This window comes from Synchiropus splendidus, chromosome 12 (genome assembly GCF_027744825.2).
Source record: "Synchiropus splendidus isolate RoL2022-P1 chromosome 12, RoL_Sspl_1.0, whole genome shotgun sequence".
Classification (NCBI taxonomy): domain Eukaryota; kingdom Metazoa; phylum Chordata; class Actinopteri; order Syngnathiformes; family Callionymidae; genus Synchiropus; species Synchiropus splendidus.
This window is the reverse complement of record NC_071345.1, coordinates 3,839,097-3,911,185: the sequence shown is the minus strand read 5'-3', so window position 1 is coordinate 3,911,185 and position 72,089 is coordinate 3,839,097. Positions and strand designations below refer to the sequence as shown.

At 42.6% G+C, this 72,089-nt stretch overlaps 3 protein-coding genes across 3 annotated transcripts in view; 2 read left to right on the top strand and 1 right to left on the bottom strand.

Annotated features, from left to right (window-relative positions):
• rspo1 (R-spondin 1) overlaps nt 1–99 on the top strand; it is a 16,753-nt gene extending 16,654 nt beyond the window's left edge. The window contains exon 5 of the mRNA XM_053881195.1: nt 1–99. This exon is cut by the window's left edge and continues 2,241 nt beyond it. The gene's annotated coding sequence lies outside the window, so the exon portion shown is untranslated.
• A 14,023-nt stretch (nt 100–14,122) lies between these two features.
• On the bottom strand, nt 14,123–42,569 carry fhl3a (four and a half LIM domains 3a). The gene is made up of 6 exons (XM_053881547.1): nt 42,439–42,569; nt 20,377–20,539; nt 18,761–18,935; nt 15,819–15,988; nt 15,137–15,323; nt 14,123–15,053 (listed from the first exon to the last, which is right to left on the bottom strand). Exons 2-6 carry the CDS (start codon nt 20,530–20,532, stop codon nt 14,902–14,904), a joined length of 840 nt encoding a protein of 279 aa, XP_053737522.1. The 5' UTR covers nt 20,533–20,539; nt 42,439–42,569; the 3' UTR covers nt 14,123–14,901.
• Nucleotides 42,570–47,986: 5,417 nt separating this feature from the next.
• Nucleotides 47,987–50,418, top strand: utp11 (UTP11 small subunit processome component). The gene is made up of 8 exons (XM_053881464.1): nt 47,987–48,184; nt 48,320–48,381; nt 48,447–48,549; nt 48,620–48,742; nt 48,809–48,902; nt 49,466–49,596; nt 49,691–49,801; nt 50,262–50,418. The coding sequence occupies exons 1-8, from the start codon at nt 48,125–48,127 to the stop codon at nt 50,343–50,345; spliced, it is 768 nt and encodes a 255-aa protein (XP_053737439.1). The 5' UTR covers nt 47,987–48,124; the 3' UTR covers nt 50,346–50,418.
• Nucleotides 50,419–72,089: the final 21,671 nt, after the last annotated feature.

The following is a 72,089-nucleotide window of genomic DNA, read 5'->3' as shown; positions in this document are numbered from 1 at the left end:
CCTCGAGGGTGGTTCATATGCCACACTCTGCACAACGGATTGTGACAATAAGAATATGTGACAAATGGGAAAGAATAAATAATAGCATTGTATGTTAATCTGTGGAAGAATAAATAAAGTTCAAATGAAACAGATTCAAACTTGGAATAATCGTGACTGGTTGAACTTCAAAGTATGAGACTTGCTTATTTGAACTAAGTTCAACAAAGGCAACCGCTTTGTTTGACAGATTTGTGTCGTGACCAGTTTTGCCAACTGAGTCATCTGAGATATCGCGCCGGCTCCGGTCCACTGGACCACTCAGATCCGGCTTTGTTCTTTTATCTGTCATTGTTCAACAACCACTGCGAACGTCCGATGCCACCACACGTTGTTGAGGATTTCTCGGGTGGTTCCTCATCATGAGTGATGGGTAGATGAGGTTTCACGACACAGTATCCTGATTTTCAGAGGCCACCAGAGGGCGCTGTTGGCTGTAGAACGTTTAGACTTGAACAACTAAGTCAAGGAAACCTTACATCATTTCTAAACCAAGAGCGCCATCTAGTGGCCTCTGGAAATCAGGGAACTGTTTCCGCAACCCTACTGTTTCATGATACCTGAGGGGGTAAGAGTTTGCCCAGCAGGGCCAGTATAGCAGTCTCTCTACTGCACTGTTGTGTGTAGCAGAGAGCAGAGCCAAAGGGCAAAGCTCTCCTGTGGTCATGAGCTGTGGGTCATGACTGAAAGAACAGGATCCCGGATCGTCTCCCTTAGAGATAGGGTGAGGAATTCCGTCACTCAGGAGAGACTCGGACTAGAGCCACTGCTTCTCTGCTTTGAAAGGAGGCCCCTGCACTCCTTCCTTTGGAGGTGTCTCAGGCAGGGCCAGCTGGGCGGAGACCGGGGGTCGACCCAGGACAAGGTGGAGGGATTATATCTCTTTACTGGCCTGGGAGCATCTTGGGATCCCCCAGTCGGAGTTGGTGGAGGTTAACTGCGAGAAGGACGTTTGGCAGCACCTCTCGAAGCTGCTGCCCTTGTGACCCGGCAATGGATAAGCAGTTGAGGATGGGTGGATTGTTGGATGGAAAACTCATCCACCCGTCACAACTCTTTATGTGGTATCTCCGTTTCTTGGTGACCCTGCCTCGGGTCTGCGAGTGACCATGTACTCCTTCCCTTTTCCTGGAATACGTGGACGGTTAATGCATAGTTTCAATTTAAGTCATTGACTCAAATGAGTAAAATGTTTCAACTTCAAAGAGTATGAAGGTTGAAAAATATAGGGCACAGAATTGCCACCGCTTTCAGACCTAATTTTTAAGTGTAAGAAAAAGAAAACAAAAGTCCGATGCCACAATTCAATATTGAAGTATTCATATTTTGTGCAGTACTTTATACTCTTGATACTTTTCCTTTTCGGTCCATCTGCCTGAAAAAACAGTTGGAACCGATCCATTGTGTTGCCAACCTCCTGCCCCCTTTTCATGAAATTCTTTTTTACAAAAAGCAAAACAAAAACAAAAAAACAAAAATACAATGATACATAAACTTATCACTGTGGTTTTGTCTTAACACAGCCTCTTAATGTATCAGGACACCCATTAATGCAACTTGTGTTTCTGCCATGTAAACACCCTGTAACATCCATAAAACAAATGTGGATTACTGCAACAGCAAAGTTCTTTCAGCGAACATGGTGGCACATTCGGCGTGTTTGCGTGAGTGGAGTAAAGCATTTTGAAGCAGTGAGCGCATGATTCGGCCGCTGACATGAGTGATTCAGCTCCGAGGGAGAAGCCAGTTGAGGATTTTCTGACACTCAGGTTTTGGTTCTTTTGATGGATCTGAGTGATTTTCCTGGCACGTCAGGTTGGAAAGAGAGCAAAGTGTGGACTGAGGGGCAGGCAGGGAGATTATGCACAAGCACGCAGAAACAGGACTTTCTTGGGATATTCCTCAACACTTGGCTGCGCTGTCAAACCCAAGAAACATTTTGTCTTTGCAAATATTAACCTGGAAGTTGCTGGAGCTGCTTATCTAATCGCGTTTGGCCGGACCAAATATTTATGGTTCTGTTCACCTCCCAAGTGCTTTCAGATTCGGAGCCAAGAGAAGACCACCTCAGCGCTGAGATGGAGCCGATAAGAGCAAGTGAGCAGGAGCGAAGTGCTGTATATATGGTGATGTGTCGCGGCTCGCGAGGCAGAGGCTGCGCGACGCCACTGGCCTGGCAGCTGAAAACAGCCGTTTCTAATTTCCAAGAGGTGGGCAGAAGCAGTGGTAAAGTATACAACATAAATTACACAGTCATTGCTCTTCCTGACCGTGAATTCTGACCCTGACTCGGCTGCGTGGGGTTTTCCTCAACTCCCACTCTCTTTGCACACGCCTGTTCCCCGCAGCGCTGAGAGGACCAAGAGCCCTGCTGTCTTCATAAGCCAACGCTTCAAGTGTAGAAAAACAAATATTTTACTAAACTTTTGATCGATTTAAAGGTGGTTTAAAAATGTATTTAGCTCCACAGCAGAGGCACAGTCATGACCACCGCAACCGAGACCAAGCTATTTGAAGGTCAAGACCAAGACAGTGCATATGCGGACTCTCAAACTGATCCAGGTCCAGGCAGGTTGGCGAATCAGTCACGTGTCAGCTGAAACAAGCAGCACAAGTCTTCAGACACATCGGTGTTTGGGTTACTTCCGGATAAGTTAGGGACCAAAACAAACACCTACTGTGGCCCTTTTGTGGATCAGTTCGAGACAAATAAAGAAGAATACGGTACAACAAAACTTTTACCAATGGCGACAGTTTTCTTCTTCTCACATGGAAATCCAGAGTAAAAATTCATTCAAGACTAAGACCTTGAAAAGGTGCTCTTGAGACCAAGACCGATCGAGTACTACAACCCTGCTTCATGGGTAAATTTCCATTTGGCACCAACACAGTCACTGGAGGAACCAAACTCATATTTATCCAGCAGCCTGGAAGTGACATCTTGTGCTGTCAATCCATCATATGAACAGTCTGATATCACTTTCCCCTTTTATCTATAGGAGCAAAAGGATCAAGGGACATGTGTTGCAGAGAACCCAAGTGCAAGTGGTAACCATTGAGCAAAGACACTTGACAACAAGAACACAAATGAATTTATTCATACACAAAATAAAAGAGGGCAGAAGGAAGAACCGAGGGCGTCACTGAGTGTCTATCATTACATTACATTTTATCTGCATCAGGGCCACAAAAAAATAAAATTACATAAAAAAAGAGTTTGACCGGACATGAAATGGCATCAATAAAACAAAGAATATTTACATACAGAATCAAACCACACAGGCGAGAGGAGAGAGCCTGAAATATAGTTGCCAAAAACAATAAAAATGATTTTGTGATTCACGGCCTCCAGTGACAGGAAAAGTTTGACTTCCCAAATTTCAAACAGAATGAATTTTCAGTCGAGTCATCCACTGCTTTTGTTGGGGAAACAAGTGGACAGCCATGTGTTTATTTTTCAATTGCTGCTGATGAAATGAATGTAAACAAAAAACAAGTCATAGTTGGAATGTTGAGTGCTGACTCCTGAGTGTAAAGTGTCGGCCGTGTTTGTTGTGATACGAATATGACTTTCATAAGGGGCGGCTTCACATGTCTGATTTCACAACTGTTGGATGAAGCTTTTAAAAAGAAGCCTTCAAAAAAAGCCTTTTGCAAATGAGTGCTGTTCAGTTCCATGTGAGTGTTCAGTGTCAGTGACGTCATCCTGGCGCTGAGTCCACAGATTGTTGTAATTTCAACTTCAAGCTCTCACACTTTTTACGATTCTGGTAACTATCTGATAATGGCACTATTCCACATTAAGAAATGTGTGCATTATATCTGACCGATTCATGTTTCTAGAGCGAAAAAAAGATCTAATCTGTAAAAAAAAAAAAAAATCTGACAAAAACAAGATGAGGCCGAACTTGTGTTGTGCTGCCCCCTGTTGTTCATAATTGGTACAGCAAAACAAAAGGTTGAAGAATAGAATAGAATCGACGTGTCGGCACTGGGTTCAATGAAAGCATGAGAGAAATATAGCAGATGCAGTTATACATATTTATAAGGTGGTTTGCTCTCTCCGGGTCGGTAGAGAGTTCTTGCCCCAAGTGGTGGAGTTTAAGTATCTCGGGGTCTTGTTCTCGAGTGAGGGAAAAGGGGAGCGTGAGATTGATAGACGGGTCGGTGCAGCGGCAGCAGTGATGCGGTCGTGTATCGGACCATCGTGGTGAAGAGGGAGCTGAGTCACAAGACGAAGCTCTGGATTTACCGATCGATCTACGTTCCCACTTTCACCTCTGGTCACCAGCTTTGGGTCATGACCGAAAGGATGAGATCGCGGATACAAGCGGCTGAGATGAGTTTCCTCCACAGGATGGCTGGGTGCACCCTTAGAGATAGGGTGAGGAGTTCGGTCATCCGGGAGGAGCTCGGGGTGGAGCCGCTGCTCCTCCACATGGAGAGGAACCAGCTGAGGCGGCTCGGGCATCTGATCCGGATGCCCCCTGGACGCCTCCCTGGGGAGGTGTTCCGGGCATGTCCTACTGGGAGGAGACCCCGGGGAAGACCCAGGACTGGCTGGAGAGATGATGTCTCCGGTCTGGCCTGGGAACATCTCGGGATCCCCTGGGAGGAGCTGGAGGAGGTTTGTGCGGATCAGGAAGTGTGGGCTTCCCTGCTCCGAATGCTGCCTCCACGACCCGACTCCGGATAAGCGGCAGAAGAAGGTCAAGGTATATGCAAAATATTTTGAGATTTGATTTTTTTCTTAAAACGTACTTAGAAACGACATTCATTCATTTAAAGATCTGCACATATTGAAGCCCTGCAGAAGCTTCCCTACCCGCCAAAATATGAACTGAACGCTGCTGTATTATCAAACTCCCAAAAGGTCCGACAATTGTCACACAATATGCCCATAAATATACGCCATTGAAAGTCAATGTTCCCACTCATGGTATCAAATAAAACAATTCCAAATAAAAATGAAGAAGCGCTCTAGATAAAAAGGTCAGTGAAGAAACTCTCCATATTAAAATACTGTACAGATTCCCTAGTCACCCACTTTTTTACATTACTGATAATATTTTTTCTTAACACAAGGGGGTGCTGTTTACACACAAATCTTGCCGTTGACACCGGTCATCAAATACAACCCGATTTATGACTTTGAACAACAGATCATTCATGACCATGTCGCCGGCGAGTGAGGTTTAAATCGCCCACTGGCTTGAGGAGGACCATGATGTCTTTCAGGTGTTGGATTAAGTTATGTTATTCATGCCTTAAATTCCGAATCAACGTCACGTTTTTGGCAATAACAGTGGTAACTGAATTCAAATGGGGGTGTTATTTGATCACCAATAGAGCATATATATATACAGGATACAGGATACTGTTGAGCCAAAAAAAATAAAAAAATAAATACAAATAAATATATATAATATTATATATATATATATATATATATATATATATATATATATATATATATATATATATATATATATATATATATATATATATATATATATATATATATATATATATATAAATTTTTTTTCTAGTTATATATGTATCAAAGTTAGGACGATGAGTTCAGTCAGTTTGGGGAAAAAACATCAACAAAAAGTGAATTTCAGCACCACTGGGTTCAGTCTATAGCTGTGTTGTAGTCAAGACCAGAGTCGTGTCGAGACCAGAGCATAAAAGACTGAGGTCAAACTGAATGCAGGACTAATAGTTTGTTCCAATGATTTCAGTTTTTGATTTTTAAAAGGAGAAAATAGTCCCTTATTCAGTAAGAAATATGTGTGCATCTGCATGACTCATAGAATATACCTGTATTTGTGTATTCAGTTTGGTCTCAGTCTTGGTTTCTGCCCTCTGGTCTCGACACACTCTTGACTTGCAAGGGATATACAGTATTTATTGGGTGAAAAACTACTCTGAAAACGTGGTTACACTTATTAAATTAGGTGTGAGTTCCACCAAAAACTATATTTTACATCAACCAATAGCATTTGATACACAGAAGAGCCCGAGCCCTGAAAGCTTGACCCTTGTGTGCGTTCACTGGCGCAGTTTCGTGGCTCACAGCTTCATGGTGCCACGGAAGGCCGTCCAAACCTCAGGCTCTTGTGATTCATTCATTCATTCAAGTATTGAAGCGCATCAAAACGAGTCCCTCATCTGGCAGTTAAACCTTCAGCATTCAATGGCCGTGGATTATTTAGGGCCTTGGCTGATTGTTTACAGGATCCCTCACATGTGGGAATTGGTGGGAACGTTATTTACTCATCATCATTCATCACGCTTGCCACATCTCCTTGTTTAAACAGGCATCTCTCTGGGACGGGGGCCAGAGATCCCCCTCAGGAAGAGTTGGGTCTGAGGTCAGATAAGAGCGTGGACCCCGGCCGCGACGAGGTCTTGTTTTCTCCATCCGTACAACAAGACACCAAACAGCTTCCCACAACTCACTGCGTGACCTCGGACACGAGTGAATGGAGATGAGCGAAGGCTCTGCCAAGCCACAGAGGCAAACAGCGAGCTTCAGCAACCAGTGTGCAGCAGATGCGGCTGTTGTGTTTCTCAGCAGACTTTTTCCAATCTGTTTCTGTTTCGTGGCCTTCCATCACGTGAGGAGCTGGAGGTGAAACATCAGACGAAGGTTCATGGTAGCCACGGACGGCGTGTGCCATCGTCTGAGTCTGTCTGTCTCTCTCTGGGCAAAATAACTCAAAAACGGATTTTACTGGAATATTCGGGTGAACTGATGGTTCACACGCAACAACCGCGACGTGGCGGCAGTTGTTGCACTGCGTCCACCCAAGTCGTCGCTGGCAATTAGCCTCCAAAGAGGCTTTCAAAAGTGGCTAAATCTGCAGGGGGCGGGGCCTCAAGTCAGCTGAGAGAGGCCCCTTTTGTCTACTGTAGAGGTCTATTAAAGGAGAACAGACTTGGACGCTGCCATCTCGCAATCCATCCATCCATCCATCCATCCATTCTTTCTTCCATCCATCCTTCCTTCCTTCCATCCATCCTTCCTTCCTTCCATCCATCCATCCTTCATCCATCCATCCTTCCATCCACCCATCCATCCATCCATCCATCCTTCCATCCTTCCTTCCATCCATCCATCCTTCCTTCCATCATCCATCCATCCATCCATCCTTCCTTCCATCCATCCATCCTTCCTTCCATCATCCATCCATCCATCCATCCATCCATCCATCCATCCTTCCATCCATCCATCCATCCATCCATCCATCCATCCTTCCTTCCTTCCTTCCATCCATCCATCCATCCATCCATCCATCCATCCTTCCTTCCTTCCTTCCATCCATCCAACCATCCTTCCATCCTTCCTTCCATCATCCATCCATCCATCCTTCCATCCATCCATCCTTCCATCATCCATCCATCCATCCATCCATCCTTCCATCTATCCTTCCATCCATCCATCCTTCCTTCCATCATCCATCCATCCATCCATCCATCCATCCATCCTTCCATCCATCCATCCATCCATCCATCCATCCATCCTTCCTTCCTTCCTTCCATCCATCCATCCATCCATCCTTCCTTCCTTCCTTCCATCATCCATCCATCCTTCCATCCTTCCTTCCATCATCCATCCATCCATCCATCCATCCATCCATCCATCCATCCATCCATCCATCCTTCCATCCATCCATCCTTCCTTCCTTCCATCATCCATCCATCCATCCTTCCATCCTTCCTTCCGAGCCGCCATCAGCACGTTTAGTCGCAATTTCCTGCAAAAAATTTTTTGTTCAATCTATGATTTGTTCAAATTTCGGGATGTTCGAAAACAGAGGTACCACTATATATATATATATATATATATATATATATGAAGGAGTTGGCGACAAAATAAATGTTGACATGAAACATGTTTTTCAGTCAGTTCCACCGTACTTTAAAGGCCAAGAAAAAGTAACCTAGTAAATGTCAAGTGAAAAGACAAATAAATAAGTAAATAAATAGATAAAACATAGTTAAATTTTAGTTGCACTAAAATAATAAAAGCATTCTGATGTGTTCAGTTTCATAGTTTTACTGTGATCCCAGGAGGGCTGCATAAATAGATTTAAAGGACCACATTTGGCCCGCGGGCCACACTTTTCCCAGGTGTCACTCGATAGACCTGATAAAATTTGGATTGCTGGACTGTTTGGGGCCCTCAGTGAGTGAGTTTCATTCCTCCAGACCATGTTTGGATGGCTGTCGAGCTACACTGTCGTGTGGGTGAAAGAAATTCTGTTAAACGTCTGTTGTAACCGTTTTCACAAAGGTGTTTGCGTTGAGTGCAGGACTTCAAGTCACTCCTAGCAGCGGACACTCAGGCGGAGGACATGAGGGACCCAGAGACGACCCCTGAGTCAAAGTTTGATTCAGACCTAACGTGTACTTCTTCCATTTATTTCCCCAGAGATCGGCAATGATGGTGATGGACTGTAAGTCAGGGAAATGATTTTGTAGTAGCCGCTGTGCTGACTTCTGCTGACTCACCATTGGGAGTATCCAGTGTTTAGGGTGAAGCTGGGTCTGCTGATGATACACACTACAGATGTGACCGCGGCCAAAGACTTCGTCAAGCACACACCTCATGCTAAACCAAGTAATTACACAAGCAGAGCTGCCTAGCTGAAGGCGATATATTATCTCTGTGTTTGGCTGGAAACTATGCCTCATGTTTGTTTTCTGCACTTACAACACATCCATCGCCAGTGAACCAGAGCTTAGCCCTGTTCAGGGTTGTGGGGAGAGCTGGAGCCTCGCCAGGCCATCGCAGGGCACACACACATGCTATCTTTGTGAGGACCTCCCATTCACCTAATCCTTTCCCCCAGCCTCTCCCCCGTAACCGAACCATCCAGAACACATGGCTAACCTTAACCAGGACCTTTTAACCATCTAAAGGTTGTGAGGACAGGCCAAAGCAAAATGTCCTCACAAGAAGGTGGCTTGTCAAGACTTGCCATGGCAAAACATGCCCGCCTATGGCCAAGTTCAGAGTGAGCCTGTCTTTGAGCTGTGGGAGGAAACCGGAGTACCTGGAGAAAACCCCCCCCACACACAAGGAGAAGATGCAAAACTCCACCCACAAAGGTCTGGAGCTGGTTTGAAACCGTTCTTGCTGAGAGGCAGTAGAGCTAACCATTGCACCACTAAACACAATTTCTAAGTGTCACCAAACCACGCCATCTGGTCGTATTGTTTTGGACAGCTTCCTTTCTTTCCTCCTATCTTCCAGGATTGGGGGTGCTCGCTCTCTACACCTCCACTCCAGGGTTTGATGTCCTGTTGTGGGCTGGAGCTGGGACAGGGATGAGGCCAGTCTGGGACAGAGCGTGACTTGGTTTATGACTTTGTCACAGCCAAACTGCACAGAAGCGCACATTCAGAGCTGGACACGCACCGGGCACCTCTTCACTTCTGGAGAGACGTCACTCACTCGGCAACCCCTCCCACATGCAGCGGCCACACACATAGAGGAACAGCCACCTGCAGCAGACACTCTACATTCACTCCTACAAAAGACTATTTTAAGGCTTGGAACGCATTATTTCTTTTTCCATTCATTGTAATGGGAAAAATCCATTCAGATTTCGAACAAATCGCTTCTCGAACAGCTGTCTGGAACAGATTGTGGTCAAGAACCGAGGTACCACTGTATAGTGTCATTCTCTTTGTGTATAGTAATTTAGTTTGCCTCCTTCTAGCGTAGAAATAGAGTGTAATTCAGTTTGTGTGTAGCATTTTTGATCTTTGTTTCCTTCTAGTTCAGAAGTTGTATCGTACTGGAATATTTGCAGTTTAAAGGGCCAAATAAACTCCTAGGTTGAGGCTGATGGAAATGCAGGAGCATCGCAGAGGGAACTCTTGTTCCTTTGAGTTTTTATCGTTCGAAATGTAGAAAAATAATTACTGGCTTAATGGTTGAAACGTGTAAACTCAAGCAAGTCTAGGAAAATCCTGCCCAAACCTGCTCTTCTGGGGGAATTCCAAGGCTTTCCCTGGGCACCCGAGAGACATGATCTCTCATGCCTGCGTTGGCAGTCAGGGTTCTCCACGCAGTTGGTCACGCTCAGAATGCCACAGCAGGGAGTTGCAGCTCACTGCCCAGCCTCTCCTGACCCACCACGAGAAGCACTGCTGCATGGGCCCGGCTGCTCTGGTGTCAAATCTGCTGCTGCAGATCACGCTGCCATCTGTCCGTCCATTCACCCGCCAAGTGTCAAGCCACACTCAGTTCCATTTACAGGATCAGGTTTTACAGCGTGAGGAAGGAGATGTAAATGGACAACGCTTCCCTGCAAGGACAAGTGACTTTCATATCTGGAGTTTAGCGTATTCAAGTCTGACCAGCTGCGATATTAGTGGAGACAGCCACCGAAACAACATCCATTATCCAAATATGAGGCCGGTCTTATACATAACTTAAATACCTGGGAGATGCACATCATTTTCTGACTCATGTCATCCATCAATCTTTTTTTTTCTTTTTTTTTAAGACCTGATATAGAGAGGATACTTCAGTAATGCACAATGAAGAATTTTTGAATATTTGTCTTTTAAAAATCCAAATCTTTTAGTTTATTATGAATATTATTTATTCATTATTATTATCAATATTATCCACACAAACACTTTATACCTTATATCCATAACAAATACAGGGACAAGAGAGGAGAATGAAACCTCAATATTGCTATAAAGACCATGAAAACAGTATTGTATAAAATAAAATCTAATAAAACATTTTCAAAATAAATCTTTCTAGCAGCAGATAAATAAATAATACAAATGGTCACAAATAAATTGAATGATAATAAATATGGATTAATTTTGATAATTTTACTTTTTTTAAGACAGAAAAATATATACAGGATGAAGGAAAATAAACGCAATAATAAATCTAATATTATAATAATAAACAATGATATGACAGAAAAATATATACTGGAAGAAGAAAAAAACAACCATAATAGTAAATAATAAAATGCAAACGACCAGCTGGACTCTATGGATAAAGACTTTAAACACGAAGCACTGAAACGTTTCTGAGTCATAGCTCTGGCCTGACGTTGCCAGGGCCGCGCACGCTCAGGGGAAAGGTCTGATCTGGCCCGCGGGCCTCACCTGGTCCAGGCCTGGACATCTGGGAGCGATAAGAGCGGGCTATGACCTAATCTTTCCAAACTGCCTGTTTTTTATGGCCACAACTTTCTTTATTGTCTCAGCCAGACCTCCCTCTTAATTCTCTTTATGGACTTCACAACTTCAGTGAGTCCTTGAACTGAATAACTGCGTATTAAAAACATGGAAATGGCGGAATAAGACAGTTAGCCATCTTTCACTGGGAAGCTCAGACCTCCCAGTTAGGAAAAGGATTTAGCCTGGATTCACTCGCGTGCATTTTTCTTTTCTTACCTAAATCATTCGGCTAAAGAAACTGAGGTCGAGGTCCGTCATATTCAAGTGTTTTCTCCCTCAATTTTTCAGTCAGTGATGGTGGAGAGTGCGAGGAGGACCTGTTGGAACCACCACTATTCCCCTGTTTCCCCCCCAAGACTCCAACTCTACATTCCCTGCTTCACATGCCTGACTGTAAAAACGTGACCTCCTCACTGACTCTGTTCATTGTCACCTCTCACTCGCTCTCCTCCTTTCAATAAATCCAAAGAGCCTGTGATTCAAACTGAACCCCTTCAAGCGAAAGTGCCATGGAGCAGTTCCAGATGTGCACATCCTCCCTCTCTTCTCTCACACACACTGTTTTTTTTCCTCCTGCTTCCACCTCCCTCTCTGTCTCCAAGTCGCTTTGAGTTTTCCATTTCCTTTTTTGGTGAAAAAATCCAAAAGGCGGTTGGGAGGGGAGCGATTCACCAGCGCCAGTGAGAAGTCTGGCCGGCCCGCGTGTGTGTTCTTCATCAAGGTGACGAAATAGTCAACTCAGCATTAACACACACACACACACACACACACACACGTGACCTTGCTGTCTCGCGACCTCCTTCTCACACACATATATCCAGAAAGCAGATGCTGTTTATTTGTGCTATTTGTTTGGCTTTATTCTCAGGCTCTGGCCATGTCAGAGATCTGAACACCACAGTGCTGGAGACAGCAAACACACCTCCAAACTAAGTTAGGAGCCAATAAAGCTGTAATGGACCTTTCACTAGAACCATAAACCGAGATAGGAGAATATAAAACCATCCACATTAGCCTGTTCATTACATGTGACAGGCATTCAGCAGCTTATCTCCCGGTCTGCGGTTCATATGAATGGAATGAATGAATTCATATGAATATAATGTCATTTTGAAGGGTGAAAATGTTGAAATATATCTGTCATATATTATAGTAGCAGCATTGTTTGCAACGTAGAATCAATATTTAGTCCATTTTGTCGAGAGCGAGCAGTTTAATGGTATAAGAATATTTGCCACAAGAAGCCACATTTTTCAATATGAATGAATCTGGTATATGACTGGATCAAATGATGGAGCCATACATACATTTAAACAACAGCATCAGTTTCAGAGTAGCACAATAAATCACCACGGTGGCGATATTCAAGTTTTTATGTCACTTTATTTAAACTAAAGCGCTGTTAATGTCTTGAAAATATTTGGATAAGAATTTCAATTTTATAAGAATTTCAAGTCCATTCAGAGTAGTGGAAACCCTGGACATTGTGTAGTGAAAAACCTCCCTGAACAAAAGCAAACAGATGCTTTTGTTTGCTTTTGTTCCTCCATGTTTGTTGTTGTTGTTTTCATCCTAGCTGCCACGTGTCTTGTGCATCAGTGGGATCAGTGGACCAGGAACTCCTGCACTGACAAACCAGTGGCAGCATCTTTGGAAGTTGTCTTTGGCCTAAGTGACTGTGTAAGAGCCTAAATAATGAAAGTTCTTTAAAAACTCTGTTATCCATACCCCACATTATGGAAGCAGCCGCAGGTCACATGCTTGCCTGTCGTTCCAGCACTTCCTCTCCTGCCGCCCTACACCACCCTTGAGGTCAGTGTGAACCCATAAAACTGACTGTAATACAACTGATGGGCAGAAACTGACTGACAATAGCACAAAATGACCCGCAGAAATGCACAACAGAAAGGGCCTCACACAGGCACAAGCTTATGCGCAAACACAGTTTGGAAAAATAGGGAATCACAGGAATATGGAGCAGAAACTATAAGAACTGATCTTCAATCTGAGAAATGTCAGAAGAATTATTGACTGACTTGCATACACTTTTGCAATAATGAAGCCATGTTACATAATGGACATACAAATGTCATACAATTTCTAAGTATTTACAACGTACTAGAGGAGATTGTTAAATCATTTCGCTTTCTTAACTCCTAATATGCGCGTGATTTTCTTTCCCTTGTGTATAAAATAGTAGTAGTAGTAGTAGTAGTAGTAGTAGTAGTGGTGGTGGTAACAACAACAATACTACAACAACTACTACTACAACTACTACTAATACATTTATACACACTTTCTTGCTCTTTTTTCTTGTCGTTCTCTTCTCAAACTAAATAAAAACCAAGCGAAAGATAAACAAACAAACAAATATTTAGGTGCATTTACATCACGTTTTACTCACCAAATGTTCATTACTTAAATAAAAAACTTAACCAATGTTTTCAGTTGATCAATATTATTTTGTGAATGTAATTGATCAACAAGAGCAGTTATGAGATTCCATTTGATTCCTGTGAGTCTTGTGGTCACATGTCACTGGTGCGTTTGACAGCAACAGTATGGAGACGTTACTTTCCAGACCATGAAGGTGGTGTGGACTCATCAAACTGACTTTGTTGTCAGAGGTTTGGCCCTCATGAAACAGTGTCCTCTTTTTCAGAATCCACTAGAAGGCGCTCCCGTCTTTAAAATCACAACTAGTTCAAAGAAAACTTGAGAGCGCCACCTGCAGAGATCTGACATTGCTGACACTGTTTCATGAAGCTCCATCCACCCCTGATGCCGCAGGACAAAGGAGAAACACGAGCAAGAGCTTCACCTTTAAAAACTGACATGAATGAAAGGATTAAATTAAAACTTGTTTTAATAAGAACATTCGCCACAAATGTACAGAGAAACCAAAGCAACCGTGTCAACAAAAAAAATAACATGCATACTCCCGACTGAAAAAAATATTGTCATGGTTATGAAAATTGGCTCCTGAAGCAAAAATAAAAAACAAAAAGGATAAAATGATAAAATAAGCATAATTCCAGCAGAAATATAGATGAAAAAGTGGTTTGCGTGTCTCGTGCTTTATCTTTGTATAGAGTGTGAATGTGCTCAATATATGGTAGCAAGAAAGTCCAAAGTGCAATTGTTTGTTTTTTAATAACATATTTCTCATAAACTACCACATTTTAAGTCTTAAATCAAATGTTTTTTTTTTCAATATACAGCAGTGTCACACCTCTTTCTCTGCAACTATATACAGTAACTTGTTGAGGATGATTGAATTGAAAATAAAGAGAGGGACCTGACACACGAGGACAAAAGTATAAGGACGCAGTGACAACAACACAGTTCTATAGTGTTGTGCTACTTCAAAGCCCAGCTCCTTAAGAAAAAAGGGCATTTTTACATAAAGCAAAGTGACTAGCATTTTGCATTTTAACTGAAGTGATCAGTGATATACAAGCAATGTTATGTAAAATCAATAAAGTTTGTTCAATACACGGCAAAGTTTGTCTCAGATGGAACGTAAAGCTTTACAGGGAGAAAAGTCAATTTCCTCTATAACAACCTGAGAGGCAACCTTGGGGTGTTGGTGAAGTTAAAGCTTTCCGGATTATTTGGTGTCGAAATGGTGCCCTATAGGTTGGTATGGCACTCGCGGCATAGAATCCTGTCTCCATCCGGGAAGAAGCCGGCGCCCACCAGTGACACGGAGCACTGGGAGCAGGTGAAGCAAGGCTGGTGCCACTGACGCTCCTCGAACGAAATGTACTTTCCTCCGCCGAACCCTGTGACCGACAAGCAGCGAATGACTCAGTCATGTTGAATTCATGCGGATCCAAAGGATCTGAGGGGAGAGAATGTGAAAGACCTGTGATTGGTTTGGAGCAGGCCTCGCACTTCTTGGCGTACAAGCTGCTGAAGCACTTGAGGCAGTAGGGCGTGTCGTCTCTGGAGGTGAAGTGTTGACCGGCGAGCTGGGTTTTACAGTTGGTGCACACAAAACACTCCTTGTGCCACGGCTCGTCACGGTAAGTCACGCCCCCTTTCGCCAGTGCCTAAAATTGAAACATCAGACGTCAAACATCGATATGTACAGCTAGTTCAGCTCCTCCAACTGAAATCTGCTGACAAAAAACTTCGTATCTAAGACGTTTGACTCACGACAATCCTTAAATCTGGGAGACTCATGAGCCTCCTTGTTTGGGAAGAAGCAAAATCCGGACTAAAACACTATGATTGTGTTACATGTGTCTCCCTTTACGAATGAAATTCCACCTCAAACGTTAGTTCAAACCGTCTTTGGTATTGCTGTTCACCAACATATCCACCAGGGGGAGCAGCCCAGAGTCAACAGTTTATGACAACAACAAACTCCAAAACCAACATGGCGACTGTGTAAGAAGTATTGACAATATACCTCTTGCTCTAAAGAGGAAACGGAGGCAGCGTTGTAGGAGGTGGTGGTCGGTGAGGCTGTTAAATATATCGCCACTAGACGACGGAGAATTTCCACCATTGTTATGTCTTCTTCTTCTTATGGTTGTACTGACCTTTTTACAGCGAGTGCAGCGAGGTGCGAATTTCTCCTCGTAGCAGGGGACACAGTAGTGCTCGTCTTTGTCTGGAATAAAGGACTTGGACCCGATTGGCTGCTCGCAGCTGTGGCAGATGAAGCATCCCTCGTGCCATGTGGAACCTGCGTACTCCAGCTTCCTCGTACCTGCAGAGGTGAGATATGGCAGGTCAAAAACTAGAAGCACAAACTACAAAAGAATTGTCCAATGGCTTTGCTAAGCTGCAGGGATATTGAAAAAACAGTCATTGTTTTTCTAAGATTTTGTTTTATTTTAGACCATAATACCCCAAGTCCAAGTTAATCCCTGGAACTGGAACTGGAGAGGTGCCATGCTTTCAGCAACCAAGTGCCATTTTTATTATTGGTTTGTTGCACAAAGACAGCGTGTGTTAACTGTGCCACATTTCATTGCTCCGGGCTCCATTCTGTGGTGCTCTCCTATTCATTACATACAAAAATCCCCTTCCAAAGCATCTCAGTATATTAAGCCCTTGAGGAGCACAGAGAGAGCATTATTGGATTTTAATGTGAGTACATCTGGCACGCGCGAAAACAAAGTCATCAAGTGGGAAATGTTGCTAAACAAAGCTTTCATTTAAAGAAATGTGGAAATATATAAATATCACTGATATTTGTGTCCCTTAATGTGGCTTTCTAAATACACAGTGAACTACCTCAGAGGTTTATTTAGTTGTCTTAACTGACTGCAGTACTATCAAAGTGGCCACAGTTGTTTTGGCTCAGATTCTTCTTCACCTCACCAACAATTTTATCTCAAGCATGTTAGATGTGTGTACAGTTGACAGCCAAAAAAAGAATTCGCTGGAGGTATAGAAAAGTTTCAAGTTATATGAGGGTGTTATTGAATATTTATCATTTCTTAGTTCAGTAAGAACAGAACAAAATTTGGGCCTGGAAATATTGTACAGTTAAGAAGCTTAGCCACCACGCCAACAGTTGCTAACATGATGGTATTTTCATGTACTTAAACCAACATCTCACGTCCTCTGATCTTGTGAGAACTAACAATCATAAAGACCTAAGTGAAGGTGGTGAAAGACACATCTATACATCTACAGAGCAGCGTCGTCGCAAGCTAACATCCGGTCTGTTGTGTATTCACCGCAGACATCGGACGCTACACTCACTTCTCGATCGCATATATTTTATTATTTTATTTTTTATTAGACTGTCTTCACGTCTGAGGTGCAGCTGGAACATTATCCAGTTAGCCTAACAGCTTCAACAGTAAGCTGTTTACATGCATTTTAAAAGTCCGAGCTTGGCTGGACGAGAGCAATAATTCGTTTTTCTGGGCCTTTCATGTGACCGTGCTCACTGTCCTGTCAATATTAGCCGTCCATCCTGTCCACACTCCTACTGTACTTGAGCTCCTTCACCTGGAAAATGATTTCAATAAGACCACATCAACTACTAAAAGTCAGGTTTACCTCACTGCGACTCTGCCTCGAAATACTCCATTAAAATTATATTTTTTTCTGAAAATGTACGACACTGACTTTGACATGACTGAAACATTATAATATCCTCTTAGTTTAGGCCGCCAGCAAAACAGTCTTCTTTAAAAGGCCATCCTCCCATGTGAAGTTGGGAATAAACACTGCAACGTTCTCATGTCGTGCTCTTCCTGGACCGGGCTGCGGCTTCACGGAGGCTTTGTAAGCAGCTTCAGGCTCTGAAATATATGACTTGCTTATCTCTTGTCATCATCAGTGCGATGGCAGCCCGCCAGGCTCCAAGTTCTGGCCCACATTCAACATGTCGAACAAAATAGCAATCACTGTGTCATACCGGGTCGGCCTGGCTCCTTAATCCCGGAGCTTACTCACCGCTGAAGAGCTTTGCATTCACTTTTTTATTCTTCATAAAACTACTGGATGCAAACACAGGAGTGAAATGAAGTGTCACATGACAAAATTAGGTTTCTGGTCAAGCATATGAAAATAGGAAGCTTTGTTCTGCACACTGATAAAACGGAAAACTTCATTTTGTGAAAGACAAAATCAATGATCTTTCATGTTGCTACCGTCACATAGCATGTTTATATTGTTTTTTCAATTTGGTTTTAGGGTTGCAATTTAAGCTCGCTTCATTTTTTTAGAGGTATTACAGTGAAAATATCTTATGTATTTGAAATAAATACCGTAATTTCCGGACTATACGCCTTTACTTTTTTCTTGCGGTCTGAACCCTACGGCTCACACGACGACACGGCTAATATATGGATTTTTACAGGCTAAAGAGCGTCTGGCTGCCAAAATATTGAGTCTCATCACATCAAACCGATGAAATCACAGTTGTTTTATTGACCCTAAATGTGATGTTTTCACCCAAGTGTCCACCGCTCCGCCCACAGAGCCAATCTCCTAGAGGACCGGAGACAAGAAGAAGCAGCTGAGACCGGCTGTTGTGTTGGAACTTTGGAGACGCGGTTGAAAACAACAGTGCATTTTGAGGGCTGTAATGTCAATGAAAGATGTGGTGAGTTCATGATTCAAGTCCAGAACATTGTCCACTTTGTTTCATGAGTCAGTCTCCATGCTGGAGCCAGTTTTCAAATCTAGTTTAGAAGTGATCCTCATGCATTTTAAGCATCACTGACCGTTCTACGGCCCAGACAGCACCACTGCACTTAGGTATCAACAAGCTCTATTTTCCTTCTTCAATTTAGTGGGTGTGGCTAATATTCCAGTGCACTCAATAGTCCAGAATTTACAGTAAATAAATCGTTTTGATTTCTGAGTTGAAGACCATGTAATTGTGAGAAAATGTCCTTATATTCCAGTAAATCCTCAATAAAATGAGTGCTATTATTCAGCCTCTATCTACGCCTATGTAAAACCAAAAAAATGGTGTCAATATTTCAAGTGGAATACATCAATGACTGCATCCAACCTGGCATCACGATCTTGTCGCAGGCCACACACTTGGAGGAGAACTCATTACAGTAGCAGTCGTTGCAGAGCAAGGCGTCGTCCTGACTGGTGAAGGGCTCATCGGCCAGTGAGCGATCGCAGCGGAAACAGCGGAAGCAGTGCTCGTGGTAATGCCGCTCCTCGTAGAAGAGCTCCTGCAAAGGAAAGCACAGTGAGTATATCAAGTCATAAACCTGTAATAGTAGAATAGAATAGTGGGAAAACAACATCAGACAAACAAATACACAGTAAGCAATTCATAATGGACTGAAGACTGTGACTTGGTTTTTCCAGAAACAAGTGTCATTACATTACTTCAGATTCAATTCATCCACTGACGTCACATGTACATGTCCGTGTCACAAGTGCCTCTATTTCAGGCCCGCTGCGGGTCCCAAGCTGCATGCGGCTCTTTCCCCAGTTTCATGTGGCACCAAATGAGCCGCTGAACTGGCTGGGATTTTGGTCAAGTTGCTGTTGAGATGATCATTTATACAGGAAGTAGGACGAAAAAGTAAGAGCTATTCCGGCGAAATATTGTTCAGAGACTTTGACTTGTGTTTAAGTTTGAAACATAAACAATAAACCTCAGGGGGCCACGTTCAATGTCGAGGTCCTAAGACTTGGAGCGTCAACAGATCCACGATCAACACGGTTGACATGACTCAGTTCCACGTTTCACTTTGTCATTCCCTAAACTAAAGGTATGGCACGTGTTTCACCTATGATTCATTGTTGATACTGGTGAAGATCTGTCTGCAGCGTCGCGCACAGACCGGAACCATGTTATTGGTGGCATGAGCCACTTAAAAAAATATAGAAGTCAAAGAAATGGTGCACGCATTTCTATCTATGCCACTTGATATTTCCAGGAGGACCACAGTAAAATCTACGCATTTTAAAAATACATGCACAAGAGGCGAATGCCGGATGTGAACCAGCAACCTTGTGACACACAGGGTTGTGCTTTAACCGCTGTTCTGCCGCTAAGTCACATGACCAGCTGTTCAGGTGAGCCTTACAGCCTCACATATCTGTAGCATGTGGCTCTTTTCAGCAACACAGTAAAACAATGTGGCTCTCAGCCTCTGACTGGTTGGCCACCCCTGCTCAATATAATGCTGCTCTTTACATGTGAGTTTGGGGTTTGACAACAGCCTTGTTGTTGGCCTCTGCGCCAGCAAAGGCAGCTTTTACATTACATCTGTGTTGGTTTACCTCAGAAGACGTTCCTCACACCAAGCAAACCTGTAATGTTTCTCCACAAACTCAAGCGTTCTCTCATTGTGATGTTTCACTTTGCTGTAAAGCTTAGCTCATGAGGACTTAAGGAGAATTGCCTGAATAGGTGCGTGTGAAATTAGCCTTTTACTGTGCCGCCACACACAATACAGATAACACGCCTCATTTAGCCGGTCATTAACCTGACATCATTACTCTTTTCCTGCGATGCCATGACTTCAAACTAATTGTCAGAGGGTCGTTGAGGGGGATTAACATGTGTGGCTCGCAGCGTGGAAAACCTGAGCTCATTGTTGCTCTTCTGCTGAGTGATTCCGGTGGTTTAGCTCGGCGGCTTCTGACATCAGGCCTCACCCGAGCGTCGTGGCCGATCAGCTCCTTGCACTCATCGCACGTGTTGGAGAAGAGGCTGTCGTAGCAGGGGATGCAGTACGGGCTGTCGTCTGACTGGATGTACTTTCGGCCGTAAAGGGACTCTTTGCAGTTGTCGCAGTCAAAACGGTCGGCCATTGTGGACCTAAAATAAACAAATAAAATTGAGGTGAGTCCAGCCACAAATCTGAGAACAAGCTATTGGACAATCACTTCATGTATCAGGGCTGAGATTTTCAGACATGAATAATTCACTGATCCACAGATTAATCAACTAGAAACGTTCTTGCGCAGGCAACATTTTTCCATGCTGAAATTCCAGGTGCACCACTTTATACAGTGATGTCAGAACCAAAACACCCGTGAAGGAGGAGACGAATGAGATTGTGCTGATGGATGGAATTTTTTTTTGTTTTTATAGATAAAGACAAAATATACAGAGAAAAAAAATAAACAAAAAACAGCACCTCCTACCTGATGTTCAAGCTTAAACTCAACTGAAATTTCATCGTTCTGGTATTGAATATTAACATGTGATAAATTTGAAAATTGATTAATTAGATTTAAAAAAAGAATATTTCCCATTAAATTCCAGTAATTATTTTTTACCTAAATATGATTTTCCCATTTTTATATATATATATATATATATATATATATATATATATATATATATATATATATATATATATATATATATATATATATAATTTTTTTTGGTCATATAAATACTATTTTTAGAAATACAAACAGAGATAAACAAATACAAGGTAACCATAAAAAAAAAAAAAAAAAAAAAAAAAACAAAACCCCAAGGTTAAAATGACCTCCTATTTGGCAGCCCAGGTACAAGCGAGCAAAAGAAAACTCCAGCGAGAGCGTGATATGCGAGGATACTCGATGAAGTTGACTTTTATTGCAATGCGATAAAAGTGTGTTGCGGGAAGATGAGGCATGGCACTTTTGTTTTCTCTTGATCACCACTTGACCCCTCCAGCTGCGGTCAGGAGTGTGCATCATGTCAAGATGTACACGGTCAGGTCCAAATCTGGGCAAACACTTCTTCATCTTTCACTGAGAAATGAAGCGGCGCTACACCACACGTGAAGCTTCCAGACCACCAGTGTGAAGGTAGACCACCAAGAGACGCACGTACCGACAGCTTTTGAAGCTGTTTATTCAAATCCAATTTGCAGCGTACATATAACAGCAACTCTAATTCATATGAAAAAGATCGGAGAAGAAATCCTATCATCTTCATCTATTAGACTTGCTGACAATTTTAAGTGGCGGAATCTAAACCAGATGGTGGCAATGTGCAACTGCGGGTCCAGATTTGACCTATTGTGTGACCCTGTCCACCAACACAGGAGTGTTTTCCATTAAGACTAAAATCCAAATACATTCCTTTGATGCTACAGGGCAACATCTATATACACACATTTTCTGTATCATGAAAACATTCTCCAAATATTGTTTTTTTTTTGATGATATGATCAACATTTTCCACCACCGTGTAGTATTTTTGTTTCCTCCTGTATGTACTTGAACCCAACCTTCAATTTAGTAGGCAGAATCCCATAAGGAGGTCAATAAAAATGCAGAGTCGGGACTAAAATCTACATTTTTATGACAATAACACGGACAAATTCAGACCTTATTTTACACAAGCATGTTTACTCATTTAATAATTGGGTACAGTATGTGAAATTATTATCAGTAACATAAAAAAAAAAAAAAAAATTCAATGCGATGTATATGTGACTTTTTTTTTCCGCAGGCTTCTTCCATCTTTTTTCCTCACACAATATATTGAGTTTCCCCAAATTAACCTTTTACTCTTGAAGGATTTGTATCCAGTTTCATGATCAGTGATAAATGGAGCACAGAAACCCCAATATCCCCAAAGCTGCAGCTCTACTCAACACAGCCTGAAATAACAGAGCCGCCGTTTAATTCTATTTTACAACCATTAGCTGCATCTTCGGTGTCTCTTGTCTTAGATTATAGCCTCCAGCTGGAGTTGATGGCCAAACATCAGAACCAGCAGCTGTGTTTTGACCTGCGCAATATTTGCTCGAAATGCTGATCTGGCACTTTTGCCTGGAGTCATCCGTTTTCTCCCGGGATTTCGACACACGGGCCGCCAGCCCGCATAAACACGACGTCGAGATTAGATCAACAGTATAGAAGTTGAAAATGAACACTGTGACCTCGATGTTATCTGAAGTGGCAGGTTGGTATGTGATGCGTTCGCTTGCCAGGGAGAAGGAACGAGACGAGGCTTGACTCATTTAAAAAGAAAAAAACAAACAAAACAGAAGGTGAGAGGACGTCGGATGTACCATCCAAAATAGACACAGCAGCCTTTTAAATGAATCTGTAAACACATATCCCTCACCATATAGCTGAGGAGTGAAGTTTGCTCTCTTAAAGTTCAGCAAACTTCTTCAAAATGTGTGTCTTCTGTTGAGGCTGAAATGAATTCCTGATGGCACTGTCCAACAAATGGCCTGACGTCACTGGGCTCTACCTCCAGGGCAGAAGAAGCGAAAACGGCTGACCTAAAAAACCTCACTCCAAAAGTCAAGAGAGCTGCTTCTGGGTTACAATCAGCTCCAGCCGTGGTGCCAATTCTCACAGGGCTTTGCATCTCATACTGTAGATCCCATCTCCTTCATGTCCAGAAGCCAGTGGCTAAGAAACCCGCGCTGGCTTCAAAACCATCCCACATTCCAGAGCGGTGACTGAAATCGGGCCATGAGAAAAGTGTGGGCTCGATCGCGGCTGCCTCCAGACAGGTCAGCGGCCCAGATATAGTGTAGTATACTTTAAGTTCTGACACACCGAGTTTGTTTTAATACTGAACCTCAAACAAACAAAAACTGCTATCTATCTATCTATCTATCTATCTGTCTGTCTGTCTGTCTGTCTGTCTGTCTGTCTGTCTGTCTGTCTGTCTGTCTGTCTGTCCGTCCGTCCGTCCGTCCGTCCGCCCGCCCGCCCATCCGCCCGCCCGCCCGCCCGCCCGCCCGCCCATCCATCCATCCATCCATCCATCCATCCATCCATCCATCCATCCATCCATCCATCCATCCATCTATCTATCTATCTATCTATCTATCTATCTATCTATCTGTCTATCCATCCATCCATCCATCTATCAATCTATCTATCCATCAATGTATCTGTGGATCTATCCATCTATCTATCTATCTATCTATCTATCTATCTATCTATCTATCTATCTATCTATCTATCTATCTATCTATCTATCTATCTATCTATCTATCTATCTATCTATCCACCAATGTATCTGTGGATCTATCCATCTAACCATCCATCCATCTATCTAACCATCCATCCATCTATCTATCTATCTATCTATCTATCTATCTATCTGTCTGTCTGTCTGTCTGTCTGTCTGTCTGTCTGTCTATCTATCTATCTATCTATCTATCTATCTATCTATCTATCTATCTATCTATCTATCTATCTATCTATCTATCTATCTATCCACCAATGTATCTGTGGATCTATCCATCTAACCATCCATCCATCTATCTATCTATCTATCTATCTATCTATCTATCTATCTATCTATCTATCTATCTAGCTATCTATCTGTCTGTCTGTCTGTCTATCTATCTGTCTGTCTATCTATCTATCTATCTATCTATCTATCTATGTCTGTCTGTCTGCCTATCTATCTATCTATCTATCTGTCTGTCTGTCTGTCTGTCTGTCTGTCTATCTATCTATCTATCTATCTATCTATCCATCCATGCACCCACTGATGTATCTGTGGATCTTTCCATCTAACCATCCATCCATCCATCCATTTATCTATCTATCTATCTATCCACCAATGTATCTGTGGATCTATCCATCTAACCATCCATCCATCTATCTATCTACCTATCCATCCATCCATCTATCCACCCCTCCATCTGTCCATCCACACAACCATCCTCCCATCCATCCGCCCATCTTTAGTGAATGACCTTTACAATCTTGCTGCAAAGCGTGTGATGACTGCATTTGGCATCTGGGGTACATTTTGAGCTTGTTTTCTGGCTGCAAGACAGACGAGGAATGCCAAGGCAGCGATGTAATAGTCATCACAATCCCACCCGGAAGGCAAACAGGACTCAGTTCAGGGCCGATTGATAGACAACACAAAGTCATGGAGCAGTGGAATCGAGCCGACAGCGACCTGCTGCTCCGCCACACAGACACGGCCGTTCACCAAAGGACTGAACTGATGCCGTCTCTGGTCTGGTCCGTGTTAATCCCCAGCCAAAACTCTGCTTCCGCTCTGGTTCATTCCAACTGAACAGCCTGCTGGGAACTAGCCTGGCCGCTAATTCCTGCTCTCCTGCTGCTCAGTAGAACAATCTGCTTGTGAAAATTGGGCTTATGGTGCTTATCCAAGTATTTGATACATTCACACAGGAGATGGTCATTTTAAATTAATGGATTTGTCAATGTTAATTCACTTAATGGCAGGATTACCAGGTTTATTGGCTGTATTTTGTGACACAGTAAAAGTAATAAATAAAAAAAATGTGTGTGAATACATTATTATTATTTACTGAATTTTTTTTTTTCATTTTTTTCATTTAAACAAATGTATACAAAGAAAGAAACTGTCCACAGCTCCATGTTTCCTCCAGGGTATTGTGGAATTGAGGCGTTATGAATGTCATAAACAGGAAGTGGGATCAAGACATGATAGTGCTTATCAGGAAGTCCCAAGGGACGAAGCAGTTCCTGTGTTGACAAAAGACAACCCCATCCTGCTGTCAAATATGATGCATAATACACGTCCCTCTCACTAGATTTTTCCATCATAGTCTGGTACTGTGCTGCAGCTGCCACAAGTCTCAAGCTATAACTAATAGAAATATATTTTTATTATTATCTTATTATTATTTTCCACATACAGTATATAGGAACTTACTTACATAGCAACATTGTGTAACATGCAAATTTAGAATCTGCAAGTACATTTTTACAGTAGTGTACAGTTTATATAGCATTGTTTGCAAAACAAAATATGTATTTTATAGTGGTGGGATGATGAATGAATTAATCGTAATTAATGCGTTAAAATATTTTAAGCGCATTTAATCGTTTTTATTTAATGTAATAGAACAGTTTTCTCTCCAGACAACAGGGAACCTTTGTAAGTGCAGGAGTTCCTGGTCCACTGATCCCACTGATGCACAAGACACGTGGCAGCTAGGATGAGAACAACGACAACAAACATGGAGGAATCCCTGAACAGAAGCAAACAAAAGCATCTGTTTGCTTTGGTTCAGGGAGGTTTTTCACTACACAATGACCAGGGTTTCCACTACTCTGAATGGACTTGAAATTCTTATACAAATATTTTCAAGACATTAAAAGAGCTTTAGTTTAAATAAGGTGATGTAAAAACGTGCTGTTGTCAAACTGATGCAAAATAAACAATATTTTGTTGTTTAAAAGTATGTATGGGTCCATCATTCGATTCAGTCATATACCACATTCATTCACATTGAAAAATGAGGCTTCTCGTGGCAAATATTCTTGTAAGATTAAACTGCGATTCATTGAGATCAGAATCACACAACATTAAATTAATTTTCACCTTTGACCAAAAGTACATTTCCGTAGAAAGTCTACAACATGATTGACAGGTTTACCCAAAAGAGCAGCGTCGTCAATAACGTTTTACTGCCTGGAAAATCTGGCGCAAACGGACCCACAAACCGGAGGAAGTGCTGCAAAGCGTGGCGCCTCCACAGCACTTCTCAATGCACATCCTCACAGAGGGAGGTGAAGGGGCAGTAAGTAAAAGGACAAGAGAAAATGGAAACCTTGGCGGAGTTTTAAATCACCGGAGGAGAAACGCGGGACATATGGATAAACACATATCACGACTCCGCTCCATCTGGAGATTTTCCAGGAATGGTAAAGGTATTTAGGTCAGTTGTAGATGGTGGAGAAAAAAAACACAGCAATAGAGACAAATCCCAAACAACCAAAACGTCAATCCCTTTTGTAACACTCTCATTCAGGATGAATTCCTTCCCCGAACATATCCGCGCCGTTGGTTGTCTTCTGAGCGCTAACTCAGACTGTCACAGTTATTCAGGTCACGCTGGAACCACGTAAGCGTTTGACAAATGAGCGGAATGTTTGCTGCGTGTCCCTGATTGCTTTCACTGCATCAGATAAATGATGTCCAGTATTTGAAAAGAACCAGTGAGGCAATGCATCTTATCACAGTGGGAAGAGGAAATTGCTCATGAAGGAGAGATAGTGCTGCAGCCATGGTCGCACACACGCGTTCACTCATTTAGGCACCGTTACGGCAGGGACAACGCCGCAGTCTCAGCGATGATTCATGCCTCTGTTGGGATGCGCAAATACATTTTCCATCCCGGTTTCTATTGAATTTACTGTAATGATTTGATTCAAATTTTAAGCAGACCTGAATCACCTGGAAGGCATTTGTTTTTTTTACTCATCATGAGTTTCCTTACTCACATAGTGAACATCTCTCCTTCAGTCTGTTCAAGACATCTGAACGTAGCTGGATGATGATACATATAATGAGACGAATTCCTCACTTCAAAGTCATTTTTTAAAAACAACTTTAGAATGCCATGGATTTCGTCAGGAGTCGAACTCAAGGTCTGTGGGCAAAACGAGGCCGCAGAGTATTTTCATGTGGCCCGCAAGAGCCTGAAAGGCATGACTTTGAAGGGCCAGATGGAAGAGTCAATACAAGCAACATCCGACCTACTCGACTTAGGTCCACACGTACTTACGACCACGGGCAGCAGACGCTGGTTTTTTTTTCTTTTTTTTATTCAATGTCTGGCACGGCAGCACGTAGGAGCCCAGTGTCACGTACGACAGTTACGGCACCACAGTATCCCAGCATCTCACTCTCACACGGCCATCTACCACTACAGTAGCACCTGTAACCCTCATGTCGGCCATTTTGAATGGCATTCGACTTACGTCCAATCCGACTTACGACCGGTTTGTCGGAACCGATCCCGGTCGTAAGTCAGATGTTACTTGTACATAGTCTCCAAATTTTGTTCTGGCCACGGCGCACACCGCCATATTAAAACAAATCTAATTTCTAAGGCCTCACTTTTCAGGTAGACTTCCCTAGTAATGCAGATGCAGCTTATGACGCTACATGTATAGGAGTCAATTTTTCCCATTCTATGCTCAGGCAATGTGGATTGCCTCTCCATATCACTACTTGATGGTTGAAGTTACTTGAAAAATATAGCACCTCATGTGGCTTTGACTCATAGTGCCAATAAGAAGGCGAGTGAAACGTATGATCATTTGAGGTGCTATATACACATAAGTGGCATGAAAGAAATATCCAGGGTGAGCGGAGCACCATCCCAAGGCTTCACCCTCACATCATACACTGTCTACCTCAAGGTTGGGCCGCGAGCGTTTCCTAGAGGACTGCTAAAAGCTTCCTTGTTTTACACCGCTGGGCGCTGAGGGTCACCTTTAATAGAATAGCCATGTACGGTGGCAGTAGTGAGTCACTGAATTGACTGGACAGCTGCAAATCTGTGATAGCTAACAACTATGGAGAAGTTCTTGAAGAGAAAAAATGCTACAGAAAGTGATGCCCCAACAGTAAAAACTGTTTATGAAAGCTCCTTGTATAAGCAGTTTTGAAAAATTAAATAGAACATTTTACGGCGATACTTTTTTTACGCTTCATTTATATATTCTTTGGAATTTAAATTGACTATACTATTTTTATTTTGACATTTAGACATGGTTTTGTTATTTATTTTATTTCGAATCTTATTCAGTTTTCTCAAAAGTTTGTGTGTCTTTTTTCTCTAGTAAATTTGATGAATATGACTTGGACCAGGTTCTGCTGCTGATTGGACTTTTCAATGACAAATGAATGTCTTTGCGATGACCACATGGTTCCATGTCATTTCACAAGGTTTTGGTAGATGAAAGAGTAGATTGAATATGGCTATTGATCACAAATGAAATCAAGAGTAATGAATCAGTTCTATTGAATGGGTCCCGGAAAGGTGGGCCCCAAGGTCAAAAAGGTTAAGACCCCCTGCTTTAGCTGACACATGGTCGGGTCGACTACATGTGCTTGACTGTTCGGATCAAAAACCTGCGTCACTCCAGCACTTTGAAGTCCCCCGGTCTAATGCGTCGACATGCAACGCAACAGTTGACTGCAGCTGTGATCTTGGACGCAGAAGTCCATTTAGGACCAGCCAACATTTGGCCCTGAGGAGTGTAAATGTGTGGTATATTTAGGCTTCTTGGAAACTGTTGCCTTAACAGCCTTGTCCACTGTTTCAAACGAATTTTGAGACATTGGTTACCTAAGAAATGAACTGCTCTAAGTAACTTGAGTTGTTCGACAAGGCTTCAAGATGAATGATGACATGTTCCTTTATAATAAAGGCATCATGTCTTATTGAATTTTGGGCTCATTTATTCATTATCATGCAGTCTGTCCCAGCTACAAAGTGCAGGAGCACAGGTTTTGGACTTCAGGGAGGAAACAAAATGTCTAACACTGGGAGATCAGTCAGATCAGGACCAAACCTGCATTTAGTTTTGAGACTGGAAATCATTTGTTTTGGGAAGGAAATAATAACAATGAAATCATACCAACAATGTCAGCATTTGCGAAACTACTAAAACAAAAAAATTGGCAGCATAATACTGTTATGCTTCATTATTTTCATCATTATTTCCTTCTGTTCTGATGTGTCTTGCTGAAAAACAAGCGTGGCAAAGACTGACAAAGTGATCCTCCACAGTCAAAGAGGAATGTGATGTCTGCGAGCAAGCCAGGGTCAGGCTTGAGGATCGACTGCTGGCAGCTTGACCAGACACTGAAGGAGCAACCTGTTATTGTCCCGGAGCATTTAAACACCGCCTGGTGTGGAGTGGGCGAGGACACAGGCCTCAAATGAAAGCCAGCATCATAAACATAAAGCAGGAAAATGACTACCTGCTGCAGTCAATGTAACCGTGGCCTTTGTAATTTGTTCTTTTGCAGCTCCTTTTAATGACCATGCGAGCGCAGGGATGTGCCTGGATGGCTTTTAATACCAGTCAGGATGGATAGGCAGAGGGTTAAACACCGCTGGTCGAGTGATCATCACCTTCATGTGCACAGGCTCTAGCAAAGCCTGTCCACCAAACAATAACATCACAATTGCTTTAAATCATACACTGCTGCTCCAGCCGCCACGAGGGGAAGTTTGGTGGAATTTATTTTTACATCGCTGTGTCTGGAACGGGCAGGAAAATACGACATTTTTGGCCTACATTTGTCTTCCTTTGAAGAAGAGAAAAAAAAAGCTGCCATACATTCGTGCTTCACATCTGGTTTGAATTGGAGAAACTATGCAGTTGACTCCAGAGTGCCAGTGGAGAGTCACTGACTGGCCTTTTTTTTCTATCCGTGCGCTGGAATTTGCTGGTAAATGGTAAGATGTGAGGGTGAAATCTGGTTAGCGAGTGAGAAAAAAGAGGGCAAACATTTTAAATAAACTGAAATGTCTGACTTTTATGACAGTGTGAAGACGGGAAGTCTGAGCATGCCTCCATATAATGGTTCCGCCACTCATGATGCAGTATTTCCCTGTCAACTTTTCATTGTTTTTTCTGTTAATTAATAATTAATATTGCATTTTTCCCAACTAATTTTTACATGACTTCTATTGAAAACCAACCGGGTCGTCCAGAGCAGGCTGCAGTGAACAGGGAGAATTTGTGACCTCACAACTGAGGCTCAGCAAGCGAAAGAATCTCCCCGTTCAAACCCAGATCCACCCACTGTACGTCCTCTCACTACATCAAGTTGTGACTTTCTCAATCAATGTGGCTCCTTCAGAAACCACAATACGCTGCATCAAGACGAAACGCGGCTTTAAGTGTGAACAAACACCAGGTGGTCTCGCAGTGTCGCTGAGTCAGCACTAAGATTTCACGGGCCGCACACACTCGGCTGGTTCAGCCACAGACAACTGTGCAGCCACAACTGTTAGCGATTATTTTTAACTCCTTTAGACTCTCGGCTCGTGGCCGCAGCGATGGCACCTGACCCTGAGGTTAATGTCTACAGGAAGTTGTTGTTACTATTTTTAAACACAGATGTGATTATGCTGCATGTTGGATGGTGCTTCTCAAGAGGGTATTTTAACTGTTATGACCAGTTTACCAGTTTACATGAACCTTGTATGTGTTTTTGTCTCGGTTTTACTTCCCTTCTTTCTCGTGCATTTAGAGATATATCATTGACATTTAAAATCTCAACATCTAATGCAAAAATGAAATAGAAATTACACCACCCAGAGGAAGAAAGCCACCTTTTCACGGGTCACAAAATGCATTATGGGAGATTCAGGACCTGGACCTTCGATTGAGACCCGTAGTTATCAATGAACTTTTGTGGTCTGAATTTGAGACGCGGTAACAACCCTAAATGACGAGCCATGACACAAACAATAAATGAATAAATACTTGTATTGAAAACATTCACATTTAAACAACAAAATGTATTTATTTATTTATTTTTTTTAATCGGAAAGACTGGTTTTTCTCCCATGAAACGACTTTGCGACCCACTAGTTGTGAACTACTAAATAATCCTTTCAACCACTCGAACCTGCGCCCACTGTTTTGTGTCGTAAACACAAAACTGACTTTGGAAAGTTCTGCTGTGTTGCTTCCATTCATTTGGGGAAGAGCTACTGTAATACACGGTTCCGAGGAACTTTGTGTAGATGAAATTGTGGCCTATGAATCAAATATCTAAGGACTATAAAGGCCAAGAAGTGAGTCAGAAATGTGGTCATGTTTAAGCTTTGCCTATTCACCTGCGAGCGTAAAAACAAACCATGGTACAGGAGATAGTCTTCTTTGCCGCTTCAAAATAACGTTCTTCCTTCATTTTTCTTCTGATTAGTTTATTCCAACTGGATTGCAAAAGTGGACTGGAATTTTTCAAAGCAAATATGATTCGCTTCCAAATCTGACGACTCATCAAGTCCAGGCCACTGCCCCTTGAATTATAATAAATTCAGAACGTCTAAACAGACGCTACATCTTCCAGCGTGATTTCCAGTAAAGGCAGCCCATTTCCCATTCTCAAGCTCATTGCCCTTGGCAACATGTAAACATGGACCCCATTCCTCGGGACCATAAGCCTCTTTGCAGTAAGGATCAGATCCCATTACCTTATTTGCACTGTGGACAAGACCCAGCATGCAATTTGTACCAAAATCTTCTGGGAATCTGCATTATGTTTTATATAAACACACTATACATCATAGTTAACCAGTTTTTGGCAGTTCTTCAGCACAAATGTTTGCAGATCTAAAAATAGCTGAGCAACTTAAAAGCATTAACACTGTGAGAAACCAAACAGGGGGTTTCTCCTGTAGGGCACTGACCCCCCTGAGGAGTCCCGAAAGACTCGCACATTAATGAAGCTACAATGGAAATAATGTACTTCATGTGAAGTAGCGTAGTGCAGCACAGAGACACACAGCTCCAGAGACTTAAAGAGCTCTCAATAAATACAAGCCATCGGGGACACAATGGTCTCCATGTGTTGGAGAAACACACAGAGAGCAGCTGCACACACACCTCCGCCTTTATTATCCACACAGGGACTTCCTATTGGCCGTAACGTCATCATTTGCGACAAATGTTAAATTAGGAGTCCCAAGGCAGGTGCTTTTGAACGTAGCATTAGAAAATGTTGCATAAAAACATACCTTAAAATCAACTGGAAACCTTGTGATACGACAAAATCCATTGACAGTGACAGGCAACAAGCACATTAGTGAGCACTGTTATCAGTATAAACCAACTTATTGAAAACAAATATTGCAACTACAAAGCACAGCGGTTTAATAACCACTTGCACAAGTTGTAGTTTATAGATTTAAGCTTGTTCCTTTGGGGAAAATTTGGAATTGAAGACGTATAGAGAGGGTTAGAGTTCAAACAGAGAAGCATGTGGTCATAATGTTCGTAGCAAGTAACAATGAAATCACAAAGAACACCCCAAGACTTTACCAAATTGTTAACTTTGACCTTGACAAATGTAACCAAAAGGTGACAAATGCCCCTTTGAGCTTTTTTTTTTTCTCTGCTTCTATTTGCTTGTTTCAGTCCAAACACTCGGTGATAAATTGAGGCAAAATAGGGAGAATGCATATGGGAGTGGGGCACGAGTACAGGTCACTGACCTCTGGTTCATTTATTCTCCTGGCCCCAGCGCCACCAGAACTCGGAAATTCGCCGGGCAGGCCGTGTGCTGCAGTGAGCTCACTTCAAAGATGTCCATAAATCATGCTGGCATGTTTCCCGGGACCGCCTCTCTCCCCCATTCCCTCCACTCGTGCACCCAACTACCCTTTTTTTCCCTGTTTCTTCCAATGCTCTGCGTTCTAGGTCAAGAACATTGGCTTCTGATGCCGATCGTAATAGGTGATTTTCTGAAAGCTGTTCGGAGGGAACGTGCCGTAACCGTGGATTCAATCAAAATAGGAAATGTGCTAATGTTGAGTTGTTTTAAAACATGTGAAACACGCTCTGAAGATGGAAAAGGAGACGTGAAAAGAGTGATTTAATAGCTTCCAGTGAGGTGATCGAAAATTTGGATTGAGATTGTAGTCAGCTGTGATCAGTCTTAACCTATGCATCTGTTGTTTCACTTTACATCGAAGGCAAGCAACACATCGGAAATTCCACCAACTGGCACTGCTCATCCACTTTGCGTCACCAAATTATAACCAACCAAATACAACCCTCGCAAATTCTAAGATTTGATCGCCAAAAGTACCTGTCAACCCGGACGCCCCACTTACTAAAATCTTGGATCGTAAGTTCCCACTGTGCCTCATAGTTGGTGTGAGAGGCTGCGATCTCCGCATTCAACACATCCTCACTCCCATGTCGTAATATATTGACGTTGACGTTGGGCCTTTTGCGTCCTATCGTGGCGACAAAGGCAGTCTTCAGCGTTGCATGTTGAAAAACAAGATGGAGGTCGGGGCTCGGTAAGGCATGAGATAGCGCTCCATTCATTGTACGAAGGAAAACATTGTTTTACACCAATGAAACAACTATGCATAGGCGTCAACATGCTGCCTTTGTCGTCAGTATAGGACGCAAAGGTCCACTGTCTAAATGTCTTCATATTACAGCGTGGTAGTGAGGATGGGTTGCCCCATTATATGAGCCAATGAGTGCAGCGCTAGGGCTCAGGTTTTGGGTGAGGTACAGGTTCAGTGTGGAAATTCATGGACGCACATTACAGCACATAAAGTAAGTGACTAAAGTGACTCAGTTGTGAGTCAGTTAGTAGCCGAAGCGTGCATTATTTAAGCTGATATATTTCGTTCTCGATCAGATCGTTGCTACGTACTCTTCAATGGATTTTTTGAAACCGAGGTACAATCTGCCTTCACTCCACTAGATGTCACTGGGTTTCACAAGTTGCAACCTCAGGGTGAAATAAGAAGCGCTTTAAGTTGAGAATTCCGGCGGCTAGTTTCTTGACTTTGCCAGGAGAGTACCGCAATCTGTCAGCGCCTTATCTGGCGGTGTCACAGAGTGGGATTTCTTTATCATGCAGCCATGCAAAACACCATTCATCTTCTGCACCTAATTCATTATCAGTGATAAAATGCAAAGTCTGCCGCTGCTGTTTAATAGGAAAACAGGTGCTCTGGTAAACACACTGATAGTGTGGTTGAATTATGTTGCTTCCCAAGCAGGCCCGTCTATCGCCCCTCCATCGATTTACCACAACTCCAGCCCGACTTGTGAGCGGCCTCATTTTCTGCTTCCATATAGGAGGAATCCTTGGCTTCAAGCAACACAGCAACAGCACAAGAAACAAACAGAAACAGCTTGGTGAGCACTGACTTCACAATGAATATCTATGCATGTGACAAGCAGCTACACATTGTCATCGGTATTGATCACTGGAACAGCAGGATACCCAGGCTACGTGGAGATACGGTGCGCATTCAAAACAGTCATTCTTATCACCACTCTGCTCTGTTAAAGATGAGTCAGGGCCCCATTTTTTTGTTTGTACACTCATCTATCACTTGCATGGCTCTTATGTAAGGAGCCCTAACTCCCCTGCTACACATTCCATATGGTAAGGCAACAGTCAGATCAGCATCAACTTAGAGATCTGTGTAGTAGCTACACTATTTGGGATTCAGGGTTAAGCTAGTATTGTTGCCAACGTTTGAGGAATTAGGGAAACTGAAAAAACAGGCTGCTTTTCTATCCAGGTTTTTCCAAGCACCTGGAAGAGGACTCCACTCTGAGGAGTAACAGCTATTTAGTCGAGGATAAGTTGCAATACTAGTGAGATGGAAGAAGCTTCTGATAGCATCTACATGGTGCATAAGACTTTCAAACTTTAATTCCACTGCTTCTCTCTCTGGAGTCGCACGAGGGTTGGAGGACGTGGAGGGGGGTTAAATACCTCCACAGTGAAGTCACGGTGCTTGTGTCACGGGCCCATGTGCTGCGTGGACTGTCTGGTACCCTATCGTACCCGCTGATCTGATTTCCACTGCCAGCATTGACTGGGGGTTCTGTGTGTTGCAAGATGTTTAGGATCCATTAGAGTGGCAGAAGAATCGCGAAAGCAAGATGGACCTGATGGAAAAACACAGGTTTTCGTCATGTTGGCTAGACTTTTGGGACTTGTGGGTATTTCTGATATATTTTGACACGCAATGATGTGAAGAACATCTCAGCATATGTGAGGTGACTTTAAGCTAGAGACAAAATTTAGGATGAAACCCCATTAAAATGCTTACAATTTACTTATAAGCCAGAAAGACTGCTGGCGTGACTGCATTTATTTGCATACATTCCATGTGATCACAATTCCATTTAAGGGGAGCAGGAAGTCAAATTCCTTTGCATTCAACTCACTATTAAACATGAGGCGTACCCTCAAGGCCCGTGGGCTAAATCCAACATACCACGTTATTTTATTGGGTCAGCAAAGACAATAAATAAATAAAGTTAAACTCAAATTTAAATTGAATTTAAACTGCACGTTCATAATGTGACCATCAAAGGTCAACGCTCATGCAAGTGAAGATTATAAAGGTCAAGAATTGATCTTGAAAATTCCTAAAAATCACTGTTGGTTTAAAGGAATTGGGTGAATGAAGGGAAGCGGAATCAATTGGACTTCACATGCCTACTTTAGTCAGTAAAAATACCAAGAGTGATCCACTGGTGGTTGGAAACTGACAAAATTCATGTGCCATATAGTCCACAGTTACACCCTTGCAGCTGGATTTGAGTAAGTAAATATGACCATCCAAACACTAGGTTGTAATGACTTAAAAAAAAAATGGCGCTGAGGATTCATGAGTCACTTGGCGACTGTGTTGAGCTTAAACGCTCTGCTCTCCCTCTGGACTGAGCTGCGTCCGGTAACTGCAAACATCCTGAGCTAAATATGACGTGCTGCTCGTGAATATTCTGTCAAACACGGCACTTCTTCACCGTAACGATCTGGCTGCACGAGGTTCAGGAACATCAATTACAAAAGGTGAACGCAAGACAACGTGGAAGTGGATGAGAAGTCAAAACATGTTCCATCTTTTGTATACTTTTGCTGTGATAAGAGCAAACATAGCTGGGATTTCTGCAGACAAACGAAAGAATCGTTTCCAAAGCAGAGAGGAGGTACTCGCAGAGTAAACTCCACTTGGTAGCGACATGTATTTGTCTTCTATTAAGCCCTTTTTCCCCTGACAGTGCGTTGACAGACGCGCCTGCAAGCAGGTATAATGTGCAATCCTCCACTAAACGCATCCTTTCATTTCCCCCTGAGCTGCAGGAGAAGCCAAGAAATCCTTCCTTGACTCTTTTGTCTTTGCTATAAATCAGTGTCGGCTTCTCATTCAGGAGCCCGCGACCTTTTATAGACACATTTTTAAGGACACATCCTGCCATTTATGGTTCTTTTATGATACTGTAAGAGTCAGCTCACCATGGTGAGAGCAGACAAGATGGAAAAAAAATCCTTTATTTACTTGTCTTTGATATTATGCCAAAATAGCTAGTATCTGGATGGATGGATGGTTGATAGATAGATAGATAGATAGATAGATAGATAGATAGACAGACAGATAGATAAATAGACAGATAGATAGATAGACAGACAGACACAAACAGACAGCTAGATGGACGATGGAAGGACGGACGGACGGATGGACGGACGGATGGATGATAACAGACAGACATAGATCGATAGCTAGATAGACAGACAGATAGATAGATGGACGGATGGATGGATGGACGGACAGACAGACAGACAGACAGACAGACAGACAGACATAGCTCGATAGCTAGATAGATAGATAGATAGAAAGATAGATCGATAGATAGATAGATAGATAGATAGATAGATAGATAGATAGATAGATAGATAGATAGACAGACAGACAGACAGGCAGATAGACAGACAGATAGATAGATAGATAGATGGACGGATGGATGGACGGACGGACGGACAGACAGACAGATAGATGATAAAAAGACAGACAGACAGACAGACAGACATAGATCGATAGCTAGATAGACAGACAGATAGATAGATAGATGGACGGATGGATGGACGGACGGACGGACAGACAGACAGACAGACAGACAGACAGACAGACAGACAGACAGGCAGACAGACAGACAGACATAGATAGATAGATAGATAGATAGATGGATAGATAGACAGATAGATAGATAGATAGATAGATAGATAGATAGAACGTCCACAGCTCTCACTCTGCGACCCAGATTAAGAACCAGACACTGACATAATTCCACACTTCGGTGCGTAACAAGTCCGGCTTGTCTCGGCACGTCCCCTCTGAGTCTATTGTCTCCCCAGTGGAATCATGAAGACAGAAAGTGAGAGGGTGAGTCGAAGTGTAAATGCCTGTTAATACTTGATGGAAAGAAGGGCGACGCGAGGGGAGAGAGGTTGCAAGACATTCTGGGTAAAGAGCCACATTCTTGATCGCGTGCTAGTCCTATCACGCAGCGCTGAGTCCAACCGTTCACTGACAGGAAGGCTCTCGCCAACAGCTGCGCTCCAAACAAACAATCGCAGCCTCATTTTTGGTGAGATAATACACATGTAATGTTAAGCTTTCCGTGCCGTCCAACAGGTCAGATCCCTCCGGACCATCATCTAAAGAACAAACAGACGTTTGTTTTTATTTCAACGTGTTCACACTAAACACCAGGAATGATTCAGAGTTGGTGTTTATCCTTTCCAGATGCAGATGCCAAGTCTAATAACTTCTTTGGACACTAATACAGCTGGTATTCCGGCACTCAATTTACAAGCCTTATAAAGACTCAACCACCCAGCAGTGAAGGTGAAGAAGGAGCAGTGGCACCGTGCATTAAACACAACACTTACAATGCCAACAGCCGTTCCGATACATCTGTTTATGAGAGCCAGTCATGCCACAGAGCTGTTGAGAAACACTTTAATGGGCAACTCGCTTCAGGAGCTTTTTGTTTTTAAAGGTGAGACTGAGCGCTTCAGGCATTGTTGCTTTGTTTGAGACCTGTTGTGTATCACTGAGTGGTGGAGAACAACATTCCACAAAGTCTCAAACTTTCACTCAGTGAAGAGTTGAGGTTAATAAATATATAGATAAGTGAGTGGATGCCAATAGCAAGATCATAAAATGTGTCATGAATGACCCCAGTCTGCACGACAAGATCAAACCAGAATCTACATGCGTCAAACTCAAGGCCCAGGGGCCAAATCATGCCCCCCCCCAATGCACGTTGATCCTGGGCCTTTAAGGAGGCTCATTTTGAAAGCACTGTTCCTATTTAGACTTGGCTTAGTGTTAGCAGTAATTGTAGCGTCAGAATGACTAGCCGATGGCAGAGTGGGTCCTCTGTAACAAGGGGAGGAGTCTTCCTCGAGGTAGCACTGCCATTGCAAGTTACACTTCAGTCCATATCAACAAAAACAATGGAACACGGTGGGAGGTGAGAGGTTCGGAAACAAATTTACAAACTCTTGGAACATATTTACAAATGGCAAAACAATTTTACAAACTGTGACAACACATTTACAAACACTGAAAATACATTTCCAAACGATGAAAACAATTTTACGAACTCTGAAAGCCAATTTACAAACTTTGAAAATACAATGAACAAACTCTGAAAACATTTGTAAATGCACTTACAAACTCAGGAAAAGAACTCACTAAATTTCACTAAATTTGTGTGAAATGTTGTAAATCAGTTTCACTGTTGGTAAATTTGATTCAAAAGTTTGTAGATGTGTTTGGCACTTCTCAGCCACCGTAGTTTTGAGGGTACCTTCTGCATCGCCTGCTTTGCCACAAGACAAGCAATTTAGCTTTTGACATTCATTGTTTTCAGACACCCAACTACCACCTTGGAATGCAGCTTCTTTTCGCTTGTTTCACGCCGATTTGCCTGAGTGGACTCCAGCTACAGCTGTATTAGCGTAAGTGTGAAAATAATAAACTCAATATCCACCGACATAATCTCATGCTGTTTTGAACAAATAGTGCAACTTGATATGGGACTGTCAGCGTACAGTGGCGGTTAGACTCTGACAGCATCCATGTTGACCAGTAATTCCTTCCGTAATGATAGTGTGGAGAAAACCGTCATTTACTCAGCCGCATGTATGATAATGAATCATATGCTCTTAGAATCAATTTCCCCTCCTGTATTGGAAGTGAAGACGCAGGGTATGAGGTGCCATAAACCTCCCTGAGCTACTGCTGTCAACCTGACAATGACGTCAACATCCAGTTGGACCTTGAACACGAGGAAGAAACCCGGCTGGAGGTGGACAGCTGACGCATGTCTCCCTCACCGTCCCGTGTTGCCAAACATCTTTGTTGCAGCATGATCCTGCCATCATCCCTTCAGGCCGGGGTGCAGGAGAGCAGGTCTGGCTGAGTCACCGGTTTGAACTCTCGGGGATGATGCTGGCATGAATCGGCAGGATTTCAGCGCCAAAACAATGTCTGATTCATCGGAAGCAGTGGGACAGTTTAATGTGTAACAAATGTTACAGACAGACCAGCGCTATGTGATCACTCAGAAGAATCTGTGTAATACGACGTTACATCTGCAGTGCGTATAATTTGGTATTTCCTTTAAAGTCAGTGTTTCCTTTGAGAGTAGCCAGTAAGTGTTAGGTATGGTCTTGTAATTGTATCCCCGGAGGAATGTAATTACCACATTAGCAGCGAGTCAGTTACCATTTAGGCTCTTTAGCTGCCTATATAAAGTTTATCCTCTCGCTCCATGAACCACAACGTTCACTGCTGGATTGTGGAGGGACTAGAGGACGGGGCAGGACGGGATGCCTGCTTGGTGAAGCGAGAATTATGACCTTCCCCCGGGGGCCCTGGCTCCAGGGATCATGTTTCAGACATTTACCAACAAAGTGTTTCTGGGAGGAAGTCGTGCGCCCCGCACAATAACACCACAGCACCTGGCTGGCCCTGATACAGGAAGCTTGAGGTCACTTCCCCTCAGATAGACACGTGAACACTTGACATAGAACTGGGATGAATGGAGGGATAGATAGATAGATAGATAGATGGATAGATAGATAGATAGATAGATAGATAGATAGATGGATGATGGATGGATGGATGATAGATAGATAGATAGATAGATAGATAGATAGATAGATAGATAGATAGATAGATAGATAGATAGATGGATGATGGATGGATGGATGATGGATAGATAGATAGATAGATAGATAGATAGATAGATAGATAGATAGATAGATAGATAGATAGATAGATAGATAGATGGATGATGGATGGATGGATGATGGATGGATGGATGGATGGATGGATGGATGGATGGATGATGGATGGATAGATAGATGGATTGTCTTTCTTCTTTGAACAGACAAACAGTCGAGCTATCACAGTAAACCAGCAGGAATTCGATAACATGACCAATCCCTGGTTTTACAACACGGCCCAGTGTAAAAAGTAAACGTGTGCCATTAAATAACACTCATGACATGATTATGATAAGAGCGACTAGACGTCCAGCAGCGGCTCAGACCCACCCTGGATGCACACTGTCCCACACCCCACTTCCTGCTGCTGGTCATGCTTCCCAGTTGAGCCCATTCCTCCGAGGCCTGCACAGATTATTTTGGAGCTTCAGTGACACAACACTTGTTCCCTAATCCCGCTGCACCGAGTCAGTTCAGGGGGTCAGTCCAAGTCAGAGTGCTTGTGGTTTGTTCCTGACAAATCAATAACAACACCACACACACACCCACACAAGGCTCACATGAGACAGGAAGTGGGCCGATTATTTTAGGGTTTTATTCCCCCCCCACCCTGAAGCTGTTTGTCTAAGGTGTGAGGTATTGAAGCTAGTCATCATGGCTTACCTGCGACTGATCATCTCCATGGTGCGGAGCTTCTTTTACCTTTTCATGTTGGACAACGATTGATACAAATAAAATACTATGCTGGTTTCAGCTTCCAGTCATTACTGTATTGTATATGTGTCATATTAAAGGAGGGTCTGTGTACGACCACTGTGTATGCAGTGCTACTACAATTCTTATGAAACTATTTATACCTCTGCTGCTACTTCTACAGCTGCAGGATAACTACAACAAGAACTGCATTCGTGACTACTACTTCAACCAATATGTGTCAGAATCAACAGCTGCCATGACTACTACAACCAGTACTACATTGTCTGTTACTACAACTAAAACTAGCACACAAAACATTCCTTGCAAACTTCTACAGCTACTGTCACAACATCAACTACTACTTCTACAATAACAACAGTACTACAAGCACACTCACAATATCACTAGTACTTTTGCTCCCTGTACAACTTTAGCTCCACCAATACTACTTGTACTGTTGCTAATACTAATAACACTATTGGATGGATGGATGGATGGATAGATAGATCAAATATCTACATCACATTAAATACTACTTCAACTACAACCTGCACTGACAACAACATCGCTACTACTTTTTCTCCCAGTACAACTTTAACTCCACATGCATTACAAATAGTGCTTTCATTACAAATCCCAAAGTTTTCAGAAGTCAAAATAACAAAGTTTATTGAAGAAAAAAAAATCAGTTAAAAGAGTCAAATAAACATTGCATTATGTCATTGTGTTACTGTCGTTGAAACAGCGTTTCATTCATTCCTCTTTGAAAGTCAGTAGAACATTAGCTACTACAATCACTACTACATTGTATGTTACTACAACTAAAACTAGCACACAAAACATTCCTTCTACAGCTACTGTCACAACATCAAATACTACTTCCACAACAACAACAGTACTACGAGCTCACTCACAACATCGCTACTACTTTTTCTCCCAGTACAACTTTAACTCCACAACCACTCAACTACTTCTACTACTGCTAATACTCATAACACTATTGGATGGATGGATCAAATATCTACATTGCATGAAATACTATTTCTACTACAACCGGCACTGCCTGCACGCTCACAACATCGCTACTACTTTTTTCTCCCAGTACAACTTTAACTCCACCAACACTACTTGTACTATTGCTAATACTAACAGCACTATTGATAATACCACATGCATTACAAAAGTACTTTCATTACAAATCCCAAAGTTTTCAGAAGTCAAAATAGCCAAGGTTATTGAAGAAAAAAAGAATAATTTTCCGTTAAAAGAGTCAAATAAACATTGCATTGTGATACTGTCGTTGAAACGGCGTTTCATTCATTCCTCTTTGAAAGTCAATACAACATAAGCGCGCGTTTTTCATTCCTTTCCGTGTGACTTTCATCTCTTTCTCGGATGTTGTTTGCCATGAAAAGTCCAACACGTTGAAATACAAGTGTGAAGGAAGAGAAGCTTGCGCTGGATGAAGTTGAAAAAGCCGTTCCTACCTGTTGCTCCTGCGCGCGCGGACTCCGGCAGGTCTGGGGTCAGCTGGCAGCGCTCTACTCCGCAGCTCGTCCAACTGATGAAAACTGTGGCGTTTCCTCGAGGTGGAGTCGAACTTCTGCCACGAAGAGACGCAGTTTGCCGGTTACTTTTGTCTTTACTACTGAGGAAGTCGCTGGTGAGTCACAAGATCCCGCCCCCCCTCACACACAGAGCCGGGCCTCCCTCCTCCTGAGTGACTTCAAACGGCTCCAGAAGACAAGTCCCAGCTGCGGGTGGGATCCGGGGACATGACAGACCTGACTTAGGGACGTGATAAAAGCTGACTTGACAAGCCTGTTTATTCATTTTTCAATTCATGAACTCAATTGTGATCCGCCACGACCCCAGGTCCCTGAGAAAAGTTCATCCAAAGCCACTAATTCTAGACTTTTATTATCCAGTGGGAAAGTTCAATGTGTATTTCTGTGCATCATTTTGTAATAAAAAAATGAAACACACTTCAACATTGTTTTGATAAGTACATGATGTGGTACATGGACCTCATCTTAGTTAAAATATTTTCAGTTATTTATTTGTTCTCATAAAATATTTGCATTGTTCTACAAATTTCCTCAAAATGTATTATTAATTTATCATGTTGCTATTTCATTTTTCAGCATATTCATGATGTTTGACAATTTTCTTTTCTCTTATTTTTTTTTAATAACGTAATTCTTTTTAAAATTGTTATTCCAAAGTTTTCTCTGTAAAATAATTGTGGAGCACGATGAGAATAGAGTGGCAGAAATAGAAGAATCAGGCCGAAGAACGAGATGAAGACAACCACCAAGGTTTATGGATGTAGCACAGGATCTACCCTGATGGGAAAAGCTGGAGAGGAAGAAGTCAGAAGATGAAAAATAAAATCACAGGAATGTTTATGGAGCATTTTTCCATGAATTATGGCATTAAGTTGGTCAGGTCTACACAGGAATCCAAATATTTTTGTTGTTTCCACACAGTTTGTTTTACTGAAAATGTGATTCCACCATGTCAGATTTTGTCGTTCATTGCAGACGTATTGTCTCCAAACTCCATGTTAAACTTTCCCTTACTTGCAAAGCTGCGACAAGTTCCCCATTTCACATTGTGCTCCTTTCACCACCCCTAGTGTATCATTTTGGTCATGACTCAAGACATGACGTTCGCTCTGGACCCAGCTGGCGGCTGCTTTGTTTTACTGGAAAATATCTCATGTATTGGTGCTTGAGTCATGACTCTTAATCATTGTGTGAGAATTACGCTGGTGTTGACACAGCCACACCTCCGTGAGATACCATTGTTTCACTGCTTCTTCGGGAGCAGAACGGTCGGCCATTTCACCACGTATGTGAGGGAACCTCTTTTGGTTTAGATGGTGGAGTTTCAGCAGAATCTGAAGAGGCAATCTTTGCTCCTTCAACAACAACTTTTACTACTAAGTTCACTGCTGAGGTATATATATATCTATATCTATATCTATATATATCTATATCTATATCTATATCTATATCTATATCTATATATATATATATATATATATATATATATATATATATATATATATATATATATATATATATATATATATATATATATAGGGAAGGACAGGACTCGAACACAAACATCCATGATGCAGATGAGTTTTTATCGAGAAATGTCTTGTCTTTGTAACAAAATACTTAATAGTTAAGTTAGTAACAAATACTTATGATTCTATTGAATTGTTCTGTCAGTATTTCAGCACCAATATTTGCATGTACTGAGTAATTTGAAAAGATATGTCATCACTCAACCCGAGGAGCACAACTTGCTCCAGTAGTATGTGGTTGTTCTTCCTCCATTTTAGATTCAGATTATGAGCAGGTCTGGACAAAATCCCGGCAAGATTATTCTGAGTCAGTCATTTGGAAATCTCAGTGGATGTTGCAACACTGCTGAAGTCTTTCCGACGAAGAGTTCGGCAACAACCCGTTCAACTTCATGGATGAACTCTCCACAGTCCCTGGTCATGTGTGCTACTTTGGGTTTCGCATTATTACATAGTTATACTCATATTATTACATCGTGATGATACCACTACAGACTCTCATTGTCACTCATACAGTAGCAGCATTCTGACTCCTGTTTTAAAATACAGATTTGAATACACTTTCATCACAACAAATCCATTTTCAGTGACGTTTTAAGCCGTGGCTCACTTGCACTAAAACTCCATGCAGCGCACTAAAACGCCCAGTTTAATCCCTAAATGTGGATGAGTGTGACACCCTGGTACATAAAGTTTAAATGGGTGCCATACTGTAAACCCTTCCTTCCATGTTGGAACACCTGAGTATCATTAAGGGTAATAAGCAGGAGGAGACGAATGAGGCCATTAAAACGCTTCACAAAGCAGTTAGCTTCAACGACATGTAGATAAAACCCTCCGCTATGTTTGTGTTGCCTCAGCACAGGTCGGATTCGCTGTTACACAACATTGTTATTTTGATAACGTGGCACAGAGAAGGTTTGATAACCACGTCTGCGTGGAGTGACGAGCTGAGTCATGTGAAGAATGTTGAGTCGCTCAATCAAACATGTTGGGTAAAAACACATTATGAGGAAAGGTTGCATGGCAGAAGATGAACAGAGGAAGATGCTGTTGGTGATGTAGCAGACCAAAACAGACATTTTTTATACCACTTATTCCATGAATGGCGCTACGGCTACTTTGGGTGAAAGGTGGGTGACATCCTGGTTTGGTCGTGAGTCCCTTGCAGGACACTGTAATATAAGCAGACAACTGACATCTGGGAAGTTTTTAAGGTCATCACTTTCAGTCTATGTTTTCGGACTGTGGGAAGAAACTGGAGTTCCAGCGAGGAGACCCGACATACTCCACACAGAAAGGCGATCTGATGACAGTAACAATACTAGCTTTTAATCCTGGAGAGAATCTCCTTCTGCTGCTGTCCTCACCTGGTCCATTCCTTCAGGAGTCCGGTTAGCGTGCGCGACACCTACATTCAGATGTTTGAATTTCTCTACGATATTCGTAATAAAACAGAGGAAAAGACAGGAGGCAGAGCTGGAGGTAGCAGAGATGAGGATGCTGAGCTTCTCTCTGGGAGTGAGCAGGATGATGATAGGATCAGAGGGACAGCACATGTGCTCAGGTGTTTAGGAGACCAAGTCAGAGAGGCTGGATGGAGATGGTTTGGACATGTACAGAGGAGAGAGAGAGAGCCAGTACATTGGTAGATGAAGATGTTGAGGTTGGAACTGCCAGGCAGAAGGTGGAGAGGAAGGACAAAGAGGAGATTGATGGAGGTGGTGAAGGAGGACATGAGGTTTGTAGCTTTGCGAGAAGAGGACAGGGTGAGATGGAGGAGGATGATCCGCTGTGGTGACCTCTGAAGGGAGAAGCAGGAAGAGAAAGGAGAAGATTAATAATAAAATAAAAATAAAATGACCACCATCAGCCCATCCACTTCCATGTGTTTTCAGGTTCTGGCAGTGCTTCATACTTCATTTCATCTCCTAGAGTTTCTGGGTCGGTGGTAAAAGGGCATGTTCTGCTTAAACTAAATGCTTCATGTTGGGTCTATTCAGAAGCACTTAGAAAAGAACTCTGTTTAGGGTGAGATAAATGTATGGACAACCCTTGTCCCAGGAAATGATTACCGTTGTACCAGGTTATATGATGAACTGATCCTTTTTCTGGGTCCACACACGCCTGGTGAGTGTATACTTTTTGTTCTATGTATGTTCCCAACACGATGAGACCCAGGACTCCATCCATTATGTGTCAATAACTATCCATGACGTCTTGTTATGTTGAAACAATGTAACATCACTTTCACTAGACACTTCATCAAGATCATGACTTGAGGGTCGTGCAGCTGGGGTGAGGTCAGCAGCGATCAGCGGAGATCAGAAGGAGACTTTACACACATTAGAGAAAATGAAGACCAGAAAATGAGACAGAGGTTCACATCGCCACTCAACTTTTTTGTCCGACGGCTCAAACCCAAAGGCAAGCTGTAATTGTATCATTCATTTTGCAAAAGCGTGGAATAACTGACCTCTGATCTAAATGAAATGCAGAAGGAAGCCAGCGAATCATTTCTTCCTCCACCCCAGGACAAAATAGCATGGTGACTGTGAACAACAAGTGAACGTTTGGGCCACTGTTCCGGGTCAGATTTGATCACGTCTCTACGCTTCAAATCTCCGCGGAATACGCTCTGTGGACGTGTTTTTGATTCTCGGTGGTTCAAGTTTGATGGTTCGCTGTAGATGACAACCAACTCTGGTCAGAGGAGACATTCCAAAACCCTGAGCTCAGCCCGAGCGCGCGAGTCTTCCAGCATGTCAGCAGTGATATTTTTACAAGGTTATATTAGAAAACCAAATGTTTCTGCATCTGCCCCACTGGGGCATTCCTCAATTACTGACCCCAAAAGAACTCACAAGTTCTCGTCCTGCTCCATGCTCAGGCATCAGCTTCTTATAAGCCGGTGATTTGCAAAGTAGTATTTACCCCTGCTGCGGCTCGCTGAGTAATTAACGTGTAATGACCAGCCCTCAGCATGGAGTCCAAATGCAGACATCTAACCTGTAAATCCTGGCTGCCGGTGAAGAACTGTGCGGGAGGATGAGAGACCTTCATGGGAACAGGCCTGCATCAGACTGATAAACAGGCCCATGACATAATGTGGAAACACTGATCCCATTCACTGGTCTCATCGCCCACAAAACCTTCTGCATGCTGAGCAAATCTTACACATGTAGAACAAATTCCTTGCGGTCAATGGTGGGGCAGTGGGACGTGAGGGAGGAAAATGTCTGTTTAGTGGAATATTGCCTCTCTACTGGCTCCATGGTGTTTGGAATCTGAGTTAAATTACTTAAAACCCAACACTGTTTTGGGTTTTTTTTTAAACAGAGATGCTGTGTTCAGGAGTATTGTGCTATTATGTGTGGAGAAGAAAGCACACGGCTTCCATGAAACACCAAACATGTGGGTGTTTACGATCACACATGGCTGTTTGACCAGGGACATGTGACTCTAAAGACTCTAAAGACCTGAAATGCAACTTTACACATGATATAAATGAGTTTTGGGATTAGAATTTGAGTCACAACATTTCTGTTATAGCCTGAAAATGCTGGCTAATCTGCTGCAACCATTGCAAATGTTGGACCAAGCGGAGAGTTTAAATCTCTGTACTGAAAATATGATATAGATGGTTTCATATTTTACATCATATATGTAGTTGAAGTCAGGGGTTTTCAACAGTGTTGCTGTCACGTAAAATATGTGCAACAGCGCCACTCTCCGCTGTTTTATGACCAATGCAGCAAAAGTGGAACGTTATTAATTTATTCGTAAGTTTAATGTGCTTATACTTATAAGAAAGTATGTGTATGTTTTGTAGTTTTGTATTACTTTTATTTATTTATTTGTTTGTGATGTGAAATATTTAAAACGCGTTTGACAGCAACGTCGCGAATCTGCGGCAGCGAAATGAACCTACGCTTCACCAGACCGGAAGACACGTGTTTGCTGTTTGGACTGAACTGAAGTAGCACCAGCGTCGTGTTTCTTGATCGGAAAACCGCCATATATTTGCGTCTAATTCCCCGTTTGGGATCGGACATAGTCCACGTCAGTCTGGAAACATGTCTTCGTTCAGGAAAGCGTTGAAGTCTCGCCAGAGAAACCACCATGAGCGATCCCAGGTTTGTTTTTGCTTTAGCTTTCGGCTACCACGCTGCTGCGTTGACGTGAATTCCTTTAAATAGACGACTGGTTTTCGTCCAATATATGTTGCATTATAACACATGTTGTTTGCTCAAATGCTCTTTGTTCTACAGCCTGGTTTTAGGAATCACTTGGGGCTGCTGGAAAAGAAAAAAGACTACAAACTCCGTGCCGAGTGAGTTGCTTTATTGAGCGCCTTCTGAATGAAGTTCTTCTGACTTTGCTTGGTGACATTCACAGAGACTACCACAAGAAACAAAACACCCTCTCAGCTCTGCGGAAGAAGGCTCTGGAGAAGAACCCTGATGAGTTCTACCATAAAATGATCAGCACCAAACTAAAGGTAAAGTAAAACATTCAGTTGCATGTTAAACTTTTGCACCATGGAGTGATTCCATCGCTCTTCATGGCAGGACGGGGTCCATATTGCAAAAAGGAAAGATGAGGAAGAGGAGGAGATGACAGAAGAGCAGAAGAAAGTGATGCGCACTCAAGATATGAAATACGTGGAGATGAAAAGAGTTTCTGAGGCTAAAGTAAGTTCCTTGCTGTTACCCCCCTAAAAGGTTTAGTGATGGCAAATATCGTCTGTTTTCTTCTAGAAAATTGAGAGGCTGAAGGGTGGGCTCCATCTTCTCAACGCAGAAGGCAAACAAAAAAACAAGCACACGTTTTTTGTGGACACAAAAGAGGAAGGTAAGAGGGTCAGCACCTTTGTCTATAGAGGGTTTTCACGACGCGTCATCACCGCGACAGAGAGAGTGTTTTGAGGGAACGTTCTGGAAACTGCATCAATAAACGTGTTCCGATAAAAGTTCTGTGTATTGTTTTCCACGGCAATACAATGCAAATTAACAGTCATTTAGGCTATACTTTTTCTTTTTTTAATGAGCACAATATTTGGATGTTATCCACAGTTTTGCCACCAAGGTCCTGGTTCAGCTTCGCTAACCACAAGCGACTCCTTTCTTCCGACAACTTCTGGCATTGTTCTCCTTGATTTGTCGTAACTTTCGGACGTCGATAAAATTCCAAATGTTTTTCACGATCGGAACGATTCGTACGATCCAAAAAACGACCGTAAATCACCATTTTTCAAGGAAACGCTGTAGAATCGCCTTGGTACCGCTCTGTGCTGAGCAGTGAGTATCTCCAACATGGCGGCTTCCGGTTTTGATGATGCACCCTGAAAACCCACTATATGTCTGTTACATGAAAACTGATTATGACTGAAACAAGCTCTCCTCGTTTCTGTGTAGTGAAGTCTTTCGACCTGGCAAAACGCCTGAACACAGCTCCCGAGCTTGTAGACAGAGTTTACAACAGGCCCACACTCCAAACCCTGAAGACAAAGAGTATCATGGGAGCAACTGATAAGCGCAGTGTGCAGGTCTGATTTATTATTATTTTTTTCCTTTTAACTGTGTCTTTTCTGTCACGCTTTTAATGTTGAAACATTTTAAAATCCCTTTCTTCTTATGTAGAAGATACACAGACAGAGCAAACACCAGTATAAGATGCTGTCCCAGAGAATTGACAGGGAGAAGAAAATGTTTGTCATTGTTGAGAAAATCCAGACACGCAAGGACCTTCAGGTGAGCATTCAGCATTCCAGGTTATTCTGATCAATGTCTCATTTTCTATGAAGAATCTTCCACTTTTTCCACCTCAGTTTTGTGTTACTCTTTCATGAGGCCTTTTTCTGTCTCATTCTTCAACCTTATTTCTTTAAATCGTTCTCAGGAAAGTCAATTTTAGAAAACATGTTTAATTGTGCAGCACATCAATTCCATATCAAGCATGTTGTGTATTTGTCCTAAAAGCTCCACTTCAGACCACTGTCTTGGATTAGATGTCCTTTGTTAGTGCCAACTCATTTAAGACGGTGGTCGGAAGTGGGGCTCCAGGCCAAGTACACACCATGCTTGGCTGGTTACCTTTCGATATCCATTTCTTAACTTTCTGTTCACCGATATCTCCTCACTTAGTCATAAGTTGTATTGTAACTGGATTCATATTCTGGACTGACTTTATTTTTCCCTGTCTAACCTGCAGGACAACAGAAAGAAGGTCAAGGTACAGAAGGAGAAACAAAATTCTGCGGCCATCTACAAGTTTGAGACCAAGAGGAAACGTTAACCTCCCTAAACCTGCTGCAGTGGTTGAGTTCTGTAAATATGAATACAAATATTAGTTTCTTTCAATAATAAAACTGAACAAAATATTGTGCCTGAACTTTTTTAAAACTAAGATGTCTTCAAGAAATTTTAATAATAAGAGTTAATGGGTAAAAAGACTAACACTTAATAGATGTTTTGTCAGTTTGTCTTAGTGACTTAGTGAGTTGAAGCAAAGCTTCACCGTAGCTTTGTTTTCTAAGTGCAATCTTAAGTTATTTAAATCTTAAAAATCACTGCTCAAATAGTGGGATCTTCAGATGTGTCACTCCATCAGTGTGTATCAAGAGGTCACATATTTTTAGGGTCAGATTTATCACGGATTCGAGTTAAAGTGCGTTCTGTTTTAAGGCGCTTTATTGGCTGCACTGTGCTCTCTGACAGTAGGTGGCATCAGTGTTCCATCTTACGCAGCGCTGAAACATTGACCGTTCACGTTGTTCAGACTGGTATTTTAATGTTGTCCGGTTGTTGAAATTGTTTACATGCATCCGCCGTAGTTGAAGTCTTGAGAGTCCTGAAGAATGAGATTCAAGTGGCGTATCTTGTAGATGAATCATTCCTCAAGAACTGCTTTTTGTATCAGCAGTGTTATTAAAGGCCACGAACACATTCTTTTAACTGGAGAACTAGTTTTGATGCGAGAAATTCCCGATGTCTCAGTCCGCAAACTGTATCGATCACGTCTTCTTCCTCAGTCTTTACTTTGGATTATGGTTCATTTGGTCTAAGTTTGTGTCAGATCCAGATCATTGGGTTGGAGGTTCAATACCGGAGATGCAGGGAACAAAATGACTTAACGTTAATTCCTATGACACAGTCAAAGTTTTTGCCTTCATGTTGTTGTCGCTGGTCAGCAGCGGTCAGTGACTATCAAAAGGAACTTCCTCAATACCCATCTGAAGTGAGTGACTGTACAATTTTTATTTATTTGCAATGTAGCTGTCTATTGATCAGCATTAGACAGTAAAATGAACATTAAAATACAAGTACTATTAATTACCTTGTAACGACAGGCCTGGTCCGTACAGGGGGTCCCTGTGTGGCTGGGACCAGATCCAGTCTCCCTGACCCTGAAAAACTGAGAATAAACAGCTGACCAAGACATGGTGGATTGTAAATATCCCCTTTATCGTTCAGCGTTTCCCACCCGTGACACACCCTTTACTCTTCATGACCTCCTTTTCCTCATCTAGGAACCTCAATACTTCCTCTTTTTTTCCTGTTTTTTCCACTGTCTCTCTTCTCCCAACCTTTCCACCGTCCCTCTGACTTTAAAGATCCTGCTGTCGGGTTGGCAGTGAGAGCAACGGCTGGTCTTTCTAAAACTCCTTTCCACACTTGAACTAGTCCAGTCAGACTCCTCCTTCTGTCTCAACTCTGATTTCACCAATCTGAAGTCTTAGTTAATCCAATCCATGTATAAACTACTGTTCAAAGCATCTGAAATCCACCGCCCTGTCTGCTGTTTCAACTTCCTGGTGATAAATCTGCACATTTTCTCCAGCGGGTTGAGCAGGAGAGCACAAACACGATTAGAACTGTCTGTGAGGCTTGACGGTCGTGTGGTGGAGGGGGGCGAGTTGGGGAGGGTCTTTGGCTTTAGCCTTCAGATCCTCTCAAGGACGCACCTTTTGTGGGCCGCATCCTTCAAGTGCAGCCGTTGATTTAGGATGCAGCAAACTCCTCCAGTAACCCTTTTCACGTCACAGCAGGGGAGACAGCTGCACATGGTGAAGTGAGATTTAGGTGACAGGTAACAATGGTCTTTAACATTCGTGCCATAGTTTCCATTTCTGTCCTTTGGATGATAGAACGTCGCGTGGCCACAGGGAGACCCCACACACAGACTGGATCAGTCTCACTGCAAAGGTTTCCTCCATGAACTGATCCTCTCTGGTGATTTATAATCCACTGAGTCTCCAGTACAATCTCCAACTTCTGTCTTTAGGATTCGGCCACTTCGACATCAACGCCTCATAAGGGACTGTTTCTACGGTAACTACGAGCTCGCGCCCGGGGCTAACTGTTATTGTGTTTCAAACATGCGGAAAACATTGTGAAAATTATTTTTCCGTCTTAATTTTCCCTCTACTCATTTAAAATGTTAAGTGACTCACCAACTGAACCCTGCATTATGGCTATGAGGTTTGCTGTTACCTCATAACGCTGTAGAGTGTAAAGCAGTGATTCTTAGCCGTAGGGATGGAGCCCATGGTTGGGCCGCGAGCGCCCCCTAGAGGGCTGCTAAAAGTTTTACGTTTTACACCTTTGGCCACAAGACGCTCTCTTCTAATACATGAGCCACATATGGTGGCAGCAGTGCATCACTGAATTGACTGGAAATCTGTGAGAGAACTATGGAGAAGTTCTTGAAAAGAAAAAAATGATGAAGAAAGTGACACCCACAATAAAATCCATTTTTTTTTAGGTTATGACAATTAGACATGGATTTATTATATTTATTTTATTGAGAATTGTATTCCGTTTTTTTCCAATTTTCTCAACAGTTTGCATCAAGTGTATTTTTTTTTCTTATTTTTTTCCACAGTAAATTTGATGTATATGATTTGGTTCTGCTGCTGGTCGGACTTTTCAATGACACATGCGTTGATCACATGGTTTCATGTCATTTCACAAGGTTTTTTTTTATATGTCAGTAGATGAAATACGGTTATTGATGAATCAGACAATGAATCAGTTCTAATACTTGAACGGGCCCCGGGTCCATTTGTTCTGGGAAAGGTGGGCGCCGAGACAGAAAGGCTAAGAACCCCTGGTGTAAGGGATAGATATATATATTTTATGTTTTTCAATTTTATTTTAACATAATATTGTTAAGATTTCGATAAATCAATGATCGCATGAAACTCTGGGCTCAGTAACTCATTGCTTCACTACAGTGGTAACCGCAGAGCCGCCTGACCGCACAAGGGCGCATGGTTCGACTCCAGCTGGAGGCAACTCCTGGAGTGAACCTGTGAGGACGTTTGCTTGGCTAAAGACATACAAAGGTTAATTGAAATGCTACGTAGGAGTGAGTGTGGGCCTCTCGCCCCGAGTAGCTGGGATAGGCTCCAGCCTCCCACCACCCCACTGAGGGAATAAGTGGAACACATTGCATGAATTATTTTTAGATTGTACTCGTCATGTTTGCCGACACACACCCGTAATATTAGTTTTTCTTTTGTTCACCACTAAGCTGAGATCTATCGACATCACTCAGCAACAAAAAGCATTTTTTTACCCGGTAACTCCCTTTAATAATGAGAAATATTTGGTCCCACAGCACAGTCGGCTGCCGGTGACGTGCTTTAACTTTGACGGCTTCCGCTAGATTTGCTTTCTGTCCGGCCAATGAGCGAGCCAGAGAATGAATAATGTCCCCCCAAACCCTCATCGTGCCCTCTTCCCACCCTGACTGCCCTCTCCGACTACGTCAGTGCAGGGAGGAAGCGTGCGTGTATAAGGACCCTCAGGCTCAGCGTCCATAAGCGGAGGGAGTAGAGGTCACAGAGGAGAGCCAAGGGGTCAAAACACTGTGTGCGCAGTTCCGGGACCCCGATCCGACAATGCAAACCCGACACAGACAGGCCACTGTTTCTCCTCAAGCTCTCCTTTCATTCATACGCTCCGGCGCTGGGGTGTCGTGGCAAAGCTCAGGGGTTGCCAGTGGGCGATCCTGATGTTAAAGATATAGACAGACATCCCTCTATTGTGAAAAGGCTCCTAATTCATGACTCCGGCTCGCACAGGCCATCCTGTTGTGCCCCCAACCCCACGTCTGAAGTTACTGACCCCGAAGGTTTGCTAGCACAGAGTCGCCACTGGAATGGACCAGGCTGTCGTCATGCCGCAGGGTACGACATTGACCCTCAAATATGAGTGTGAAAGTAGAGCTTGTTTAAGAAAGGAAACAATACGCCTTTGTCCGATAAAAACGGAGTAATGGCAATGTAAGTCATATATCAGAAGAGAAATTTAGAATATTCAACACATGTACAAACCCACAGGAAACAAAAGGTAAATCAGGGTTAGACACAGATGGGAAATGGATTACAGATTAAAGATGTTTGAGGGTAATTGAGTTAAAATTTTTAAATGAGAAAAGCACTCAGAGAGCGCAATGCTCTGCCGATAAATAATCCATGGCCTGATGGCTAAAAAATGATCCAGATGACTCCTGAAATGTAACCATTCGTTTCTTGTTCCGCCTCACGCATTTCCTGAAGAATGAATCCAAATCCATCCATAACTTTTCAAGTTATTTTGAACACAGACAGACAGACAATGCTGTTGAAAACATAATCTCCTAAGCGATGTGGAGGTGAAAGAGAAATCACATTTTATTTGAAATGTAAATATTGTGGGAAAATTCTGTGAAATAATGATAATAAATATGAATTGTCTATGAAGTAAAATAGTGATATAAAAAAGGAAGAAAAAAATAAGTTGAAAATATTCAGGGAAAATATCCTTTTAATAAGTTGTTGGAAGTTTTGCAAAAAAAAATCATCATTGATCATAAAACAAAATGAAATTACGAAGGAAATGAGAGTTCTAAAAAATGACAAAAGACAAATCATTTAGAATGTATATTTTGACAAAAAAAGAACCATGTCAATGAAGAAAATCAAGCTCCATTTAAAGGATCTTAGTTTGATTCCCCATAATTTAGTGGTATTTTTGTTGTTTGCTTTGTTTTTTTCCTCAAAAATATTTGACTCTAAATTTACAAATTGAATGGACATTATTTGAAGTCACCTCCACTGACTGGTTAAACAGCTTGTTTCTCCACTAACTTGAAGATGCAGCTCATATACTGTAAAAGCACTGTTTGTTTATGATTCGCTGAGAAGCTGCACCACCTCCTCTGCACAAACATGAAAGCGGGTCATATCGCACTTAAACTGCCATTGTTATTTCATGATATTAAAAAAAAAAAACACCACTTAACCTTTCCACCCATTTGATCCAGGCGAACCACAAGTGCTGCATACCTCCATCTCTAATGCACCAGTCCTCCAGAGCTGGGGTTAAGAATGGTTAAGGACAGTGCTAATCGATCCCCCAATTACGGGGAACTGGAGAGGTGGGGAGAGGAGCGTGAGGTACCCTGGGGTGGGAGTGTTGGGAGGGTGTCTTCGAATGTAAAGGGGGGATGAGAGGTAGCCTTTATCCTCGCATCCCTCTCTCCTTTAACTTGAAGCCGTGTGTCATGTGGCTTTTGAAGTAGTGGATACAGAGGAGGGGGAGGGGGGCGCTGGCTAGCATGTGTCTCCCTCTCAAGGAAGGCCTTGACTGGGTGTGTTTTGGGGTGAGTGTGACTTTGGCTGTGTTTACGTGGGTGTTAGCTCTCTGGCTGGTGTGTTGAGGTGGGGATCAGAGAGAGAGAGAGACCCTTTTTTTTTTGTCAACTACTCCTAATGAGCACTCGAATTGATTAAATTTGCATGGAGTCTAAATCTAAAAAAAGGGTCCTCGTAGTGGGCGGGGAGGGGGGACCTGACACATACACAGCACCCCTCTCGCCCCTTAGCCAGCAGCTCCAGGGGGTCTCTCCCGGCAGGGGGAGGATGTGCGTGTGTTGAGCAGTGCGTGGAGAGCACCCATCTGCCCCCGTATCACTGTCAGTCCATCATTCAGGGGAATGCCAGCCGCGCGCCTCGGGGACATGTTCATTACGTTTTAACTGCCGGATCTGTCCTTGTCTCGCTGCCTCCCCGTGCCATTGTCTGTCTCTGAGACTGCACCTGTGTATTTACGTTTTCGTCGGCCAGTTTGTTTTAAAGCGCACAGTGTACGGAGATGCGCTGTCAGTGGGTTTTCCTTGTCACAAACACGGACGTGGGATATGTTTAAACACAGCAAAACATCGTATTAACTGTCAATACGTGAATATATTTACCAGAGTGGTTCGGTGGAGACAACTGTCTGGAGTGATGTATGGTTTAGAGACGAAGCAAAGTTGAAGAACATGTCAGTTAGAAGGTTAAAAGGACCAAATAGCTTGGACAGATAGAGTGAAGAGAGACAGCAAACCCTGGACTAAAGTTAGTAATGGAAGCACCCAGTAGAAGGACAACACCAAAAGACAAAGATGAAGGAGAATTTCCAGAACAAGCGTGTGTCACTTTTCTAGGAAAAACTATGGGAATTTATTTCACTACACCCTCATAGCGCTTCATGGCACCCTCACAACAGCCATGAAATGATTTGTGTTGCTTTGTCCCTGCATGTGTCCTCATGTGACCTCTACAAGAAACACCTTTTTTTTAGTCTTGAGACACCTTGAAAACTTGTCCCAATCTCCACCACTAAAGCACAAACCACTGCAGAGCAGTGTCAATCCACACAATCTCCTGATGAAAAAAGGTATTCTTTTTCTTCTTAAAAAAAATCATGGATCCAAATGCCAAGCGCAAATAGTGGTCCTATCATCCAATTTTAAAGAATCCTGGTGTTGCGCCATCATCTCTATCTCATTCAGCAAAGAAAAAAGCTTGTTAATAGACCCTACGGCAAGTTACAAGCAGCCTCCACATTTCTTTGCAACAACTACCGACATGAGTGGCAACAACTCAAATGTACATGAACCACTTATCCTGAGACACCCTCCTTACTTTGTCTCCTGTAAGCCTTTCCTCTGATATACTTTTGTCATCTTCCTGATCACTCCAAACTAACCCTAACTCTCAGGCCTGTCCGCCCTACCTGCATTCTCTTCTTTACCCTGATCCCATTCTTAAACTTCTCACTACCTCTGCCAGGTTAACAGAAGACTTGAGAGAGCGAGAGTAGCTTATACAATTTATTGAAAATATAATATAAACACAAAAGACGAACAGGAACAAGGAAACCAAGGGCGTCAACACCAAAACGTGGACTGAGGAGCACGAACAGGCGCAGAGAATAACCTGAATAAACTTAAGCTTGACTAAGGCAGACAACGAAAATGCACTTGGAGTTTACTCACGAGGCTCAAATAACAGAAAGCGGTCGGCGGTGGAATTAAACACACACGCATGAGGAATAACTAAAACGTGGAGAAAAGCAAAATGTGAGTTGTAACAAAACACTCACACATGAACAAAGCGAGACGCGACAACACAGCGAGAAGAGATAAACAGGAAGTGGAGAAATGAGAACAAAGTAAGGAGGCGGCTGAAAGTAAGTCAAGCACACACAGAATTTGAATAACCAAGAAGCATGAGAGAAAGGAGTTTACCATGAGGACGCGAAGCAACCATCTGGCGACGCAAGCTGGCACCAAGGTGTAGATATCCATGGTGTGTTGAGTAGTAGATTAGATCAGATACTCCTGACTTCCGTGTACACTTCAGTCGAGAATCTCAGTTATACCTGCTCCCTCTCCAGACTCTTACCGTAATACTAGCAAATGGTAGGTTAAAACATTTATTTCTTACCCTTTTGAACGTCACCGACATAGATTGGACCACCACACTGAAAACCCAAAAAATCTCTCGACGTTTCTGTCCGACGGCAGCGTGTGAGGCTGTGTTCCTCTCTCTGTTTTTTTGTTTTTTTTGAAGTGTCGCGCACCTCTCCAGCTTTGTACACACAGTGTTGTCTCCCAAATTTGCGTTGCTTGTGAAACAGCAACTTTGCTAATGGTTACCTCTTGAATAACAACTACGCCGCGATGAGAACTTTGTGTGAAGTGTGTACGAAGGAGGACAGTGTGTGTACGAGCGTGTGCGGTTAAGCCCGGGTGATTGCAATAATCAGACTGGGGGTGTTAATCAGAGTTTGTTCGTCAGTGGCCTGATGAGGGGCGATGAGGGCCGCTGATTGTAATGCGATGCTTCGATCGGTCTCCGACGACTCACGCAGACAAGCCGCCAATGGAATCATCATCACCGGATTTTTTCCCCCCCCTTCCCCGACACCATGACTTGCTCACCAAAGTGTAAACAAACAAGCAAAACATGGCGCCGTGTGTGTGTGTGTGTCTCTCTCATGCAGACGCTATTCCACGGGATGTTTTCGTTCCAGTGAACACAATGAAGTCGGGTGACACGGTTGGTTATGATTCACTGTTTAGGTGTCGGTGTCACCCCGGTGAACAACAAAAGCAGGGGGAAGGGGTCTGCCGGGGTGAGAAGGTTGTGAGGTGTGGGGGTGGGGATTAGACGTGTATTTCATAGTCAGATCAGCTCGCAGCGTTGCATCAGCCTCTCTCTCTCGCCGTCCTTTTTTTTGCAAACAGGGGGAAGTAGTGACGCGATGAAGGCTGCCTGCCTCATCAGCCAAGTCCCTACAAGGGCTGATACAAATTAATTAACCTAATTAGGGGCTGTGATTGCGGGTGTGATTATAGGGGCCGGAGGGGGAAGCAAGGATGGAGCACAGTCGGCGGAGGTGGGGCCTCGCTGGCAGCCATGATGAGCCGGGAGCAGTGGGAGAAGAGCCAAAACGCTCGGATGAGTCGCGCTCGCCGGCCTTTTCTCTCCAGTTCATTCTCTCCTCAGCACAGTTTGGTCTCACTTCCTGGACTTCCATTTGGCTTCCAAGTAGTTTGACATGGCCGCCTAGTATTTCTATGATTCATTTAAAGCAGTGCCTCTTGTCACTGCCTGGTCTGGTCCGCCGGATATTTCAGAGCTGGAACCAGAAACGTCTACTGGCACGTGTACATGTGTATAATGCTCAGAGGAGATGAAGTTTTTTTTTTTTACTTATTAAAATAGTTTTTTTTTTTACTTTAAATAGTCTACATTTAGAAATTTGTCTGATCCACATCTTTAGTTTGGAAAATTTCTACGTCGGATGCCCTTCGGATTTGAAGCACTGAGGCTCAACTGTCCAGGGCGATGGAGAGTGTGAGAAAGAGGTGAAGAAGAGGGTGCAGGCAGGGTGGAATCATTGGAGAAAAGTGTCAAGATGTGTGACAAAAGGGTGTCGGCAAGGATGAAAGGGAAAGTGTCCAAAAGGGTGGTGAGGCCAGCAATGTTGTATGGTTTGGAAACAGTGGCACTGAGGAGAAGACAGGAGGCAGAGCTGGAGGTAGCAGAGATGAAGATGCTGAGCTTCTCTCTGGGAGTGAGCAGGATGATGATAGGATCAGAGGGACAGCACATGTGCTCAGGTGTTTAGGAGACCAAGTCAGAGAGGCTAGATGGAGATGGTTCGGACATGTACAGAGGAGAGAGAGAGAGAGAGCCAGTACATTGGTAGATGAAGATGTTGAGGTTGGAACTGCCAGGCAGAAGGTGGAGAGGAAGGCCAAAGAGGAGATTGATGGAGGTGGTGAAGGAGGACATGAGGTTTGGAGGTTTGAGAGAAGAGGAAGCCGAGGACAGGGGGAGATGGAGGAAAGTGATCCGCTGTGGCCACCACTGAAGGGAGAAGCCCAAAGAGAAAGAAGAAGAAGTCTAGATTTAGATATTGTATGTTTTTATCTGATACTCGTTTTTTTTTTTTTTTAATACAACAACATAAAGCGCCGCACCTTGATAGACATAAACCTGGTTCAGGTGCACAAGTGTTCACTCCTGCTCCTGTTAAATCTATGTGAAACAAATGACAGGAGAAATGTTTCCCATACAATAATGATAATGTCTCGGGAAGCAATACATTGCTACAAATGTATTGGAGGAGCTTGAAATGTGAATTGATTAAATAATGCAAGATAAAAAAAATACAGATTGTCAGATAAATACATAATATTTAAACTAAAGAAAAAAAAAAGGAAAAGAAACTTCATCTCCTTTGCGCGATATAACCATGTACTCACGCGCTTACCAGTAAACGTCAGCTGGTAAAACAAGCGCAATTTCTGGTTCCAGCACCAGAATGTCCAGCGGACCACATCAGGCAGGTGGACCAGATCAGAAGTTTTTTACGTTTTAGAATAGTGTTTTTTAACTTAAAATAGTCTACAATTGTTAAATGTTATGTTTTACCAGATATTCTAAACATTTCACGCCCCCTCCTTAACTTCCCTCCGCCTCTGTAAATAGTACGATTTGTCGATAAAATTGTTATAACTACACCTGTGTGTAACATTGTCTCTTTGTTAACATTAAAGAACAGAAAAAAGAAAGTAATATAGATCAACTTACAATGAAAGATAACTTTAACTGAATGTGAAAGTGCATCAATTTGCCTGAAAAAAAAAAAATCAATTACACTTTATTCTAGTCTCAATTAAACTTTAGTCTAGTACGGCAAAAAAGTATGTTCCGAGGTCACGTGCGGCCCCCTGGCATCGCTCCATGCCCCGCCTTTCTTTTACCTCTTTTTTATTTTTTTCACACTCCATGTCTGTCTTTATGTGCACTATGTGCATCTGTAAAAAAATTTTTTTTGTATTTTGCATTTTACATTTTCCATTTCATGTTTATATTTTGTTGTTTTCAGAGCATATTAAGTTACAACGATAACAGCATACTGTCAGAAACCTCGCAGAATGAGCCCTGAAAGGAAAATACATTTTCATTTATTAACTTCTCCTTAAAACTGATGTGGTATTGGTTGATAGAAAGTTATGTAGAGATTGGAGTTTTTCCTGTGGGGGTTAGTGCCCCCCTCCCTTCTGGCGGCACACTATTCATATATTCCTATATTTGTATTGGAAACGGAACAAAGGTATTTGAAGACTGAGGCAAAATGAGATTTCTTGCTGCCGTCAGCATTTCCACGGCTTCTAATAAAGAGGGGAAAGTAAGAGGAGTGAAAAGCATGCCTCCACAAAAATGGGAGGAAGTTTCTTCTAGAGGTCCAGTTTTTAGTTTCAGTCAGGACTCTGTTTTCTTGCTTTGTTTCCGCCATGTCATCCATCACAGTGAGGGTGATAAAGTCACAAGTGAACAGATGAGGAGGAGTTCATATCTATGTTCAAATCTGAACCCCAAGAATAGAGAGCTTGTCTCCTCGGCTCTGCAGGCGGCACAGCGTCCGACCTCCACCTACCCAAATGTTGACTATAAAGCTATATATCATGCCTCACATATCACACATATGCATCAATTCCATCCATCAGTTCTACTGCTCATATCTTGTCCATGGTTCCCTGAAACAGTTTCAGTTATTCGACAGAGGTAGTTCACTCTTTATACATTGGTAGTTATGCATTGATATAAACAGATGACCACTGCTGTAGATGCATGTAGTTCAGCCTGTCTGTAGTGTGAACTAACTACAGATTTGCTTCTGAACAGATATTCAAGTTTTAATGCGAGTGTTACTGGCCAAAATGTAGCTTCAAGTTTGAGTCGTGTGACTCCAAAAAGTAGTAGAAGTTAGATTTGTCTCCTTGACAGAGAAGTTATCTTAACAACAAATACCAGATTCAAAATTAAACTTTTATTTACATTTGATACTGATAGCCGTCTGCAGGAAAACTTTCATTTAGAGTGAGATGGCACTTGATCAGAGTGTTAAACACGCAGCGACTTATTCTTATATTCTGACTCGCACACAGTGACTGACAACGTTGACAAACAGTTACAAAGCCATGGGAAAATGTAGACAACATGCTTTGCCAGAGAGACAGTTACGCATGTGCTGACATTTATGATTGTATCTTGAGATAAAAATTGTCTCGAGATAACTGTTATCTCAACATAAGAATTATCACGATATAACAATTATATTGAGATAATAGATCTTGGGATAAAAATAAATAAAGTCATGCATGTCAAATCCAAAATAAACACAAGCATGTCACTTCCAGGGCTCCATACCCTCCAGCTGTTTTTGAGTTATTTTGCCTACAGACAGACATAAACTGACATGAAAACCATGTTTGCTTCAATGTGTAAAACAAAGTGCATTGTAACACTTGTATCTTAACAGAATATCATTTGGAACATCAGTAAAGTTTGGTCATCAGTTCCGTGTCTCCGTAAAACACTTGTGTCTGACCTCAAAAGACTCACTGGAAATGTATTATAATGTATTATATTATAACAATTTGTCCAACAAATCTGTTTCAGAGTATGAATGGCCGTCATCGTTTGAGAAGTCCGTGTCACTTGGCTGGAGATATCCAACTCCACTGATACGAATGTCAGACTGAAGGCAAACACAACCCTTTAAGATTTTAGAGTCTTTTTTTATAGCCAAACTTAAGGCTTCACTGTGGAGAGAAGAAGTAATAGAGGAGTCTGATGCTATCAGAAGCGGGTGATGTGTTCCTGAAGAAGAAAAAAAATGCTGTGTATGTTCAAGCACGCGTGTACATGCACATGCATGCTTGTCCAGCTTAAAATGATGTTTGTGTGTCCGTACATGAGTGAGGCGCCGAACGTGGCTCCGGCAGTTAAACAGCTGTATCGAGGCTGCGATCAGATATTTATAAGCAGCTCATGAATATGGATGGGCGGCGGGATGGGACTGATGTTTGTCCTCTAAGAGGGGATGAAAGGAGAATGGCTGCCTTCCCGGCGAGACCCCGTCATGGCCGCTCACCGAGACGTGGATCGGGCTCTGGTTTGGGAGCCTGGAAATTAGGGTGGATGCAGAGCAGATGGTTAAAACTAATGAAATGTGATTTGGAAATCATTTCCCTGGTGTAGTTAGGAATTAAAAAAACCTGTACTCCAGCAGTAGCGTAGCGCTCGTGCGCTACCTGCTAGCTACAGCGTTCATTCAACATTCATGAGTGATGTTGAATTGATTTTCACAACAGGCTTTAAAGTATGAAGCAAGACCAGACATGATGTTTACATCGATAAGGTGGGGGTTGTACAGACCACTGCATCTGCTCCGACAGTGTCACATTTGAGCGGCCAGAAACCATGTAGAAATGCCTCGCTCAGTTCTTGAGGAGCTGCTCAAATGTTGGCAGTAATCTGTATTTTCACCAGGGTACATTTTTCAGGGGCACTTTCATTTTACCTCTCTTTACTGCATCCACAAGTGACCTCACGCCTCCACATGTGATACAATAGATGGACATGATAGAAGCTGTGACTTGAACTAACTTGAACAATAGCGGATACTGAACGTCACTGGCCAAGCTCAACATCTTCACGAGCAAGATTAAAAGTGAATTCCACAAAAGTATTTCATATTCAGTCCTAATTTATTTAGTGAAATTGGTTTGGTGACAGGATTGCTGTCCTCAATGTGTGAGCTAAATGTCTCTTTGATAAGGGCTGTAGAGATAAGTTACCTCTCCAGGTTGTGTGGACTCTCCTTGAGAGATAGGATCAACCGTGAGTGGACTCACTGTAGAGCCACATCACATCTTGCTAGGATGCGGAACACCACCCAGGTGGGACTTTCCAGATAAGTCCACCTGCAAGGAGGCCTCAGACACACTCCATTCCACTGTGTCAGCTTGGGGAATGAAGATCAGAAGACCTGCTCTCAGGTGTCAGTAAATCACATTATCTTGCTGCTTCTGAGTCAAAAAGCGAAACGTTTTTTTGGAGTGATTCTTGATATTTTCAAAGCAAAAACTGACAAGACCAAGGAAGACTCTGAATCTTGAAACTCCGAAAGTACAGTGGTACCTCAGTTCTCGACCACAGACGGCCGCTCGAGAAGCAAATTGTTCAGAATCTGAATCGATTTTTCCCATTACAATGAATGGGAAAAGAACTAATGCGTTCCAAGCCTTAAAATAGTCTTTTGTAGGAGTGAATGTAGAGCGTCTGCTGCAGGTGCGCTGTTCCTCTATGTTTGTGGCCGCTGCATGTGGGAGGGGTTGCCGAGTGAGTGACGTCTCTCCAGAAGTGAAGAGGTGCCCGGTGCGTGTCCAGCTCTGAATGTGCGCTTCTGTGCAGTTTGGCTGTGACAAAGTCATAAACCAAGTCACGCTCTGTCCCAGACTCGCCTCATCCCTGTCCCAGCTCCAGCCCACAACAGGACATCAAACCCTGGAGTGGAGGTGTGGAGAGCGAGCACCTCCCCTGTGACACTCTACCACGGTCCAGTGTGGAGACAGGAAAGGTTTTACACCTCAATATGAAGAAAAAACAGTCAGTAAATGTAGCTAACGGGACACGTCTGCATACAGAGGCTGCGATATACAGAATAACAAAGCGCGTCGTGGGTCAGCTGATCGGTCCGCGCACGTTATGTTTTTTTCCGGCGGCGTTTGAGTTCTGGATTTTCGTCCGAAATCCGAAGCAAAAAAATCTCAAAATTTTTGTTTGAACTCCGATTTGTTCGAAGTACGAGGTGTTCAAAAACTGAGGTACCACTGTTGTTTGAAACTAAACATTGCAGAGTTGGTATTTATCAACAGATTATACTGGAATAAAGTGCTTGATCTGGAGAAATATTTCAACATGAAAAGTTTGTAGTTCAGATAAAAACAAAACAAAAAACACATTCTTACTGTGTATTTAATGTAAGTCCCGTTAGCATGGTTGTGCATGATGTCATTTCCAGTCAAAATGGTGGAAATGTAGCATGAAGTATTTCCATGGCAGAAACCAACGTCCTTGTCCTCGTGGCGTTTGCTAATTCTCCGCTGCATTTCCGCTCCTGACCGTACACAAGTGACCTCCGTGTCCAGCAGCTCATTGAGAGCCCAGTTCAGAGGACAGCAGGCAAGCGGGCGCACGGTACCTCTCAATGCTAATCGCCGAGTCATCTATCAGAGCTAATTCATGGGCGCTAAGCAACCTGTACATGCATTAGCCCTCCCCAATTAGCATAATGGTTTGGCTTAATATGGCTAATAGACTGGCACGACCTTGCCCATTCACTCCGCAGGTACATGTACCCAGCTAATGCAAAACGGACATATTTAGAGGCTAAATGACCATTAGGGCCTTTAAGCTGGAATGGGTCGGTGGTTACATGTCTGAAAAAAAATTCAAGCCTGAAAATGGAATGATTAAAAACAAGGAAAATGATGAGCAACTCTCAGTAAAATCGGAGAAATGGGGATTAGTATTGCCGGGTGGCGTCATGTGCGATGATGGAGTCTGAGAGGGCACTGTTACCCGCAGTCGGTACGTACGTCACTACGGGTGCTACGTGCCACCAGAAGGGCAGAGATGCGACGAGGGGGCAGAATTTGAAAAATGTGCCTCCGCAAAACCAAGGGGCTTAACATTTGGGTTTTCTCTGGGCCTTTGTGGTGGTGTACAAATGATCCCAGGAGCCGGACAATAATGTTTTTTATGGGACGCTAAATGTTGAGCTCAACAAGGTCATTGTGGGAGTATAATGACCAACACGTGGACAAGCTTGAACTCCTGCAGTCCTCGCTGTTCGTCTGGGGGGCAGGGGGCGTGGGTGAGGAGGTGGGAGGGAGGCAGGAACTCGCCCTTCTTCCATTCGTTCACAGCCGTGCACTTTGTTCCAATGCCGAGCAACAAGCACAGTTCATATTTCTCTGCACTTTGAGGAAGCATTTCCTTTCTATTAAACGCAATGAGACAGTAGTCCACAGCTAGGTGGGTGAGTTATACTGTTTCCAGACCCTCTCTCCTTAAAAATGGTACTGAAGTGGCCTCAATATACTGTAATATCGTGTTGCTTTTTGACAGCAGAAGTGTTACATTAGTCTAATAAATAGCCCAGATATTTTCCAAGATAACAAACACCTAATGTAGAGCTAATTTGTAACACACGCTGATGGCCCATTTATTCCTTCATGATTTGTTAAATTATTTTCTTGGACTGTCATATTCATAGGCCAAAGAAAATAAAAAAATAGCTCGCTAGATGGAAGAATGGAATGGACGGATGGATGGATGAACGGGTGGATATTGATCTCACTGGGAGAAATTCACTACACAAAGCTAAATAAAAATACAAATTTCACATGCTGACTAACTTTTAAATCATCATTAAAACAAAACCAAAACAAATAAAGTCAGTGGTGCAGTCTATTTCAATAGAGCCCCGATGTCAAAAGGATATAAGGATCCTGCAGACACGTGTGCTTGAGATTTCAGCTGATGGTCCCTTGAGCAAAGCTGTGTGTCGGCGTGTAACAAGGGCTGCGCCACTGGACACATAGATCAATAGATCAATCATAACATTTCCACTTCAAATCAATTACAGGACAATTGTCTATCAATCTTTGCTCCTTTGTGTCCTTTGAATTGGTCTTTCAGAAATCTCATTTTGGGCCTTTTAGTAAAATTTTTTTTTTCTTTTTTGTGTAAATGACTGTTTATTCTCTTCAAAAGGTCACGTTTCTATTGTCAGGACATATAATATTTTGGACTATTCAAAACTATTAAATAATGATGAAATGGATGGCAGGATGCAACTACAAGCAAAGATTCAAGTCAATACACTTAGACCTGAATGAAAGAAGAGAAAAGAATAGTAAAATCTTTTTTTTTTTTTTTTTCAAATGAAGTTGTCTTTTGAAAATATGACACTTGCTCAGTAGCTTTCATAATCCTTTTGAGGAAATAGTAGGAAATGTAGAGCTTGGTTGGTGGTGATGAAACATTTATATTTGAAATTACACATCGACCTACCCCGTAAATAAATATTTCATTCCGTCTATCTTTTGTGAAAATGTAAAATGACTACTTCCATCACATGTAAATGGCAACATTTACAGTGGTGAGTTGATTAAAAGCCCAAACAAGTGTCGGGGTGAGAGCCTGAGAGCTGCACATTGTCATAAAGAGAGTCCATTGTTGTCCATGCTGAATTGGAGCCATTCATTGGCCTGGAGAGCGTAGGCCAGGCCTCCGATGCATTTCCCCGTCACCACCACAACAGTTTCCATTCATGAGACTCAGCTGGGTCTTGGGGACATCTGCACCACAACGTTTGTCACTTCTGCTGAAACAAACGCACGCATACACTGACACACACGCACGCTCGGAGCCTCTCCTGCTAAATACCAGCGCACAGAATCAGAAGGGCATCAGAGATGGCTCTTGTCTGCGTACGCCCATGTGTGGTTTGGTCTGAATGAGACGCTACTTCGGCCAGGTCTTTGATACAGTACCGCAGTGTGCAGGCGGGGGCGCCGCATACTTTGGCCCACTCCAGTGTGTCACGATGCTCAGGAGGGGTCTGACAATCCCATGTTTTTCGAGACCGATCTCGTGACATTGCATGCTAACGTGACAACGTGACAAAATTCTAAAATATTTTAGAATTCCTCCGAACTAAAATGCATTTATTTAGTCAAACCCAGGTCACGACAGACCGGTTCAGAGTTTAACACTTGTGTGCACATTTTGGCAGAAGAAAAATGGCAGCATGATACCTACAAAAACATGGGAAATTTTGTCCAAAAAAGTGAGCACTGACGGATGAAAAAGGATCACGGACCTGAGCAGCATCCCGGAGTGTTCTACCAGACGCCTCTGGTTAATAGTGAGAAGACCTGACAACCGGACATACAGTAATGACAAGATGCTTCACTTCCATGTCTCTGTAGCTGGAGCTACCTTCTGTCTCTTCCACTTCAACTGACTGAAGAAGTTTTGCCGTGCATGAATTTTAGAAAATATTGAAGAAGAGAAGGAATAAAAGGCACTCAAAGAGCGCAGACCTTTGCCATGAGGCTGGTTTGGTTTTCATCCAATGTTATCCTGCATTTATTTTATCGACATAAATAGGTACTTCAGCATCTTTAGTTGTCGGTAGGTGGCAGTGTGGAGTCCACAGGGTCTGAATTGTAACCTGGAACAATTCCAAAAAATGTAAGTTTCAATGAAATATATTTCCGAATTATTCTGCGAATTAACAGTCCAAGACACTTAAAAAAACCTCAATAAATATTTTGTTGAATTGATTGTATTTTTATTATTCCTTTTGACCACAGTTCAAGAACATACAAAGAACATGATGCGTATGAGGCACCAATCTCAAACCTCAGGGTGAGAGCACATTGGACCAAGAGCCCTTAAAGGTAATGCCCCACTTTTTTCTTGGATTTGCGTTTTTTCTGATGTGCGAGAACGCCCCCCTTTCTCAAAGGCTCTAACACAGGGGGGCAGGTCCACAACCCCTTAGATCAGGTTGCCGGGATAGGCTTTTGCCCGAAAGCCCCATCAGAAAATAAGCGGTAGACGATGAACGAATGAACACATTCAAGATAAATCAATAACCATGTTGGGAAATAAATGTATTATGAAGAATATCTAATATAAAAAAGTGAATTTTATCTCAAGGAAATGCTGAATTAGTCCAACCGAAACGTTGTCCATGTCTGATCATGTCACTTGTAACCTGCAGATGGACATTATTCTTTAAGTTTAAAACATTTTCTGTCCACGAACCAGACTCGCAGTGATTCAGGAGTCTGTGTGCGAGACTCCCATGCTGGCTGTCTCGCTCCAATCTCACACCACTTGGGCGTCAAAAGCAGAGGTTTGTTGAACAAACATCCAACAGCGAGTAGGAGCTCCGTCCGGCTCTGTTATTGTTCCTGCTTTATGCCGCTCACCATCATTGTTGTGCGGCAGTAATCGAACCATACATATGTATTATAACTGAGAGGCAGCCGGACAATACCCAGCATTGTCACTGCAGCACAATGGCCGCCCCACCAGTCTAGGTCCAAGGCGCTGGCCTCGGCCAAGCGGAGCTGCCCGGCAGCTGCACAACAGGAGCTGGAAAATTGCTGCTTTCTAGTCCAAAGGACGGACCAGGCGACGGCTCCCTTTTGGGAATCACCTGGCATTTGTCATATTGGCTTTGGAGCCATCTGTTGATCGTGCTGGCATTTTTCAGAACGGAGAGGCTTGATGGATGGTGATGAGCGTTCAATGGAGGGACGGACGGGACATTTTGGAGGTGGTGTCTATATGTGTGTGTGTGCGAGAGTCACTAAGGGCAAGTGTCGATGGCTGTGTCAGGGGTGAGTGATAACCGTGGTCTTTCCAACAGTGTGGGGCGGGTCAGGTGGGTGTGATGGATGGCAAGTGCTCAGGCCCCCTTCTTCATGCCTCTCACCCGGTCACTGACAAGGGATTTGGGACGGGGACGGAGAGGTTGTAGTGAAGGGGTGAAGATGTCTGGCTCTCACAAGACTAATGCTGTCTGGAAGCATAAGTAATTCTAGGGATTTAATGAGACACGTCAGATCATGGTACACTCCTTAGTTTTGCACGTGGTCCACCACAAATAAACAAAATATGTAAATAAAAATTTCTCATTTCTTTCTCCCCTGCCACATTTATACATTTATTTTATTTTGAAATTGTTCATATTGTGTGCCTTTTTTCAGTCAATTTATGAATGGAAATATAACATTAATTTCATTCTAAAAAAAAAAAGAAAAATCAGTATTTTTAACTGTGACAACTAATATAATAAGTCAATAAATAATTAAATAAACCTATGAATGAGTTAAAAATGAACCAGTTTAAATCAATTTCCTTTATTTTATTTACTAAGAAACATGCCAGTTGAGTGAGATTTTATTTTTTTTATTCATTTTTTCTGTCAATTGATGAGAGCAAACTCAGTTTTCCCAGGTTTTCCCAGCAGGTACAGTGTGTCATGACTTGAAATGGCTCCGCAGCTGAGGTTGATGTTGTGTTATGCACTCGCATTCAGAAATGTGACGCGACACTGGACGACAAACTTTCAAAGTGACAGAGAATCACGTCCAGTCAGATAAACAGCAACATGAACAGTCTGTGACCCACGCGCTCTTCGTCTCAGGTTCACAACAGGGAACACATCGCATCATTATGCACATCATCAGAAAGTTCCTTTTCTGTTGTCAGAAACCGGCAGAAAAATGTAACTTATTGTACTCAGAAGCCAGTATAACTCGTGAATTTCAAGGTGTGCACACAAGATACCAGTTCCTCTAAAATATCTTCTTCTTATTTGATATTTTTTGCATCTTTGTCTTTGTCAATTCTCACCAGTAGATTCACATATATGAATCAATTGGCCACCAATCTCACCTCTCAACATGTGAGAGCCCAAAGAACCTTTAAAGGTAATGCACGGCTTTTTTCTTGGATTTGTGTTTCGCCTGATGCATGTGAACGCCCCCCCCCCCGCCTTGCTCAAAGAGTCTAACCGAGGGGCAGGCGGCGGTCCACAGCCCCTTAGATGAACCGCAGCAACCTTGTCTTGCCTCTTTTCTAAATCTTCAAACACTGGAGACGTACTGAGGGAGTGAGGAGACAACAAAGGCTCGTGTGAAAGAGCACAGGACCTTTGAATACGCAGACCGGCTAATTGACAGATGCAGGGAGATGGTGGAAGGAAAAAGCCACTAAAGCTGACAAACACAGCAAAGACAAACTTACAAACAAATGTACATATGTGTGTTGGGTTTTTTTTTGTGTTTCCTGCGAAGCATTAGAGCCACGCAGATGGAGACATATGGAGAGAAAAGCCCAATTTGCTGCTCTGCCACTGCTTAAGTTGAGAATAATGACAAACACAGACCCTACGGCAACTATTTAATTGCCCTCGCCACATTCACTCAAGAGGTGTCGCACCAATTAAACCCACTGGCTTGGGGTGTCCTGCCCCGCGCTTGCACCCCCGGTCCAGGTGGGGTGGACCGGGCAGAGGGGCACATGGGAACACTTTGCCAACAATGGGTGGCAAATCTAAAAAGACCACCCCCCGCAGCATCGTCTGGGGCTGAAACAGCAAACATTGCATTACTGCTGCTGTCCACCCAGACACACACAACTCCCCCCTCAAAAGGTGTCTCTCAGAGTCAAACTCTAGCCTTCTGCTGTCCAGTTTTCTGATGGTCAAGAATAAAGAAATAAAAATTCATTTAGACAGGGATCAATAGGGGTCATTCTGTTCACCAGTCAGAAACTTTTTGTCTGTTTTAATCCAAAATAAAACACAAAAATAGATAGCAATGGCTTTCACACAGGCATTGCAGCCGGAGCTTAGCTTCTCAAACACAAATGTTCACTCACCATGGTGACCAGGGTGTGAGCTAGTTTGAGAACGCAACTGCTAATGATATTGCTATTTGTCATGCTAAGACAGAATCCAGATAAACTCAATGTAAGATGAAAACAAACGCTGCTTGGCAGAGGTCTGCACTCTCTGAGTGCTTTTCTGGTATTAGCACAAAGGTATCTTTATAGTCAAGCTGTTTTTTCTTGGCATAAAAAAACCTGTTCCTTTTGGATAACAAAAGCAATGACTCCTAAAAACAATTGTTATGTGGATTGTTATAGCTATATATATATATATATATATATATATATATATATATATATATATATATATATATATATATATATAATAAAATAAAATAACCACAGGAGGCACGACATGCCCAGTTTAGGATGAGTCACCGATGTTTCCCAACTTTCTCAGACAATATTAGCACAAATCAACAAGTATCAAAATAAAACAAAGATGCAATATTGGAGACCATTCTGACACATCGTCTTCTTTGTCCACTCTCTCCTCGCATTGCTCTTTGGTGAAAAAAAGAAAAATAATACAAAAAAAAAAACCAAAATACATTTTGTGTCAATGGCTTCTGAAGTAATCACTGATAAAAACAAAAATAATCCGTAAATAAAACAATTATTGTTAGGGCTATCAAAACAGAGTACATTTCCATGTAAATAAAGCCACAGTATCCATTCATCCACATTGAAAGAACAGTTAAAAAGTTTCAAATGTGCCTGAAAACTGATAAAAGACTCTCCTCTTTTAAACAAAATCTATCCAAAAAAAAAGGCAGCTTTGCTATGCAAAGTCCCCGTAGGCAGCGTTTGACCACATGGATGCAAAGGTAGGAAATATATTATTAGTGACGATAAATTTGCTGAAGATCAAAAGAGTGACA

What these genes read in the sequence shown, in the direction of transcription:
- utp11 (XM_053881464.1), top strand. Translation starts at nt 48,125, where the DNA reads ATGTCTTCGTTCAGGAAAGCGTTGAAGTCTCGCCAGAGAAACCACCAT. An exon ending in TGATCAGCACCAAACTAAAG is followed by an intron (nt 48,550 to 48,619) that starts GTAAAGTAAAAC and finishes TCTTCATGGCAG; the next exon opens with GACGGGGTCCATATTGCAAA. An exon ending in AGACACGCAAGGACCTTCAG is followed by an intron (nt 49,802 to 50,261) that starts GTGAGCATTCAG and finishes TCTAACCTGCAG; the next exon opens with GACAACAGAAAGAAGGTCAA.
- fhl3a (XM_053881547.1), bottom strand. Translation starts at nt 20,532, where the DNA reads ATGGCCGACCGTTTTGACTGCGACAACTGCAAAGAGTCCCTTTACGGC. An exon ending in TGATCGGCCACGACGCTCGG is followed by an intron (nt 18,936 to 20,376) that starts GTGAGGCCTGAT and finishes TTTCCTTTGCAG; the next exon opens with GAGCTCTTCTACGAGGAGCG. An exon ending in GCTGCACTCGCTGTAAAAAG is followed by an intron (nt 15,324 to 15,818) that starts GTCAGTACAACC and finishes TTTCAATTTTAG; the next exon opens with GCACTGGCGAAAGGGGGCGT.